The 72,089-nt window shown below is 34.8% G+C and overlaps 4 protein-coding genes across 4 annotated transcripts; 1 reads left to right on the top strand and 3 right to left on the bottom strand.

Moving 5' to 3' along the window:
• The first annotated feature begins 12,816 nt into the window (after positions 1-12,816).
• LOC143532010 (protein JINGUBANG-like) lies at positions 12,817-14,429 on the top strand. Its single transcript, XM_077027171.1, has 2 exons — positions 12,817-13,247; positions 13,715-14,429. Exons 1-2 carry the CDS (start codon positions 12,867-12,869, stop codon positions 14,372-14,374), a joined length of 1,041 nt encoding a protein of 346 aa, XP_076883286.1. The 5' UTR covers positions 12,817-12,866; the 3' UTR covers positions 14,375-14,429.
• A 5,956-nt stretch (positions 14,430-20,385) lies between these two features.
• LOC143531980 (uncharacterized) lies at positions 20,386-20,760 on the bottom strand. Its single transcript, XM_077027149.1, has one exon. The coding sequence runs from the start codon at positions 20,758-20,760 to the stop codon at positions 20,386-20,388; it is 375 nt and encodes a 124-aa protein (XP_076883264.1).
• Positions 20,761-24,835: 4,075 nt separating this feature from the next.
• On the bottom strand, positions 24,836-25,399 carry LOC143531979 (uncharacterized). Its single transcript, XM_077027148.1, has one exon. The coding sequence runs from the start codon at positions 25,397-25,399 to the stop codon at positions 24,836-24,838; it is 564 nt and encodes a 187-aa protein (XP_076883263.1).
• Positions 25,400-31,306: 5,907 nt separating this feature from the next.
• Positions 31,307-33,339, bottom strand: LOC143532009 (strychnine-10-hydroxylase-like). The gene is made up of 2 exons (XM_077027170.1): positions 32,213-33,339; positions 31,307-32,104 (listed from the first exon to the last, which is right to left on the bottom strand). The coding sequence occupies exons 1-2, from the start codon at positions 33,173-33,175 to the stop codon at positions 31,472-31,474; spliced, it is 1,596 nt and encodes a 531-aa protein (XP_076883285.1). The 5' UTR covers positions 33,176-33,339; the 3' UTR covers positions 31,307-31,471.
• Positions 33,340-72,089: the final 38,750 nt, after the last annotated feature.

The following is a 72,089-nucleotide window of genomic DNA, read 5'->3' as shown; positions in this document are numbered from 1 at the left end:
GCTGTAACGTTTTGCTTTTTCCTCCGCTCCGTGCTCATATAAGTCCCAAATTAGCATCATTATCAATCGATGACCTGTAAAACATAAGCTCGTATGAAGTACAAAAGTTCTAACAAAATACTCAATAAAACTACATAATTAATACACTAATATATATACAAAATACCCGGCCATCAATGGTTCATACGAGAAGTGATCTTATAGCGAGAAGTGCGAGAAGTGAATCTCAACCGTTAATTACAAAAATCAATGGTCAATGATACACAATGGAAGTTTTGTAACTACATTGAACTTTCAACACATGTTTTCTGCCAAAAAGGGTAGTAAGATCATTTTTGTGTAGCTTAAAATAAGTTTCTTCTTTAGAATCCCTGGCTTCACTCCTAAACGGCTCCCCTAAACTCGTCCTGCGAAATCCTCTTACAATATGAGATTTGATACACAGATGTCAGAAGGTGGAAGACGTTTGATTCAGTTTGTGTTGCTATAAGAGCAATAAGACTTCTTTGATTTGTACAAATTGTCTTTTAGGGCTTAATTGGGGTTCTATGAGGAGCTACACTAACCGAAAACCTAGACAAGAAATTGAAGGTATGTTGTGCAGATTGTGTTGTGTGTTGTCAATGAAAGTAACTTATAAGGTAAATAATGTATACTATCATAACTAATTGATATGTAGTCCATCATAGTGCCCTACAGAACATAATTCGCCGAATTAGTTTGTGTTTGTTATAGAAATAGTTAATTTTGATAAAAATTAGTTGATAACACTCATGAATTTGGTTATAGTGAGATTGAAAAGGTCTAATTGTGTTGGGTTGTAAATGGTATGTGTTGTGGATTGTTTGTTATTGAAGAACAATCCTGTGGTGTAATTTAATTATTTGAGCATACAATAGTATTACAACTCGTGTTTGATTATATAATCGTTAATAATTGAGTGTTACACATTGCTGTAAGTGGTTGTGCATATTTTTAGATAAGTGTAAGTGATGTGTATGAGTTGTAGTTGAGTAATACGCTGTTGTGTCCTGCAGCGTCCTTGGAGTGTAATGTTTTAGTTCAAACTTGCGTAGTATATTAATTTATTATTATTATTTTAGTTAGTAGTATTATAATATTTGGAAATGTTGTATTAGTTTATACATATACACATGGTACGCGTTCCGTGTAAGGCTCTACATATCATCACAATATGTAGTTATTTGTAGTTACTACAAGCATTAAATCTTTCATTTGATTTGAATTTGCAGGTGAAAATCACAAATAATTTCATTCATAATGTCCACTAGTAAGTTTTTTTTATGATGAATCTGAGTGTTTGTTCAATATATTGTGTTGTACTTCAAATATTTTTAATTGTTGGATAGAGAGGAAAAGTGAAAGGAGCGCGACGAATATCGATTATTCCAGGTTTGTTAATGATGTGTCATATCCAGTTTATGTAGATGTTGAAGACGAGAGTACGCATACAAAAAATGGTGTGTGCTTTAAATCCCTTTTGGTCGTTGCGTTTATTTAATAAGGTTTATGTGGTAACATTTTCTCATTGTTGTGGTGTATGTAACAAATGTTCATAGCAGGTGTACAACAAAAACAGTGAAGAAAGGAATAAAGTTACCAGTTAAGAAGAAACACAGAGGTAATTAGGTTTTGTATGAGTTTATTCTAGCATGTTTTTTAGTAATGAACTTGCATATAGTTGTTAATATATGTTGAAACTAAATGTAGGGGATTTACAACACGGCGAAGGTGGATCAAATGTAGTTGTTGGGTGGTTAAAAAATTATTGGACGTTGATCGTTAATGAGAAGCTTGATATAATGGTGGATGATGCTGAAATACTGAGACCTAAAAAGAGAAGTTCAAGAGAAAGCCTAAATATGAAGACTACGATGTTCCAGGTCTAAGGACAAGGTCATCGCCACATTCATTGTGTAAAGCAATTTAAAGTTGTCTGATGCGCAGAAGGAGTGCATAAAGGAGATGGGGTTCGGTTAATTTTGAAAGTTTTAATGCAATAGGGATTAAAATGAGCGTATTTGTTACACTTTTTGATGTTGCCAATCGTATTTTTTTTATCCAGTTTGTTATAGCCTTACTTTACAGATAATAATGTACATGTTTACTATGTTCCCAATTTTATTATTTCGATGTTGCTTTATCCTTATATTAGTAATGGGTACATGCATATGCTTTCAAAAATGTAAATTTAGAATTAGGTAAATGTATATATGTTAAAAAGGAAGTGATATAGTTGTGAAATAGAGTTAAAATAATGTTAAAAAAATGTTTGATGACTAGTCGTAAAATCTTGACATTAGGTACCACTATATAGTTGTGAAATAAAATAGAGTTCCATGTATGTATCATAGTAACTCCTTGGGAAAAGTCTTGTGCTTTAAACTTGGTTTACATTGGAAACTTGTTTTTTTGAGTTCGGTGCAACTCTAAATTTGCTCATCACCAAAAAAATTTATTATAATTTGTTAGTCACCTAAAGCATTTATTATCAAACATAAATACATTCATACACATACACACAAAACAAGCATACACCCCACCCTACAAACACACATATAAACATACATACCTTCGTAAGTGCATACATACATACCTAAATACATACGTGCATACCTACTTACATACATACATACATACACAAACCTGTACCTACATACACACCCGTACCTACATACGTACATACATCTACATGTGCATGCCTATGTGCATACATGTACATACACATATCTGCATACATACACGTACATACCTATGTACCTACACATACCTACATACATACACGTATATACCTACGTACCTACACATACCTGCATATAAGGTTCACACACCACATACCTATATTCATAGATACATACACAGTCTGTACCGATGTACAACATATATGCATACCTTCACATAAATACAAGCAGCTGGCCTGCACACATACCTACACATACCACATACCTATATTCATACATACCTACACAGTACGACATACCTATGTACATACATATATGCATACCTTCACATAAAGAAGCTGGCCAAGCTAAGTAATTCGGGTGATATAAGTTTTGGTTGTATAAAAGTATGTTTGAAGGATTATGATGAACATATGTAAAAAGCATGCACGCTCGTGTCCATGGAATGTGCAGGTAAAACATATTATGTTGTTATGTATGATATGTAGTGCTTATTCATGATACACAAACTAGTTTACCAGTAACAGCCTAAAAAACATAAAATTAAAGAATTATGTGGCACAAGAGTTAACAGGAACAAATGGATGATTATATTATAAAAACCATCATAGAATACAAAAACAAAGAAACACAACTTAATTAATGGGAAAAATAATTTAGAACACTCGATACAACTTTAGTTATCCGAACTCTAATCAAACTCTTGCATGAGCATTGTATGTTTTTTTGGAACAATTCATGAATTGCACAAGAGTGTTTCCCGGGCTACAATGTACTTTGAACTGTGAATTCGAACTCTCGCATCTCGATGTTCTTTTCATCAAACAACACATAGGCAAGTCTCTAAAGTAAGAAGAAACCCAGTGCTCCTTAATTGAAAATATGCCATTTAACCATTTGTTCTTTTAATCAACTCCTACCATCTTTACTTAAATGTCTCTGATTTTATGAATACGTTCCAGACTAGTTTTTGAACACGATCTTGATGTTTTTATTACGCTTCAACTCCTCCTTTAGCTGTAAATTGAAAGCTAACTACAAAATAAATATAAACATGAGTTGGATCATGTGGGTACAATATTATGTACAAAACAACATAATTACTACACAAGATTATAAATAAAATCATTTACTACACAAACAAGTGTTATAAACACTACCTGATAAGTTATCGATAGTTGTGTGAGACTGAATTAAAGGGCGCAGTGTACCAGTATTAAGTACACACAAAGATCATAATAATTGTTGGTGCATTTTGTGACCGTCGCTATGCAATTCTGACTAGATGGGACGTGTTGGTGAAGTTAGCACAACCTCACGTGTTGGTGAAGTTAGCAGAGACGAAGTGGCGAAGTTAGAACAACTTTGCCACAAGGCCCAGGCTCAAGCCCGCGAAGTTGGTTTATCTATATATATGTGTGTCATGTTTAGGGTTTAGAATCCAGAAAGTGAGAGTATTTTGTGTTCAGTTAAATTGTTTAGAGAGAAGAAGAGAGGGCGAGTCTAGTGGGCAGATCCGAGGTAGAGCTCAGCTCAGGTCGGCCGTGTCATTTGTTTTTGTTTGGTATGTAAGGTGTTTTGGTTATATTATAAAGGATCTGCAGATTCGTTTATCCCATTCGTGTGTTTGTTTATATGTAATCGTGTTCATCGTCTATAACACCGTAAACGAGTCTAGGAGGATCCGCACTCCTAGACCTCGTGTGGGTATTAATTGTAGTGGAGTGATTATCCGTTGCACCTATTTAGAAATCAATATGAACAAAAAAAACTTGAGTGATCATCAAATTAAAGCGATGAAATAATCAGAATATAATCGTTACCTGTTTTGTGGAAAATATGATAAAAAAACAAAAGGTTGAGGTTGATGAGTTAAGGAAAATCAAGAGTTTATAATGAAATTAATACCATAATGGTTGTATTTTACAGTTGTACATCTAGAAGTTATTGAATTTGATTTTTCAATTAACACATAAAGATAAATCTATCACATACTCTACTACTTAAACATCAGGACTTCAATAAAGATCAATGGAATAACAATTGATAATACAATATGATAATCAACATAAAGGTAATGCAAATAATATACAAATTGCTATAATCAAACAACGAAAAAAATAAAAGATGATAAGGATTACCAGGTGAATATCAATACCCCATTGGTGAGTTTGATTCGATGAATCATCATGCTGAGAAAATTAGGGTTGGTGTTGCAAAAGTCAAATGCCCTAATTTTTGATTCAATACACGAATTGTGGTAGATATTATTTGTGATGGCGTTGCAAGAAATCTGGAATAGTGAAAACGTTGTCGACGGTGGTGCTTAAAACTAGGGATTCAGAACTAGGGTGGATCATGGTAACTTATGCAAATGTTAAAAAAAAATAAACAAGAATATTATTTGAAACTTCTGCAATTATTAGTTACTAAATTCATAAATGTGTAGAGATTACATTTATACCCTTCTAAATTTAATAAAGATAATATTAAAGAAAAAAATATGATTGGTTATAATCACTTCTCGCACTTCTCACACTAAGAAAACTTCTAAAATAAACCCAATCCTATATATATATATATATATATATATATATTGTAACATCCCGAAATTTCTATAAATTATATTTAATATATTAATTGCGTCGGAGGAATTAATTTGAGTTAGTAGAGAAACACTAAAATAATAATAAGATAAAAGGATGGTGGGCTTTAATAGATAGAATTGATTATGGACTTAGATAGGAAAGATGAGCCAAAGGTCCATGAGCCAATGATATATATACCAAGACCAAAGACCAACCGAAGGTAAGAAATTATTTATCTCACTTGACCTAACATATTAGAACCCGACACCGCAGCCCCGTGATGTCGTATGAGCCGTTTGGATCTAGATCTAGCTTTATTCGGATGTTTATTCAACCTAAAAACGAGCTTAAGGACCACCTTAGCTCAGATCTGACACCCGAAGCTACCTGGGTCATAAACGATCAAACCCGGACCAACCATGGTGGTCGACGGCGCCGGAATCGAAGAAAACCTTAAAAACGCAAAACGAAAAGATGAACAGTACGTTACCGCGTATAAGTATATACGCCGTATAAGTTCACACAACGTATAAGTCTGAGTAGCCATATAAGTATAAGCAGCAGCGTATAAGTAAGCCGTGTATGTATGTGTCGTGTGTGACATCTGCCAAAAATTTTCACTAAGATAATCTCAATTAGCAATAAAATTTTGTCATTTTGAAAACAATCTTCTTTATTAGCGATCTAGACGTTTCAAAGTCAACAAAAGGTGCAAAAATCGCCACGTAACGAGCCTGACGTAGAATAACCTCGGGTAACGAGTCAAAAAGTAAATAAATCCTTAAAGGGGCTAAATGATCTCGAAAAATTAAAATACATATCAAAGTAGTCGAGACAATATATAAACTTAATTTTAGAAGGCTCGAAACGCAAAAATTGCAAAATAAGTAACCGAGTGTCGGTGGACGACCTGGTAAGGACCCAACGTCAACTATTCTCAAAAATTAGTTTCTTAGGCTTGTATTATCAGGAATTCAATATCGGATCAAATCTGATAAAAATTAATCGAAACAGATTTTGATTGATTAGCTAAAGTTCGTTATACGTTAAAACGAAAACTTAAGATTATTGTTTAAACACCTACTCACTAACCCAAACCCATGTGCCACTACCCATTGATTTAACCCATTGTTTTACTTAAACCATGTCTCCAAGCCATGGTTTTACTTGAAAAAACATGTGCTCATCTTCCTATATATACATGCCCACACACACATCACAAACACACCATCACATACTCACATTCAAAACACACACACATATTAATCAAGATCAAGAAACATGGAGGTTTAGATCAAGAGATAGAAGATTAAGCTACTAGGAAGCTAGGAGGCACATCACTCTCACTCATCAATATCTTCATCTTTCAAACCCTCAAAGAACAAGTAAGTTTTAAAGATATGATTGATTGATTTTTAGATATGGATGCATAAGGTTTGTTGTTCTTGAGGTTGTTTGAAGCTTGAAAGATGAAAATATGGATAATGTGTGTGTATATATATGGACCGTAGGTATGTATGTATGTGTAAGAAGGAAGATTAAGCTCATTTACACATGCATACATACATCATAAAGATCCTACATTGATTGTTAAGTTTGATATCAGGTGTTGTTAATCGCTTGAATATTTGAGATGAACTTGAAAGAACTTGATGTTAGGGTTAGTTGTTGGAATGAAATGTAAATTGATTATTGATTATTAGCTTGGTAGTAATGACTTAGATTAATGGAAAATTGTTGTTAGAGATGAACAAAACAAGGATATGTTCATAATTGTAAATTTGGGGATTTTTGGGTTTTGGATTAATTAGGGATTTTGGATGGATTGTTGAATTAAGAAATGATATTGAATAAGCTAATTGAAAATAAGATAGGATATATGATAGAATCAATAGTTGGTACTTGAAGATTAACAAAGATTGTTAAAGTTGCTAATTAAGGAAACTTTAATTTAAGAAAAGTTGAAATTTGGATTTCGATGCGAATACTTGTGATGAATGTGATCAATATGTTATTAATAGCAACTTTGAACTAAGATAGGGTGCATGATTAGAAGTATGGATTAGTTAACACATTGGTTAAAATGGACAACAACTTACTATAATAGGAAACTTTGTTAGTTAAACACTTGAGAAATTCATAATTTAATTGGTTAATGAACTACTTGAACTTATACATAAATGATATGATGATTTGAACCTGGACATTTAGGTATTAATATGATATTTTTTCATATAAAAATAACAAAACTTGATTTGTAACATTATTAATAAACTTAGAATATGAACTAGAAACTTGAAAATTGGGTTAAACGTGTCTTGCAAAATGATTTGATCAAAACTGAAATTTATGGTGAATTATGTGTCCTTATATGTGTGATTAGTGCATTAGATGATTAGTATAGACTTGTTCAATTTAATTGACTTGTCGGTAGCGTTAACGGTCGAAAAATTGGCTTTTTGAACGAAACCAACACGACTATTAGGAATTGTTTTAGAACAGCCCCTAAAGTGGTAAAATACTCATATATAACATAAGTTAATATATGGGAAAAGGACAAGATGACAAAACTTAGTCCTAAACGGTTCGTGTGAAAACCGACACGAAAACGTTAAAAAGTTGCCATTTTAAGAAAATATTAACAAAAATGAAAATAATATATTTTTACAAAGTAACTTATAAAACTTGGATAATATATATATAAATACTTTTCAAAGTTACATTTTTCACGAATAACCGAAACGGTTCGTTTTTAAACTTAAAAACCGACGAAACCGACAAGAATTATGAAAAATAAAATATTAATATTTTCTTAAAACTTTCCAGCAACTGAAACTTAAAATAGATTATATATTTAATTGTTTATTAATTAATTCAATTAATTAAATAATAGTTAACGGAAAACCGAACTATGTGCACTCGCTTATTTGCTTATGTGCTTATGTGGACACTAGATTAGGACTAATAAACTAAAAAGGGTTTTATATAAAAACTAAAACCAAGTTTTTATTAACGAAACGTGTACTAATATAGGACACGGGATTTTGTAACGAAAAGTTACAAACCGTGAGTTTCTCTATCGAACCCCCTTCGTTTTTAACTGGAATTGTTTTAAATCGATATTTAATTGTGTTTTGGAGGATAAGCATACTATTCATTTCATATGAAACCCATTGATTTCATAAGGGCATTTTATTTTACAAACTGTGTCTAATGCGGGATGAGTCTAGTTGGCTAAATAACTGTTGACCGAATTCGTAAGGGCACATAAATATGGGTAGATCTATTGGGGTGACGCCCCCCACTTCCAATCGCGTTGGGTTAAAAGTGAGAATATTTTGAGTCTGGTATGTATCGTGTTATCAACTATGATAGTTATACGTAATGTTGTATTCTTAGTTAGTCTACAACAACACGATTTGTTTAAAAAGTAAAATGGCTATTGTTTTGTGATGTAATGACGATAGATCGTTACACAGGGATTGGTGATATAATGGTGGTAGACCATTATATACTGGATATTTTGGATATAATTCGGAGTGTAATGACAGAAGATCATTATATGGATGTTGTTTTCGATTCATATATATATATATATGGACTGTTTTGTTATAAAGGGAAACTCACCAACACATTGTGTTGACCGTTATTTTAATATGTTTTTCAGGTAATTAAATGAAGTATGGAAGCTTCGCGAAGAACGCGGGAAAACGGTGACGTGTGTTTGAATGAAAAATGTTGAATTTATGTAGAACTTGTAATTTGAATAACAATCGTGTAATATGACACGTGTAATAACTCTGATGATTAAATAAAGTTCAACCTTTGTTTGAAATGTATACTTAAATGTGATTGGCTGAAACAGCGTCTGTCACCACCTGAAAGACTTGGTCAAAGTCTTCCGCTGTTTAAATTAAGATTTTCGGGGTGTGACACCGTGTGTGTATACAAACTTATAAGTATGAAACGTATATGTATGCATGTAACGTGCATGTATATGGACGTTTATGTATGTATGTACCGTGTATGTATATAAACGTATATGAATGCATGTAACATGTATGTATGTGGACGTGTATGTATGACTTATACGCTAAGGAACTTACACGTTATAGGACTTATGCGCTAGATAACTTATACGCTGGGAAGACTTACACGCTAATAAAGACTTATACGCCAATAATAACTTATACGCTAGATTAAATTATTTTATAAAATAAACGAAGGATAAACAACATATACGTTCATAAACGATAGACATGGACTTATACGATATATGAAGTAAAGATAAGTAATTAATTTATAAGGAGTAGTTAATTGATGTTTGTTAATTAATACACAGTTAGCCGTGCACAACTCAAGAAGGGCATAACAGTAAATTCAGAAAGGAATCGTTTTCAGGTGAGTTTCTAGCCCATTTCCTTGTTATGTTTTCAGGGTTGTGTGCATACTCGATGTGATTAGTTAATACACTTACCTTAAGTGGTAAGTGTATGCCTTATATGATTTATGTGAATGCTTGTCGGTACGTGAACGATCTTCGGATATTTCACGTATCGCCAGGAAATGTGAGTTTTATATATGATGCATGAATTATAAATGTATGTTATATGAATGATTAATAGTATGTATGAAAGTGTATAAAAATAAATATAAAGGAAAGATACAGTATGGTTGTATGGAAAGAAGGGGACCGGGTCCTAATAATACTCGAGGAAGAAAGGGACCAAGCCTTAATAATACTCGAGGAAGAAGGGACCGAGCCCTAATAATACTCAAGGAAGAAGGGACCGGACCCTAATAATACTCGAGGAAGAAAGGGACCGAGCCTTAATAATAATCGAGGAAGAAGGGACCGGACCCTAATCATATCCGAGGAAAAAAAGGGACCGAGCCCTAATAATACTTGAGGAAGTAGGGCGCAATGCTCTTTAAAACATATAAATATGTAAAGTAAGATTAAATATAAAAGTACGAAATAAAGAAAAAATGAAAGAAAGAAAGAGGTATATACTTATGTATGTACGAAAGAAAGGAAAGTATGTTAATTATATAATATGTATCTTCGGATGCGTATGTATAAGTATATGAATGTATGGTATGTTAACTGATTAACTAGAACTTACTCAGCGTAATTGACTTTTAGTATGCACGCATGTGAATAGATTGAAGCAGCTGGCTTGAGGGAAAGACACATGACATGATTTGAAGGGACTGACATCCAAAGAAGATTTGTCATGATGTTTTAATAAACTATTTTATGTTATGTTTTAAAGACAAGTTTTGAATGTTTTGTAGCGAATGATTGAAGTTTTATTATTTCGCGAAAGTTTTAATTAACTCTGATAAATAGAACTGTGTTTATGAGTAAATCCAACACCAAAGTAAGGCACCGGGAACAGGGCCTTACATATATATATATATATATATATATATATATAGAGAGAGAGAGAGGGTTACAAATGTAGAAAAGAGATGGTGAGTTATTAGTTTGGGGGAGAGCTCGATTGTTTGTGTGTGAGAATGGGAGGAGACAGAAACGACAACAAGGTTCATGAGAGAGGAGAGGCAAGAGGGTACACTAGGCAATGGTCGGACATCATTGTGGTGAACAGTCCATGAATTAAGAATGACTATTTCCTTACGATTGGGTTCGTATTAGTTAAGAACAACTATTGTAATGTAAGCCCATCGTATCGTCAATATATTGTCCGTTATGCTCTCAATAGATAGCCTATCTGAAAACTCACGGATTTATTTTTTATTGCCTTGATGGAAACTTCTGAAGAGATCATATATCCTGATGCTAATACCAACTAAGCAAATTAAAATATATGAATGGAAGATACAAAAAGGTTCTAGCGAGTAGTTAAATTTAGACAGAATTACAAAAATTGTCTTTTATGTTTGTACCAAATTTCAGTGGTTGTCCTTTATCTTTAAAAGTAACATAATTTATACTTTACGTTTCGAAATGTCACACGGTTTGTCCTTATGGCCTAACCCAGTTTGTTTTTCTCATTAACTCTGATCATGTGCCTTGCACATGAGGGCAAATTGGTCATTCTACACATTTTATTTAAAAAACATTTTAATAATAATTATTATATTTATTTATAAAGAATATATAATAAAAAATTAAATATAAAATATACAACTCTCTCTCTCTCTCTCTCCTTCATCCCTCTTTCTTTCTTTCTTCTGAGTTCTGCCTCCATGAATCCACACAACCACCACCACCACCACCATTAACACTTACCACCGCTGTCACCGTCAACCCTCACCCCACTGTCACTTTCAACACCTGTTACTCATCTCCGGTGAGTAACCAGAAAGGCGAGGTTGATTCATTCACTTAAGTATTGGTGAGCAAAGGATGTTGACAAAAATGCCGCTCCTGAAAGAAAGAAAAATCCAACGGGAAATTAAGCGGATCTGAGACCACCGCCGGTACAGTTAGAGTTTCACAAACCCTAGAACGATGGGTGGCTGTGGGGTTTCTAAGATTATCGGATGGTTTAGGAGGATCTGCAGCAACAAGTGTGACGGAATAAAGGTGCCGATTAGGGTTACGTGTGACGAAATAAAGGCTACGCCGGCGCCGGCAGGGAAGACGGCGACGACGTGTGACGGAACAAAGTTGTGTTCTTTTTCGTCGTCGTGAACGCCGGAATCGTCCTGTCTCCAACGTCCATGCCGTTGGAATCGAACGAAACGGTGGCCGGATCGTAAGAGAACGGGATCTGCGTCCATGGTTGTGGTTTGTTGTGGTAGTGGAGATGGTGTTCGTCGTCGGCGGCGGCGGCGGTGGCTCGCCGGAGAAGACGCAGGCAGAGGAAGAAGGGGGAGACGGGGTGGGTTTGGTTAAGTTATTTAGTTTGTTTTTTAATTATAATGTTTATAATTAAGTAGGTAAATTGACGAATTTTCCCGAATGTGCAACGCACATGACCTTACTTAACGAGAAAAACTAACTGGGTTAGGCCAAAAGGACAAACGGTGTGAAATTTCGAAACGTAAAGTATAAATTATGTTACCTTTAAAGATAAAAAACAACCACTGAAATTTGGTACAAAGATAAAAGACAACCCATTACAAAATACAAAATACAACTTACAATACAACATAGGCAATACAAGATACTAAAGTAACCCACTTAAAATCATTCTTCACGCACCCTTACACATGTCATCATTTGCTCAACCCATTACCCTATTTATAACCCCCTCTCCTATCAAAACAATATTCACTTTTGCACCATCCATCACAAAACACGAAACCCTCCCAACACAATAATGTTCTTCATATTTCCTTCTAACTTTCTCTGATTTACACCCATGAATCTTAATTCTTGAGTCTTATGATTAAGCTATATGTCCACATTTTGTATCCCATTTATAAACTGAGCATAATTGTAACTACTAAGTAATTATCAACCCAATTTGGAGATTAAAAATATAAATATATTAATATGCATTCCGATCAAACATATAACCTTCAGACAGCCACCTCCTACGGCTACAACACCCATGACAACGGTTACGAATCTAACCATACGAGTGATGACGGTTCACCCATGATGATGTCACCATGGAACCAACCATCTCTAGGGTCAACTACTGCCAGTCCTGAGGATGGTCTCATCGGCTCCTTGGTTCGGGAGGAAGGCCACATTTACTCCCTTGCCGCAGCCGAAGGCTTACTCTACACCGGATCCGACAGCAAGAATATACATGTGTGGAAGAACATGAACCTGTTCTCCACATTCAAGTCAAACAGTGGTCTGGTCAAGGCTGTTATTATTTCTGGTGACAAGATTTTCACCGGACATCAAGACGGTAAGGTTCGAGTTTGGAAATCGAACACCAAGGACCCGAGAATTCATAAACGTGTCGATACTTTTCCGACGTTTTTTGACATCCTAAAGAACTCGATGAAGTCCAAGAATTATGTTGAGGTATACATGACAAACAAGTTTTAATTTTTTGCTTTCATATTAAAATCGGGCCTACTTTTCATATATGTTTTGACATCTAATTTCATAGCATTTTTAACGGCCGTTCAGATAAAGGTTAGATGACTGTTTTGAACAAAAAATTAAAAGTTTGACCGTCTGCGGTTATAACTGTGGTCTAGATATTGACAAACGTCGTTCTAGCCAATAATTTTCAAATTTTGACCCCACCATCTGAATATTGTACAAACGGGTATTCTGACCAATAATTTTTCGAGCTTGACTTTTTTAGTCAGAACGACGGTTTAAGTGTTTTGTGGACGACATTTTGATGATGTGAAATCAGATCGGATGGTGTAGTTGAACTTACAAAAAAAATTAACGTTATTAATCTTCTTTGTATGCAAATATTCACTTTTATACAACATGAACTTATGAATCTCTTTTATACTTTTATATACATTATCTAGGTGAAGCGCCATCGTACGGCATTATGGATCAAGCACTACGACGCGGTTTCCTGCCTAGGAATCGACGAAGAAGAGGGTCTGTTATATTCAGGATCATGGGATAGAACATTTAAGGTATGGAAAATATCAAACTCAAAATGTCTAGAGTCAGTAAAGGCCCATGACGACGCAGTCAACTCTGTTTCCACGGTCAACGGTCTGGTATTTACCGGATCGGCTGAGGGGACCGTGAAGGTATGGAAGCGAGAAGGGCGAGGGAAGAACATGAAGCATAGGTATGTTCAAACACTGCTAGATCAAGAATACGCGGTGACAGCCTTAGTGGTGTCACCAGATGGCTCGGTGTACTGCGGCACGTCTGATGGGAATGTGAACTTTTGGGAGTTGGATAAACAATTGTCACATAGTGGTGTTCTCAAGGGGCATAAGCTGGCGGTTTTGTGCCTTGCTGTTGGTGGGGATTTGGTTTTTAGTGGATCGGCTGATAAAACGATATGTGTGTGGAGGAGGGAGGGGTCGGTTCACACGTGGGTGTCGGTTCTGACTGGACATGTAGGGCCGGTGAAGTGCGTGGCGGCGGAGAAGGAGGCGGGGTATGGTGGCAAATGGGTGGTGTATAGTGGTAGTTTGGATAAGTCGGTGAAGGTATGGAGAGTGTAGTAGGAAAGTTAATTTCTTAGCTAGTTAATTAAGTGAATGGTTGAGACTTGAGATTGGTTTTCTTAGCTAGTTTCCCATTGGCATTCACAATTTCACATATATATCCGGTAAAAACATCCACTTACATGGTGTCACAATGTGTTATTTTGTGGGTCATTCGTCAGTCTATTGTTGCCGTTACAATTTAGTCTTGATTTGTTAACTTAAGGCCTCACATATTGATGCTTATTTTAATAGGTGTTCACTAATTAGTATTTATGTTTGTTTAACTATTTCACTATGTTGGTTCATTTACGTGAACCGTTCATTTATACTTTAAACAACCGTAACATAAATGAGCATGGCTACACTCATTTTCTTAGCGAATGAACACGCACAATAAAACTCCTTTCATTTTATTGTGTTCGATTGTTTGTTCGGTTAAGGGTTAATGGATGCACAAAAATATGTATTATTTAGTTATTTTTTAACAATAATATATATACACACATATATAATATTAACTGATAATAACTATTATATATTATAAAAATTATATAAATGACACTCGTTTAAGCTTGCGAGCTGGCTCGAGCTCGATAAATTAAGCTTGGGCTTGTTTATTAAGCAAACTTACTTTTAGGCTCGAGCTTGGGCCCTCGCTCGTTCAAGCCCGGGTCAATAGAGCTTTTTCACAAACCAATCTCGAGTAGCCCGCGAGCGTAGCTCGGGTCATTAATTTGCACCCCTGGTTTTGGTCCCTCAACACTCAACTTTCTTTTACCCTTTTGGGCCTTCTAATTCCTATTATGTATAATCGTATCATCCTCTAGAATACCAGAGGAATGCAATCAACTCTAACATATTTGTTTGATTCTCAAAGCTATCTTTGCACTACTTGAAATTTTGGTCCTTTTGACTTTTAACACCAAAACGAGTTATTCATGTACCTATGATACGTCATGAATACTTGAATATATACTCATTTTATTTGGGGTGCTACATAATCACTTATAGCTTTTAGATTTGAAAGTACTATCTAGGTAGTGACGACCACATGTTACGACAACGATAGAGTACGTAAAGAAAATCGTACAGTATTGTGATGGTTTCGTTTTAAATGTTGTAAACTATTAATTTATCTAAAGATAAATCCGTGACCAACCCAAATTTCTCATTTCAAACCTTAGTCTATTAAATAATCAAAATAATTATACTATTAAAATTTATGTTTAAAGATTATTATAAAAAGAATGTAAGAAAATCTAAGCAAGTGAAAAAGAAAAGCAAAAAAGAAAGAATAAAATTGTATACATGTGTAAATTTGTAATGTGTTTTTGTTTAACCAGGCCTGCTTCTCAAATATAACTATTTGGGCTTCAAATGGGCTGTATAGGATCGAATTGAATTACATATACGACTTACGACACTTGTTCATGTAAGACCAACAACACAAATTGCACATAAAAATTTTAACTTTGTAAAAACAATGACAGAGAGCTAATTTGAGTCTCAGCTCTGAATAACATTAATCGCATCTCAACTATACTTTCATTAAATAATTGTAATTACACAAACCTTGAAATTAGTGAAGTAAAACAATCAAATCATATTATGGGTTTGATCAAATACAAATGAAATTAACGTGCTAAACATGAGAATCAAGTAGAGTAGTTATATATACAAGTAGAGTAATTATGTAAGAAACATGATAATCAAGTAGAGTAGTTATATATACAAGTAGAGTAATTATGTAAGTAATTACATAATTACTCTACTTGTATATATAACTACTCTACTTGATTCTCATGTTTAGCACGTTAATTTCATTTGTATTTTATCCAAACCCCTCATACTATTATGCATATATGTTCAATCTATTTGTGTGTTCAGTGTTCCTTTTTATGCTTGCAGTTGATTTCATGGGTGGGTTGAGTTTTGGGAATACACTCGGGTTGTTGTTCTTAGGAAACGTTGCTGGCTCCAACCGATGAGAATAACATTGTGATCCATCGACTAGACTTGTGTGATATAACAGTTTGATAAAAAGTTCAGGTTCATGGTTAGATTGTGTGATTTTTGATAATTTTTAAACAGTGCGTAAGGGTAAATTACTTCAGCATAGTTGATAGAATATTATATATTCTGCTTAATTGCCTCTTTCTCATTCATCTCAATATATAATACAAATTACAAACTTCACATGCAAGATACAATCCTTTATAAAGGGATAATGATTTCAATAATAATACTAGATATATGGAAATAAATACATGCTACATATACGTCTATTACACCCCGCATTCGAAGCGGGAGGCGAGCGGATGCTGAGACTGGAACGAAAATCTTCAAACAAATTGCGCGGGAGACCTTTAGTAAAAACATCAGCCATCTGATACGGAGAAGGGGCATGTAGAATGCGGACCTGACCCCGTTGCACCTATTCGCTGACGAAGTGGATATCGAGCTCGATGTGCTTCATTCGTTGATGTTGTATCGGATTACCAGATAGGTAGATGGCACTTACATTATCACAGTAGACAAGGGTAGCTCGGGATAACGGTTGGTGAAGCTCCAATAAAAGATTCCGAAGCCAACAAATCTCGGCAACGACATTCGCAACCCCTCTATATTCGGCCTCGGCACTCGATTTAGAAATCGTGGGTTGGCGTTTGGAGGACCATGAGACGAGATTGGATCCGTAGTACACGCAGTAACCTGAAGTGGAGCGTTGGGTATCCGGACACCCCGCCCAGTCAGCTCAGTATAGGCAAGAAGAGAAGCATTCGAAGATTTGGTGAGTGTGAGTCCAAGGTTTAATGTCCCTTTAATATACCGAATAATACGCTTTAAGGCATCCCAATGGGTGGTCGTTGGTGCATGCATGTGCATGCAAATTTGTCGTATTGTGTAGCTGATGTCGGGGGGAGTAAAGGTAAGGTACTTAAGTGCCCCGACCATGCTTCGGTAAAGTGTCGTATCACGAAATGGTGTCCCCGAAGTGGCACTCATTTCACTATTAGTATCAACTGGGGTGGCAGCGGGTTTACAATACTGCATGCCAGCTCGTTTGATGATATCACTAGCATAAGAGCTCTGTGGATGGAACATAGTATCTTCAAATCGAGTCACCGATATCCCTAAAAAGAAGCTGAGTTGCCCAAGATCTTTCATGGAAAACTCAGAAGCCAACTTAGCCATTACCCGTTTGCGCTAGGTGTCCGATGAAGTGGTCAGGAGTATATCATCGACATATAAGAGTAAGTAAGCAGTTTCGGACCCAGAGTGTAAAAAAAACAAAGAGTTGTCACACCCACTTTGTCGGAATCCCAACGTCATAACATAATCAGTGTACCGTTGATACCAGGCACTGGGCGCCTGTTTTAACCCGTATAGAGATCTTTTAAGCCGACATACATGATTCGGGAAAACGGAGTTATGGAACCCCATTGGTTGATACATATACACTGTCTCATTCAACTTCCCATGTAAGAATACGTTAGTAACATCTAGCTGATGTACATGCCATGACCAAGATAACGCTATTGATAAAACCGTTCGAATGATTGCCGGTTTGAATATATGCTAAAAGTCTCCCTAATGTCGATGCCAATCTGTTGTAAATGTCCATCACATACCAAACGAGCTTTGTAACGTTCAAGGGTTCCGTCCGAATTATATTTATGTTTAAAAAGCCACACACTACGAATCACATTCATTTGTGGGTGACGTGGAACCAGTTCCCAATTCTCGTTTTTTAATAAGGCATTAAATTCGTTGGTCATGGTCGTGTGCTATTATAGAATGGACAAGGCATGGGTGGGTTTTTGGGAATTGGAATTATATAAGTGGCTGGTAGGTTAAATATTTTTTTGGTTTTAATATCCCGTCCATGGCATGAATGCGCATTGTACGAGTCATATTAGGTGGGTCAGTTTGTGTAGGTGCGGGTTACACGGTATGAGGTGTGGTGACATGTACATTTATGTTAGAGTTAGGTGAGGGTGATGATATATGTGGGGGTCGGGAATGTTTGTAGAGGGGGTGGTGGTAGTTTGGGCCAAATTGGGGTTGTTTGGGTGTAAAGAGATTGGGGTGGTGGTACTATGGTGGGTGTGTACTAAAGGAGAATTGGTTAATGGTGAGGTAGGGTCTGGCAACATTTGATCAATATTTAAATTTGGTGAAGGAGTTTGTGGTGAGGTTGATTGATTATTTAGAGAATTGGAAGATGAATTAATATGTGTCCAAAGGTGTGGATGAGGAGGAGTGGAAAGGAAGTCATATGATAGTGGGATGGAAGATGACGAGATGGTATGGTGTTGGGCAAAAGGAAAGACTGTCTCGTCGAAGACAACATGTCTAGAAATTATGACTTGACTAGTTCTCAAATTGAAGCACTTGTACCCACGATGATGTTGTGGGTATCCGAGAAAAACACATGGAGAAGATCTGTGAGCGAGTTTGTTGGTTAGGGTGGACGAGTGTAGAGGGTAACAGAGTGACCCAAAGACTCGGAGATGGTTATAAGCAGGGCTACAATGATAAAGGAGTTCGGTTGGTGTTTTAAAATTATGTTGTTTACTAGAAAGAATATTAAGAAGGTAAGTGGCCATGTAAAGGGCATGGTGCCAAAAAGATGGAGGTAAGGAGGCATGTGCAAGGAGTGTGTGAATAACGTTGTTAATAGATCTTATTTTACGTTTGGCTTTCCCATTTTGAGATGAGGTATGAGGGCAAGATAGGCGAAAAATCATGCCATGTTGATTACAAAATTGCTTAAACGAAGTGTTTATATATTCAGTCCCATTGTCGCATTGGAACGTTTCTATTTTCCTCTCAAATTGAGTTTCGATTTGTTTAGAAAAGTTGTTAAAAATAGGGAAAACACTAGTCTTTTTGGCCAATGGAAATGTCCATAAGAAATCTGTTAAATCGTCAAGAAATAGTATGTAGTAACGATGGCCTCTAGTGCTAATGAATGGAGATGTCCACAGGTCGCTGTGAATAATATCAAATGGTGAAGTAATGCAAGTATTAGATGGAGTAAACGGTAATTTAATACTTTTTCCAAGTACACAAGATTGGCAAACAATCTTATTTAACTTATTAAAGGAAATAACATTGGAATGATTTAAGGAACGCAATAAAGACGGTCCGGGATGTCCGAGCCGTTGGTGCCATAGTTGATGAGATAAAGCAACAAAGGTAGATGGTGAAGTGTAGTGTGTAGACTCCGGTGGAAGCAAAGGATAGAGATCACCGCTGCTGTTGCATCGAAGGATAGGAATCCAGGTCTTGAAATTCTTCACAAGAAAACCAAACGGGTCAAATTATATGAAAATCCAATTATCTATAGTGAGACAACGAACATAAATAAGATTTTTTGGATTAGTTTAAGGGCAAGGAGGACATTGTTTAATTTGAAGGGTGGGTAGGGAGGTGGTAGGTATTTAGTGCCTTGTCCGGTGACCGGAATAGTTGTACCATTTCCAACTGTAATGTTATGTAAAATGCCGTTATTAAAAAGAGACTGGAAATTACCCGAACTATTAGTCATGTGAGAGATTGCCCCAGTATCCATAAGCCAATGATTCGGTGGGTTTAGAGACATAGTGTAAAGCGTCTGCTCGATATTCGTTGGAGTATATGCTGTTGTGTGTGCCTAATTGGGCCGTGGCCCAAGCAACCCGATTCCAGATGGCTACCCTTGATTGAATGAATTGGTTCGTGGGACTGTTAGGTATGGGCAAGGTGGGCTAGGCCAATGATAATTTGGTGATTGGCATTGTTGAGTTTGGTGAATTGTCCACGACATTTGTGAATTCCAGTAAGTTTGGTGTTGGTTACCAAGATAACCTTGTGGGTTAGAAGGCGTGCCTCTGCCACGACCAAATTAATTACACCCTCGACCCCTACCACCACGATAGCGACCACGCCGACCGCGACCCCGATCTGAAGCTTCGGGTCGGTATTCATTACAGATGTTGGAGCCGGTTTCTGTTTTATTAGTGGCGGTGTGTAAGGCGGTGCTAGCAGTGATAGCGGCCGCGGCGGGTTTCCTCTCGCATTAATGTGGAACGAGCGGCATAAAAAGACGGAAAGGGTTCCATGTTTTGTAAAAACATGCCAATCGATTCATATTGCTCGTTGAGTCCAGTAATAAGTTGGACAACGAGGTCATCATCTTCAACCGGGTTATCAACGTTGGCAAGTTGATCGGCTAGGACTTTTAATTCTTGACAATATGCATTCATGTTCGGGAAGTTTTCAAGGCGAGTTGTTGCAAACTTGTTTTTGAGATGCATTGCCCGGGAAGATTTGTTTTCGGTGAATATATAGGCAAGGGCTTTCCATGCGGCGAAGGCGGTTGTGTTTTTATTCAAGATGGTGTTTAGGAGATCCATGGAAATAGTACCATAAATCCATTGAAGGACTATGGAGTTGATTATTTCCCATGAATCGGTAGTTGTTAGAGTTGTTTCCTTGCTAGAGGATGATGTTCAGACAGGTGGGGTTGGTGAAATAAGATGGTCATACACCATGTAGGCTTTGCCATGAATGATGAATAGTTCTGACCAGGTGGTGTATTGAGCAGATTCCATCTCCAAAGTAATGAGGATGAAGTGTTTAATGTTTGTGACTGTGATAGCAGGGTGAAGTTTGGTGTCCATGGTGGGAGATGACAGAAGGGATGCAAGATTATGACAGGATCGATTGAAGAAGAAGATAGGAGGAAGCCATGAGTTTTGTTGAGAGGGACGGCTAGGGTTTAGGAGGCATATGATACCATGATAGAGTATTATATTTTCTCTTAATTATCCCTTTCTCATTCATCTCAATATATAATACAAACCAGGTTAGAACCCGTGTAACACACGAGTTTGGTGAACAAAAGTAGAAATATAATGTAAACAAATGTTTTATTCATTTCAAGATAAAAGTAATAAAGATTATAATTGCAAACCCAACCAATCAAACTACATAATAATAATAATAATAATAATAATAATAATAATAATAATAATAATGTTTCTCACAAAGCATTGCTGGAAAACGCGAATAAAACAAAGTCAAATTTTGTTCATAAAACAATAAAAGTTCTCTAATGTCCAACCAACTAAAGTATCAATCATGAAACGTAATAAAAAAATACAAATGCAAATTTATTTACCGGTAAAACATTACCGGAAAAATCAAAACCAAAGAACCATAAATATTGTTTTTAAAGTGATGACAACACATCTATTTTTCCTTTTTTGGAATTAATGATTGTTATCTCCAGAAACGTCACACGAAACCTGTTTTTCCTTGGATTTATTAGTCCAATTTGCAACAACATCATCATCAATATCATCAATGTCATGGATATCTCCAAGTTTCCTCTTTAAATCGGATGGTGGAGAACTTTGACGGTGTGTTTCTCCATTTTGAAATTGGAGTTATGCTATTCTCACCGGTGATTGATATAAATTCATGTGAAAGATAAATTTATAATAAAGATGGTTGTTGGATTACATAGATATTAAGAAATAAAAATAGTGTTAAAGGGTTTCAAAACGTTGTTGTCGACGATGTCTTCGGATCGACAATCGCCACTTGTAAGCAGCTATTGTTATGAAATTTCAATCTTTCAAGTAATAAAAAAAATGATAAAACTATAATTCAGAAAAATAAAATAAAAAGATAAATTTAAAATAATTACATACCACGTCGGTGTTAGACTTCTTTTCAAAATGGAAAATTGGTTATAAATAATCCAAACTATGGCCTATTGGTAAATATCCCTCCCAATTTTACACTTGCCTGCTGGCAGTACCAACTACATATGCAGTTGTTTTAAACCGGCTGCGACTAACGGATGTTAACTCCGTTAGTCTTTTGCTGACGTGGCCATCCGAACTGTCAATAATTAAATTATGTGGACGTCTACGTGGCCTGCTGACTGTGTATAACAGATATGTGTAACATTACGTGGCCGGCTCACTTTATATAACGATTTTTGAACCCTAAAACACTAATTTTGTTCAATTGAAGAACCCTAAAATACGAAATTAATCAATTGAACAACAATCGATAGATGGAAATGAGCTCATCCACCGTGTCTTCATCTCGTGCCAAGAAAAACCCTAAAAGGTTTAAGCTTGATTTCGATGGAAACGTTTACTGCAATCATGATATCCTTGCCATTCCAAGGATTGCTGGGCGTAGAAGTATTCGAATTGGGGATGGGTATTATGGTTGCCCTTTATGGCCGGTACGTACACTTATCTAAGTTTCATGTTTTTATTTACAAATCTAATTAGGTTAATTGATTTTATGAGTAGAATGAAGATTGTAAGTTCTTCATGTGGAAAAAAGAAATTGATGAATTCTTGAAGCAACGTGGAGTATGCAACTGAAATGCAAGAAAATATCAAGAATTTGAAGATATAAAAATAGAGAATTTGAAGTTGCACAATATTATCTTGCAAGAAGAGAACAAAAACCTGAAACAACAGTTGTCAATGAAGTCCAATTGAAAGAATAAATGTGTTTTAGGTTTAGTGGTCTTTCTCATAGCAACGTGGTGGATATTACATGTGTAATGTTAATTATGTTAATGGCAATCAATTGAATCTGTGTTGGTAATGTTATGTATGAAACCTTGTTATGTAATGTTAGTTGTTAATTAAGTAATGGAATGTTTGTTTGTTAATCTTTGTTTTGGAATTTTGATTGTTAGTGTTTGATACATAGTCTTTGATTACTGCACTTGTTGCCCCTTATGACAATTTGACCCCGATTGACCATTATGCCCATATTGACCATTTTACCCCTAGAGACCATCTGTGATCTCTAAACAAGTTGCTGCACATCTTGCCCCTACTGAAAATTTTACCCCTAATGACCATTATGCCCATATTGACCATTTTGACCAACCATATGTTATAAATGAGCATTTGATACATGCTGCAACATATTGACCATTTTTAACAGGCTGATGCAACTTGAGTTGAATGTTGGGGAACTTGAGTTGACTGCAACATATTGACCAACCATATTGATACATGCTGACCATATTGATACATTTTTGACCATTTTTGTTGCACAACAGTCAACTCAACCATTTGATACATGCTGCAACATATTGACCAACCATATTGATACATGCTGACTTATCATATTGATACATTTTGACCATTTTTGTTACACAACAGTCAACTCAACCATTTGATACATGGTGCAACATATTGACCAACCATATTGACCATTTTTAACAGGTGCTGCTGCACATCTTAACAGGCTGTGACCTCTAAACATGCTGCTGCACATGTTGTGACAAATCACAACTGATACATTTTGACCTCTAAACATGCTGTTGCACATGTTGTGACCAATCACAACTGATACATTTTGACCTCTAAACAAGCTGCTGCACATGTTACCTCCCTAATGACCATTTTGCCCCTAATGACAATTTTACCCCTAATGACATTTTGGCCCTAATCATAGGCTGCTGCACATGTTGTGACCAATCACAACTGATACATTTTGATCTCTAAACAAGCTGCTGCACATGTTACCTCCCTAATGACCATTTTGCCCCTAATGACAATTTTGCCCCTAATGACATTTTGGCACTAATCATAGGCTGCTGCACATGTTGTGACCAATCACAACTGATACATTTTAACTTTAATCCCCTTAATGACCATTTTTACCCCTAATGACCATTGTACCCCTAATGACCATTATGCCCATACTGACCATTTTACCCCTATTCACATGTTGCCCATAATGACCATTTTACACCTAATGACCATTATGCCCATACTGACCATTTTACCCCTATTCACATGTTGCCCCTAATGATAATTTTACCCCTAATAACCATTATGCCCCTATTGACCATTTTACCTCCCTAAACAGGCTACTGTCTAAACAACTAACAAACAATCATGAATAGGAGACTGCAAAATACATGAATAAGAGACTGCAAAATACACATACACAATTTCAAAAGTTTCAAACATCAAACAAACAAACAAGTTTACCATCATACATATTGTTTCAAAAGCTAAGTTTAACATCATTCAAAGGTTCAAAAAACATAAGTTTCAAACATCAAACAGTGAAAAAAACATTCAAAGGATCAAGCATCATTCCCTTTGGCCTTCCCTTTGACCTTTGTGAAGCTTGAGTTGACTTCTGTGAAGCTTGAGTTGACTTTTTCTTTGCTTGATAGAACCTTCCGTTTGGCAATTCCCTTGCTCTCTTAGAACCAGATAACTTTTTGGAAGCTTGAGTTGACTGGGAAACTTGAGTTGACTGTTGGGAAACTTGAGTTGACTTTTTAGAATCTTTGTTTGACCTCCCCTTTGGCCTTCCCCTTGATCTTTTAGCACCACCACCATCATCAATGGCTTTGCCCTTAGCCTTATCAGGGCATGTTCTTATGTTGTGCAATGTTGACTTGCAACAGCTACACTTCATCTGAACTCAATGTTTTGTCAAATTTCCTGGCCTCTTTGGATCTTCATGTGGATCTCTTTTTCTGTTATTCTTTGGTCGTCCAGGCATAGCTTTGATTGGAGGTGGGTCAATGGGGTAATCTACAATTGGCCAATACTTTTCACTAGGCAAAGGTGGAATTGTGAATTGGTAAGACTTCAAGTATTTTTCCTTAAGAAAACTTTCATGAGCAAACTCCTCAGAATTCCTTTTCATAAAGCCAGCCAGTGCACATACATGCTTACATGGTATACCAGATAATTCCCACATTTTGCAAGTACAAGTTTTGTTACCTATATCCACTGAAACATCATCCCAATCACTATCTTGAAACACAGTTGGGGATGATGGGTATACTTTACATTTATGGGCCCAACTTTTCTCTTTGTCAAGTTTCTTTTGCACCCTTGGACACACAAAAACATCTTTTTGTAACATTTCAGTGTACCTTGTAGTTAGCCTAGTCATTATTGACACTCTTATATCCTCTAACATGTGAATAATATGTTTGGATCTTGCCTGAACTATGGTTCCATTGAAGGTTTCAGCCATGTTGTTGACTATTACATCACACTTTGTATTAGTGTCAAGAAAACACCTTGAAAAACATTTAGGGTTCTGTTTGACATAAGCTTCAACTGCATCAACTCTAACATATCCTCCATAGAAACATTGTAATCAGCTTCATTATAAGCCCTGCAAGCCCTCCAGTAAACCTCCTTATAATCTTCACCCTTATACTCTTTTTTCCAATTTGCATAAATATGCCTTGCACAATTTCTGTGCTCAGCATTCTTCCACACCAAATTTACAACATTAATCGTCACATTAAAATTGTTAGAAAATATATGTAATTGAGACACAGTTAAGAGAATATATACTTACCTTCTGTTGGTCTGATATAAGTGTCCAACCTCTTCCACCATCTGTGACCTCTAAACATTTACTCAGCTGATTCATAAACCACTCCCAACTGTCATTATTTTCACCTTCAACAACAGCCCATGCTACAGGATACATTTGGTTGTTTGCATCCCTACCTACAGCAGCCAGTAAAATACCTCCTAGAAAGGTTTTAAGGAAACACTCATCTAGACATAACACCTTCCTACAACATGCTAGGAATCCCTTCTTCAAACCATCAAAACACACAAACAACCTGAAAATAAACTCTAATGATCAAGATGAACTTAATAAACTCTAATGAAAATGAGATTGTACCTGAAAAAGTCTCCAGTGATGAAGATGCATCTGAATCCTCCCTAAGGAACCCTGGTGGGGCAGTTAGGAATTCAAATGTTGAACTTGGGTTTGCATTCTTTAAAGCTGCTATATATGATCCAAGTTTACTATAATGGTCCCTCATTGACCCATGAAGCTTCTTATAAGCACTCTTTTTAGCATTATAAGCCATCCATTTATTAATGATCACCTTATACTTTTCTCTAACAGCTGTTTGAATCTCTGCAGCAGGCCCATTAGGTTTTTCCTTGAACATTGGCATAAACTCATTAGCAATGAAGGTAGATGTCAATTGCCTATTCCTTATCATGTTCCTTTGGCAGTTGTGCTTGCCTTTTACTCCTTTAACAATATAGCAACTTTTGCCCTTATGAAATGAACAATACAAATTAAAAGGACACCCTGCCACACACTTGATACGTAATCTCCCACCTCTATTCTTGTTACTGTCAATGATGACTAAATTTCTACCATTTGTCACTGCATATTTCCTAACAGCATCTTTAAAAGCATCCCTAGTAGGGAACCTTATACCAACAACCCACTTGAAATTTTCCCATTCAGTTTGCTGACCTACAACTGGAACATCTTGTTTGTACTTGTTCCCTCTGATGTTATCATCTTCACTCTCTCCAGGTGAGTTAACATCACCATCTGAATCCTCATAGCTGCTGTAAGTTTCTACATATGAGGGCCCTACATCACCAGATTCTTTCAAACCTACATCAACCAATTTACCAGTTTCTTTCAAGCATTCCTCAAGCACCTTATTTTGGGTTGCAACAACCTCTTCACGTACTTGTTTTCTTGCAACAATTGAATCTCTCAGCTCTTCATCATCAGATTCATCATCATCCAAATTAACATTGTAAGACTCATCATCAGAATCATCACAGTCTTCATCTAACTCATCTGAACTACTATCAACTGGTGGTGAAGTGTTTGTAACTGGTGGTAGTTCAATTGGTGGTGAAGTACTGATAATTTGTGGTAGTTGACTAGGTGGTGAAGCTGGAAATACCTGTTTTCTTGCTGTAAGCTTGCTGTACCCCACATGACTCAATGTTGGATGAGAAATGGTTGGCTGGGATTGTGGTTTACTATGCATCGTTGGATGAGTAAAGGGGCTAGTGGGCTGCATAATGGGCTGGGCTTCAGTGTTAGTGGGTTGGGATTGAGTGTTAGTGGGCTGGGATTCAAGGCTACTGGGTTGTGGTTTAGGTTTCCTTAGTTTTTCGGTTTGAACGTATATAACTAACCTTTCATCAGCTCCAAGCAGAGATGCCATCTCGTTTACTACTCCATCACTATTTAAATGTTTTACCCGACCATCACCAGGTATTAAGCAATATAAGAACAAATCCTCCTTCTTTTCATATGAACCATAATCCATTGCATAACCTAGTATCTCAAAATATGAAAGCTTATCAACATCTAACCCTAATGATGTTGTTTTCCCCCCAACATACCTTAATCTAGGAGGATTGACATCAAATTTCACACCAGTCTTGAAGTCGATATTGATTTTATCACCCATTGTTTCAATCGTCTGGCCCTAATGATGTTCAATCGTCGAGCAATTAGGGTTCGTTCTTCGTCTACATAGTATTACCGTTGTTGAGATAGAATTAGGGATTGTATTGAGTTAGGGATTTATATTGAGTTAGGGACTTGTATTTTTATACAGATTGTATAAAGTGAGCCGGCCACGTAATGTTACACATATATGTTATACACAGTCAGCAGGCCACGTAGACGTCCACCTAATTTAATTATTGACAGCTCGAATGGCCACGTCAGCAAAAGACTAACGGAGTTAACATCCGTTAGTCGCGGCCGGTTTAAAACAAATGCATATGTAGTTGGTACTGCCAGCAGGCAAGTGTAAAGTTGGGAGGGATATTTACCAATATGCCATAGTTTGGATTATTTATAACCAATTTTCCTTTCAAAATTAATAAATAAAGGACCTGCTATTATCATTTTCAGATGAAGTATTAATGGCCTTTGAAGAAGACATAACGCGCTGTTGTGGTGATACTACTTTCTTTTAAAGCATGAAATGATGAATATGAATGTAAGATATGAAACAATGAAAATTGTGAGTTAGTTATAAATGGGTTTGAGTGTTAAATTTTGAAGTTAAAAAAATAAATTGTAATTGTAGATTTAAAATTCAAACTTTAAAAGTAGATACATGAATAATGATCTAAATTAGTTTTTAAATGAAGGTTTATTTATGTAAAGAAATTTTAAATAATAATTAACATGATTACCAAAAAGTAGGCCATAAAATTTGGTATGATGTAAATAAATCAGAAAATTATGCTTTGTTAAAAAATAAAATTGGATTGTAAATTTAATGGACAATACTTTGGTGTGTTGGTGATAAAAAAATCTATTAAGATTTGCTAATCCTCCGAAAGTAGGTAACAAATATTTTAACCAAATTCAAATTCAAAGGGTAATGTTTGGTTTAAAAAATAAAATATTTTTTAATATTATATGCAGATTCAATTTGGAGAATTGGGCTACGATAACAATTTTTAGAAAAATACCTTTTGGTACTTGCCTACTTGGGCATGAAATGCCTTAAAAGGCATAGCTCAAGAAAAGGTAATATCAACCAACAACGTCAACGCATGTGATATCCTATTTGATTCGGCTTGACTTGGCTCCCACCATAGTGATTTGTTAATTTCCGCTTTTACACTTTTTCACACCTATATAGAGAGATATGTTTAGTTAGTTAGTTGCACTACATATCAATATATCACAATACATATAAAGAGATGCTCAACATAGAATACAACTAATCAGTTTGATCCATGCTTACTATCTTTAATATATGGAGACAACAAAAAAAATAAAAAAATAAAAAAACAACCATTGTAAATAACTCGTATCAGCTAAATCAAAATATTTCCAAACTACCCTTCAAATTATCTGCCGGTTCCTTTTCCAACTTGAATCCACAAAATGCAGTGAAAATATAATTGTATGCATATCAAATCAAAGCTTATATAGCTATGAATTTATATTTAGGTTGACTTTGAAAAAAGTATTTTCAACTTGACCATTTCAAAAACCCACTTTTGTTGTAGTATGCAACTCATAAGTCATAACTTAGGTATATTAACTCTTATAAAAAAATTTTTTCAACTTGTTGCAATGTTAGTCCTTAACAAAGTGCATTTGTCTTAAAATAAAACTCAAAGTTCATAATTTAATCCTAAAAATCTAAACTCAATTTGCACTTTTTGAAATAATGATATTAGTTGACTAAGTAGTTTGTTTTATGAGATTTGCATAATTTTAGACTTATTTCAATTGCAGAAAAAAATATATAAATTGACAACATCTCAATCCCAATGAGCATGATTAACTCATGATTCAATCGCGATTATATAGATTAAAAAGTAAAAATCAGAAAGTCAAAAACAAATTCACAGAACAAAAGGCCAATCGATCATTGATTTGTTTTACAACTTCATTTGTGGGTGCAAGAACTTTTATTTGTTCATTCGTATGAGATGTAATTTAAATATGAATAATAAATAAAAACCAAAAATTTCTTACAATTAACTATATAACTCATGTTTGAAGTTATATGGCCGGAGTTATTTTTTTGTTATCACGGATCATTTTTCTTATCCGTCGGTTTCCTTACATATATCTAAAAGTAAAGAAAATTAATATAATAGTGATTCTAACAAAATGGCCAATATTAATAAAAAATGTAAATAAATAAAACTAAGCTTACAATTTTTGGTCAATCTTCGTTGTGTAATATGTTGTGTAGAGGCGAAATTCTCATTGGTGATACCTATATTAAAAAAAGCAAAAGATGATAATTTTACCAATTAAATAAACGTTATAATGTAATCAATATCAATGATGAATAATAAGAATTAGAGTTTAGAGAAATATACCATCATTACTATTAGATATAGGTATTGGCAACACAATATTGGTAGATGTGGAAGACATCATAGTAACACCATTGAAGGACATCATCACCTCAAAAACAACAAAAGTCCATAAATATTCATTAAAAATTCTGTAAAAATAAAATAAATTCAAACCTGAATGACGTCTTTGTTTGTTGTTAAGTCATATGGTGTTATGTTCCAAATTTTATCACTGACATTGCCTATCCGAAGAAATATATTGGATAATCTATAAAACAGTTAATCCTAAATTATTTACCAGAGAAGTGATGATAGAATTATTGTAAATAATCTGAATGTTAAATGCGTTAAATTTGTTAATGAAAACTATAAAACAAAGATGAAAAGAAAACTAAAAAACCCAGAAATAAAGTAACGCTAAATGCTTTTAAGGTTAACAGCACATAATTGACCTATTGCAATTGGCGTTCTACCTCTTCCTAATTATAATTTTGCCAAAAAACTAACCGAACACCGTTAAAGAAAAAAGGTAAGAAAGGCAGAAAGCTTACCAGACCCGACAATATCTTGTAATCAAGTGAAACAACATGTAAGTATTTGATATAATATGGACGTATTTATGGTGTGTGAAAATTCTAAAATCAGACCCTATGTGCTATACGGTACGGCCTCAAATGGGTATATTACCGTCTCAAATACTATTAATAGACGTTTTTGGAATACTTCAAATGTCAAGATTCATCACCTGACAGTTCCTGACAGTTCCCGTGTGGAGAGTGTTTGCATTATATTTCTACTTTTGTTCACCAAACTCGTGTGTTACACGGGTTCTAACCTAGTTTGTATTATATATTGAGATGAATGAAAAAGGGATAATTAAGCAGAAAATATAATACTCTATCATGGTATCATATGCCTCCTAAACCCTAGCCGTCCCTCTCAACAAAACTCATGGCTTCCTCCTATCTTCTTCTGATATTAGACAGGCAGCAAGTTATGGCAGCTCAAGGGCATTTTTGGAATACTTCAAATGTCAAGATTCATCACCTGACAGTTCCCGTGCGGAGAGTGTATTATGAAGTTGCAGAACTTCTAATTTTAGAATTTTCACAACATTAATATTTATTTGCTTGTCAAGGTTATACACAAAGATCTCCATAGACAGAAATCAAAGTTGCGAAGATTTATTCATTAGTTTAGTTTTATGTATTACGTTTTCTCATACCCGCCAGAACTAAAGCATACAATTTATTTATAGAGATGTTTACAAACAGAAACAAACATACAAATAACTTTAATACATGTAGCAGAGAGCTAACTAATACAAATGCTCTAATAAAAGCTTATTGTAACAAGACAAGAACTGATGTGTTCTCATACTATATTATGGATTAGTTATCAGTAAATAACTCTAGCTCACAAGATGAATGGAAATGAGGTTGTAAATGATTTGAAATGTGATATATTACGATCATGCACCACCATGAAACATATCATGGGACAAACGAGGGGTAAGAAGGACATCAAGTGGGGTTGTTTTGCTTCCAGTTTGTCCCGGGCTTTCCGTCATATCAATTGGTTCATTTGACGGTTTGTTTATCTCAAATTGTTGAATCACATTGGCTAATGTTAAAGGCAAAACCTTCAGGACAAAGAAAATACCGGGACACATTCTTCTGCCACTACCAAAGGGAAGCAGTTCAAAACTTTTTCCTTTAAGATCAATATCTTTATGGCTTGTCAAGAATCTTTCTGGTCTAAATTCAGAAGGATCTGCCCATATATTTGGATCACGATGGATTTTCCAAATATTTACAAACAAGCGTGTGCCTTTTGGGATGTTGTAGCCACTCACAATGCAATCCTCCATCGACTCACGAGGAATGGAGAGCGGTCCAGCCGGGTGTAAACGCATTGTTTCTTTGACAACGGCATCGAGGTAAACTAAGTTCTTTAAGTCTGACTCCTCCACTAGTCTATCTTTTCCAACATGCTCATCAATTTCATCTTGGACAGCTTTTAATGCGCTTGGGTTATTAAGTAGCAAAGATAAAGCCCATGTCAAAGTCACAGCTGAGGTGTCCGAGCCAGCAACTATTATTCCCTGCACAAATAAAACGACCGTGAATGTTGTTGGACTTAACTATGAGCTACATGGAGTTAGCTTAAGCAAATAAAGTTCCGATAATTAATCAAGGTTAATTAAGTTTACCAAACTTGTGGCTTTGATAACTGTATCATGGTCATAGCCTGGGAAATCCTCTTCGGTGGCATCTTGAAGAGCAGAGATCAGCACATCCATGAAGAGTTGGTCACCTTCTTGTTGTGTTGAGATGGACTCTCTCTCTCGCTTTCGCCTCCTTAGCCATCCATCAACGATGCTGTCAATTTCTTTACCTGTCTTCTTCATTTCTTTCTCGTATCCTCCCAGGTCTAAACCATTTGTAAAGGGAAGGAAATCTGACGCAACAAACGTAGTTAATAACTCAAAGAATTTCTTTACCGCATTTTGAAATCGAACTCCTTCTTCATCACTGTGGTGGAACCTATGCCCTGTGACAATCCTCATAAGAAGGTTAATTACCAAGTTTCCAAACCATTGTTGCATGTCCACCTTTATCATATCTGAACCTACACTGTCTTTGTTCGTACGCCACATCTCGTAGATATCTTTCGTGGATTCTCTAATTTCTGAAACTCGAGTGTGTCCAAGCATCTCAACTCGTCTTTGAGAGAGAGCCTCAAGCGTAATGATTTTGCGAGCTTGTCGCCAGTAAGGACCATACGGAGAAAAGGGGAACGAGGCATAGTTAAAGGCAATGAGCTCTATTGCCTTTGATTTTGGTCGAGTTGCAAAGGCCTTGTCGTTTGTAGTAAGGCACTCTTTAGCTACCGCCCCGCTGCTCACAACCAAAGCTTGGTGAACACCAAGCTTGATGGTAAAGATAGGGCCATACTTATCTGCCATGTCACCTAAAACATGTTGAGGTATACGGGATCCACCGAGAAGGTGTAAGTGTCCGATTACAGGCCATGCGCCCTTTGCTTGAGGTGCCGCAGGGTTCTTCACGATGTTTGCCTTCTTTCCCCTAAAGACCTGAAGCAGAAAAGCTATTATAAAAACAACAAGAATGGATGTTAATGTTGTTGAAAATGAGAGAGTATGGAACTCCATGTCTTCTCTATGCAAAGAGAAGTATGCGAGTGATTGCACAATTGATAGTGGCCCTAAACATGAGTATATATAGCTAATCGAGAGGTGGTAAGTCTTGCATTATATTATATTATATTATATTTATAAGTCTTTGAAGAATTCCTGATCTATAAATACGTGTTTGAAAATAGGTTGCTATATGAAAAGTAATAACTAACGTATGCCATGACATACGCTAATTACCAAAGCAAATGAACGCTTAGTTTCGATGATTGCTCACAAACGGGTAAGACGGATATATAGTTACCCAGGTAAATGAACGTTAAGTTATCTGTTAACTTTTGTATGACACATTTAACTAATAAGTAAAAATAGATTCACTGTATTACCAACTAGAGATGATGGATTGCCAGCAACAAACACGATTTCCATGCTAGCTGGTGACTGGTGTAGTGGTGTTTGAAATAATTTAATTTGATCAACCTAAATATTATTAGTAACATCTGTCAAGTCATTTAAAAACCTAACAGACCTAGTAACTATTATTTTGAGAATTCATCCTAATGGGCCGGCAGGGTATTATGAATTCTATACCCATATCCAGTTGTAAATTTCATTCCCATACCCTACTCGTTACTCCTCGTGTATGTGTCGGGTAATTACACGTCAAGTATCGGGTATATCCACGGGTATTAGGTATACCCGTTAATTTGTTTAAAAATGTTTCATCTAGGAAATCCAATTCAGTATATTTTGATTTACATCCTAATTATTGTATATATATTTCATTTATATATGAACTATTACAAATTAAAATATATAACATTACGTACATATAAATGTTATCATAAATAAATAATAGTACTTTAATTATTATATATCTTTATGCATAAATTAACTTAACATACAAAATATAAATAATATATTTTAAATACATATCTTAAATACAAATTTTTTCCCTGTATAATGAACCTACAAAAATGAAGTATTATTAATCAGACAAAAGTTAAAGAAAAATAAAATTACCAATTAAAAAAATCGGGTTTATAATTCGATTGGGGTATATACTATGTGTTTTCAGGTAATCGGGTCGGGTATCACAAAATCTCATACCCGGCCCAATACCCGTCGGACTTCCGGTATACCCGTCCCGGATGCTTTGGGTTTCGGATATACCCGTCGACAGTCTTGGGTATCCGATTTGATAAGCTCCTAATAATATATTTCAACGGTCATCTACATATTTTGAAGTTGAAGTCATGTAATATTAATAACGAGTAATAGATAATACTTTTCAACGGTTAGAAACTAATAATAGATCGATACTAATTTTCAACGGGTGTGGTGCATTGAACAAAAGACTTTCTATGAGCTAGAACTTATGTGTACACTTAGCGGGTTAATTGTGACCGGAATGTCAATCATGGAAAAGGTAAACGGGTCAAACGTATAAGTTTTTGCTGACTGTTGAATCGATCATGTGGCTCAAAACGATTTGTATAACTGATTTCCAGCAAAATGTGTTGGTTGAACGTTGTTACGAATCACAAAGCCTGAGTTAAATTAGATTACAGATTAATGTTGGTCACTATGAACTATTTTGTTTTAAGATTTTACAGTTTTAAATATATAGGTTAAATGATAATTATTAAATGACTATATATTTATAAAACATGTCTTATTTGTCAAAATTAAATAAAAAGCAACCTTAACTCCATAAGGCACATAGTCGGCCCAGGGTCGGAATATTGTGGATTGCAGTAAACACAGGGCATACATAATTAATTGCGAGGTGGTAATTCTTGTATTATATTATAACGTTTTATGAATTACTCCATCCATAAGTTTTTGAAATGGTTACCTAAGAAGAAAAAACGTGTATGATTTCATCAATTATCTAGATATTGTTGACTTTATATTCAACTTCAAAAATCAACAGACGATACCTTTCAATGACCGCTCGGAAAAAGAAAAAGAAATAAATATATATTTCAATGGCTTGTATTTAACGTGTGCCACACACTTACCTTAAGCTAAAGACCTTTGATAATGTTTATTTATGCAAGAAATGCAAAGTTAAATAACCAAGCAGTAGAATAACTAAGCACCAAAGGCCTTGGTTTTTTAACTGAGATTTATTTTATCAATAATCAAACCGTTACAAGTACTTAGGAGCTAGCTAGAAGCATACCACTCTTATTACTAAATCAGATTAATGATATCTACATTTTACCTATACTATTAAAACAAGAAAATTCAATTTATTTAACTACCCTCCACATTTAACTAAACAAGTTTTCATTTTTACAATTTCCCTTTCATAAATGATAAAATGAAAAATATGTTTTTGGTGAGAATCAAACTCACTACTTTGCTTTTTAAAATGTTTGTGGCTTAGCAACTATGATGAATTGATGTTAGCATTTTCTTTTTCTTAATTGGAATAGATTCACAACCTTCCATTTTGACTTCTTTTAAAATACAAATACAACTTATTCTAACTAATCTATGTATTTTAGGAAATTATTTATATCTTATTAATACATAAGATATGTTATTATGTATATTATTAAATTTATCTTTGTTGTTTATTTTTTTAATCACTCGTGTATCACACGTACTTTATCATAGTTTAAAATATATGCTCACTTTTGCTGAGATAGTATTGCCTTGCTTTTTAATCAAACCAGTAGGAAACTCGTGCGTTGTGACGAGGACCAAACATGTCGTGGAAAAAACTTTACTCTTAATTTCACAACTACATAATTAAATCAAGTAACAACCCTTAGAATGATCCATTAAGATGCTACACTTAAATAATGTGGACCAATGAAGTCATCGAACTATTCAAGCGTTTGAAACTTAGTGTCACACGATAGATGTAAAAAAACAAATATATATATATATATAATGTCTTTTCGTACATTATGTACGTGACCTTCCAGAGCGTTGGATTACAAAACACACGGTGAAAGTTTCGTAAATAACCCAAACTAGTTTATGATGAAATTCATCGATTACAAATCCATTATGAATCCAAATTCTGAACTCCTTGCTATATCTCATCCAATTTCTAAACCCTTGTCAAAGCTTGAAATCTCTAAAGTCAAAAATCAAAATAGAACGCCGTCGAACATCAAGAATCTTCAAAACTGATCAAAAACTGATGATTTAATCAACCGAATTGATGTGTAGAAGGATATAGATTAATCAACCGATTAGGAAATTGCATAATAGTACACTCAGTTTGTAACAACTCTGGTTTTTCATTTACATATCACCCGACCCGTTTTCGTTTTTCGGATAAAGGTTAATCAACAATCCATCGCTTTTATCGAGCTGATATTATTTTTATTATTATCGTTATTATATTTAATTAACTTTCGAATATTACTTTGGCAAATTTGACAAATATTCAATTTACACCCAAAACTTTAGTTTTAACCCTTTTTTTATCCACTTTAGAACTTAAGGGGCTAAATTGCAAATTCTGCATAAATATTATAATAAACCCTTAACCCATTATCCGGATCAGTGACCTGTAGCCCAGAAACCCGTTTCAAACCCAACTCGCGATCCATTATCATTTCTTGGAGCTTAATCTTCGTTCTATTTTAGGAATTGATCTGCCCACATTGACCACCATGCCTAAACGATCTTGTTGACATCATTAATTTGGTAAACGCAATCATCGGGATATAAATTTATAAAATTAACAAAACCCATTATATTTCAGAAGTAACAATATAACTACAGATCCATATAACCCAATTAACCTCGGCTGCACCTTCATCATGACCCATCGATCAAAACCCCTAACCTTAATTGTATTATGCATTCCCGTATCTTGTTGTTTTGTTCTTCGTGTGCCGTCAACTGCCGTCCACCGTTCTCCATCCAACCAGCGGCTTATGAGGTAATTAAAGTTTTCTTCGAGATCGGTTTTAATCGTGTATCATTTTCCCTAACATCAATTACTTAAGCATTGAACGAATTACTCGATTTCAGATTTTAGGGTTTATAAGATTTGGGGTTTCAGTTCGTGTATGGTTATAAAATATTGTTTACAGTTTTTACTCAACGAACAGCTTGGCTCATTTGATTGCGTGTGGACGTTCATGTACTGAGCCGGCCAGGGGCGTAGGTTCGAGCCTTGGCCAGCCTAGTTTTTGGGTATTTTTATTTTTGTAATAGTTAAAAGGATTTTAATCATTTATAAACATAATTTAATTAATATTAAATAAATGATATTTTTATCAAACCGACATCACCAAGATACGTTTTCATGTCCTTATATCTCATTAGAAGTCTTCGTTATTGTATATACGTATGTATATATATATGATGTAGGTATTGGATCATTTCAAAAGTTTTTTTATAGCGAGAAGTGCGAGAAGTGAATGTGTAACTCTATTAATCCCTAATTTCACTCCCTTTCTTATGTGTAGGTGCGTTGTGTAGGTGCATATGTATGTGTGTAGGTACGTATGTTTGTATATGTGTATGTATGTTTGTATGTGTGTAGGTACATAGGTTTGAATGTGGCTCGGTACATTTATATGTTTGTAGGTTGGTTTGAAAGTGTAATTAAGACATAAATACAACCAACCTACATATATGTATGTAACATAATATGAAAGGGAGTGAAATTATGGATTAATAGAGTTATACATTCATTTCTCACACTTCTCGCTGTAATATCACTTCTCGCAAGATCCATCCCCATATGATGTATGTATGTATTACCATTAAATCTTAATAATAATAAACTTTATTGTATTAAAACTCGACACTTTTAACCCACACTTTCTTACGTTGAGCATATTTATAAACTTATATTTATTTTATATAAACTAAACATATTAAACTGATTTTCCTTAAAAGATTTAAGACAAAATATTTATATCATTCTACACATTATTATAACTATTTTGTTCATTTATTTATTATTTAGATATCATTATTATTATTATAAGAATGTCTCAAATTTTATTTAATTAAATTATTTTATTTAATTTGTTCATTTAATCATTTATCTATTTAGATTTTGTTATTTTAAGCATATCTGGTATTAATTAAATTATTTAAGTATTGAATTATATATTATATCATGGGTAATTGTTGGGAAATATATAATTAATAAGACTATCAATAACAACGATCGCAGAGATTAATCGATCAATCGTTAATCATTCTAATCCCGAACATAACTTAATCACATCAAAATCTTAATTCCTTAAATCATGTTATATATCTTATGATTAATTTGATATTATATTATTTAACTAGGAATCCTTGACGGTATATCCTGAAGGGTTCATCTCTCTCACATCATCACTTGTTTTTCGTTCATCCGATCAGGTGAGTAATTACTCCCCCTTTTTACTTATTTTTAACATTTTGGGGACATATGCGTATCGTATCATATTTACGTATTATCTATTATTCAAACCGCAGCTGTTTAAACCTTGTGTGTATATCAGTTTATGCCTAACTTGCTATTTGCTTACTTGCTTTATTTGAACCGCATTAGGAGAGGTCCAACATATTCTCAGTCTAGTATGATCATACGACCGTCGTAGTGGCCGGCGTCCGACGCGTTGACAATGGTTTTACCGACACCTCATTTTTGGTAACCAATATCCATTCGCATGGCAACGGTTTAGCCCTTTCTTTATGGTTGATTGTTTGTGTATGTGCTATGGTTTAACTGTTTATCTCACAGGAACAATTTGCATTTTTCTTTTTATATTATATATACTATTACTGTTGTGTCTTAAACTGGAGTTTTACTCACTCAACATGTGTTGTTGACAAAAAATATATTTTATACGCATTTGCAGGTTATCAGCTTGGTTGTTTAGCAAGATGAAGATCACGTATAGATGTCTTTTAGGATGCAAACTTAATTAATAGTTGTAGTTTCTTTATACTTGATGTACTTAGTTGTAATTGTTTCATTTATATAAATTAAATAGATATTGTCATTTAAATAATGTTGCATGATAGTAACCTTTGAAAAGCTGTGAGCAATCAGTTCGCCCCGGCATTTCCGCCGTAGGTTGGGGTGTGACACAGTTCAGCTCTGATTAGGGTTCAAAATATTACATTTAAATGTTCTGAACAAAGCTGAAGAAACTATGTACATTTAAACGTTCTAACCAAAACGAACACCTTTAAACGTTCAAGTTTAGAAGTTCAGAACAACGATCCAATAACTTAATAACAAAAAGTTAAGAAGCTCAGAACAAAAAGTTTAGAAATTGAGAACAAAAAGTTTAGAAGTTCAAAACAAAAATCCATGAACTTTAGAAAAGAAAGTTAAGAAGTCCAGAACAAAAAGGTTAGAAGTTCAGAACAAAATGTTTAGAAGTTTAAAACAAAAATCCAAGAACTTCCGAAAAAAAAGTTAGGAAGTTCAGAACAAAAAGTTTAAAAGTTCAGAACAAAATTTTAACACACGGATGAAAAACTTTAAACACTCTAAACAAACCATTAAACCATCAGAAGCTCAGATATGAAATTAAACTATCTATAACATGAAATTGAACGTTAATATCACATCATATAATCTCGTGATCATCAAGAAATCATCAATTTACCATCGACTTAATCATTGATTTCATCATATGAACAAATCTGGAACGTATTTGAAGTTCTGCAAATGGCTTATTTCAATTCAATTGAAGTGGTGTCTGCAAATGGCGTCGGTGACGATAGTTGAATCGGCGTAACGGTTAATTAGGATGGAAACGAATTGAAATAATTTACAAATTTGGCACCGCGTGATTTTTGAAACCAAGGGTTAAGGGTGTCGCGTATGTAATGCACAATAAGAGATTATTGTATTGGATCCTTTATCTTTAATACTATCAAGTAACAACCTTTAGAATGATCCATTAAGATGCTACACTTAAATAACGTGGACCAACGAAGTCATCGAACTATTCATGCATTTGAAACTTAGTATCACATGATATATGTAAAACACACACACACACACACATATATATATACATACATATATGTGACACCCTGCATTTTCACGTTAACTTTGTTAACCCAAACTTTGTTATCTTACACGTCATGCATAACATTTACACGAGTCAATAACATGTCACACACATTATTTCATCAGTACGCGTTGGTAATTAATGTCGAATCAGATATGTTTAAATAATTCGGATACAATTGTTATTTGTTAGACGATTTTATGTGCTACACTTAGTATTTTATGCTCTCTTAACATGCTATTAGTTATTTAATAAAAATAGTACATAAAGAATATGTTTACAATATTATATATGTGAAATTACATGCTAAATGATTATGTGTTTAGTTCATAGTTTGCTTCATGAAATTGTGACCGACTGCGCGTAATTTGTATGTTTTCAGCTTCTATAAAATAGTTTTTACAATTATATCAAAGAGTCTTTATTTTTATTAGTTTGAGTTATTATTTTATTCATAATGATTCGTTATAACCCGACTTGGTGTTACATTTGCTCGTTTATGTCAAAACTCGTTTAATAAGGGACTATTCTTGTAAATGTTGATTAAAACAATAATAAAATAAAAACCCCCAACCCTAATTCCCCCCAAACCATCGATCTACAGCTGCTCACTCTCTCTCACGATTCCAAACCACCAACAAACCCTAATAATGTTCAATTGAACCTCAATTCTTGCAATTGGTGGTGTCTTTGATTGATTCTTATCATTCCTAATGCTAGTTGGTAAGTTTTATGTGTCAATTTTATGTTTTGATGAGTTCTTCATAAACCCTAGATGTTAAATCTCTGTAATTTTGATGATTATGATGTTAATTGATTAATTAGAATCCTAGATATGACATAAACATGTTAGGGTTTGAGTTTTGATGATAACAGTTTGCTGACAGATTCGTTCTCGTTTATTGATTGGTTTGTAACTTGATGTTAAACGATGATTATTGATCGATTCTTTATTCTAGAATATAGTATTCTGAGTATAGTTTCCATAAAGGTAAATTTTGTAATATTTTGACAAGTCTTGAATAGTTTTTATGATTTTACAAAAACATGTGTCAAAGCTGATGCGGGGATTCAAATTCTGGCATGTTTTCCCGACATCATTACTTGAGATTAACAAAGCCAAATGAGTTGGTTCCACTTCTGGAACTTAGAATTATGAGTCTAAAAGACAACTCGATTGGCCTTGCACAATTTGGATAAATGAGTTGAGAGAACCATGAAACAACTTTTTGTTGCGCAATCTGCTGAACTGTTTGTACCTATTTGCAATAATTGAATTATTGTGAGTTTTGTATGCATGATAAAATATACTAAAAAAATTGCTTGAGAAACCTACTTCTTATATGCTACTGTGGTAAATTTTTTACAATTTATCCTTAAGTTTTACTTATTGAATAAAATCTGTTTATACATGCCATAATCTGTCTCGTGAACTGAATGATCATAAGTTGAGTTGTATGATGAATATTTGGTTTATTTGCCATGATATGATGTGTGAATACATGTTAAGACTTTTTTGTACAGTTTACATTACTTATTATCACCAAAGAGTCATCGTGTCAAGTTTTGTTTGTGTGTGAGCCCATACTTGGGTTTAAGAGTCATGTGTTGTTGAACACGTTCTCATAACTTAAACACTTGTACTAGGTAACGGTTAGCGAGTCAAGTGCATCTTTTTGGCTTTGAGAAAAGTCTATTACACGCGACACCAGATGAGTTCATGCTTTTTCCTAATTGTTTTCTGGAGAGAAAACACAAAACTATTTTTGTATACTTGTTTTCTATAAAGAAAACACCAAGCATTTTCCTTACTTGTTTTCTGGATTGAAAACACTAAACTATTTTCGTGTACATGTTTTCTAGATTGAAAACACTAAACTATTTTCGTATACATGTTTTTTGGATTGAAAACACTAAACTTTTTCGTATACTTGTTTTCTGGATTGAAAACACAAAACATTTGCCTATACATGTTTTCTGGATTGAAAACACGGACGCACTTACATACTGGTTTTCTGGAGGAAAACGCAACAACTTATTTTGGATTTATGTAATTTCTTATATATCACAAGTTTATACTAGATGCCCTTATATCACTTAAAGTCCTTACGTTACCTTGAACGATAGGATGGGATCGCGGGGTTATATGGAGTAGTACTACTGGGTTTGACAAACCCCACCCGGGCTAGTCGCGCTAGCACGGCTGTGATGTCGTAAAACGGGTGTTATATTTACCTAACTTTTATACGCCAGTGTTGGTGATAGACCTGGTAAGAAGGCATACATACAGTCAGCTTCGGTTTAAACGTCTAGTAGCTTGTAAATGGGTTAGCTTCCCTGGTATATTTGAAAAGAGCTAAATCTACTTACACATATACTACTTATGCTACTTATACTACATATACTATATATACTACTTTTTACTAAAACTTTTGAACTCACCAACCTCGTGTTGACCCTTGAGTATTTATACTTGCCCAGGTTTCTAGATGTGCTAAGGAGCGGGTTTGCATTGCTTATGTTTGGAGTCATACTTGTTGCATGGAGTTTTATTTCACATTTTACATTTGATGGGTTGTGCATGTTTGAGCACATGGTTTATTTTAAACCATTTACTTTACGCTTCCACAAAACTTTAAATTGTATGGTTTCGTTTTTGTTTTCTCATGTTTGAATGAGACCTAAATAATATTTTGAATATTGGATGTTTGGTATAACAAATGAGCTAGATCATGGTATGTCACACGCCTCGCGGTTAAACTCTGTTAGTCGAAATTTGAGGGTGTGACAATATATATAATATAATATAAAAAAAACCTTTAAGAGATCTCTGGTTGCTCTCTACTGATGGTCGGGTATTTTGTATATATATTTGTGTATTAATTATGTAGTTTTATTGAGTATATTGTTAGAACTTTGGTACTTCATACATGCTTTTGTATTTTAGGTCATTGATTGTTAAAGATGCAAAATTTGAGACTTGTACGAGCATGGTATGATATCTCGGGAAGTCCGGAGCATGATTTGATGTCTTGGGAAGTGTTACAAGGATTCAGGAAGGGTATGGATGAGAAATCATAAGCCGATGCTAAAACTGAACAAGATGGGTTGACAAAATGCGACCAGGAAGTAAAACGAGCATATCCTGGGCTAGGAAATGAGTCACGGGACCCATAATATATGAATTTTAGGTTTCTCGACGAGAGGAATCCAAATATGAGGTTTTATTAGGTCGCGATACATGACGTCATGAGTCTCTGGCCATCGCGATACGCGAAGGTCTTAAAAACGTGAAAAACAGGTTTTGACCTATCTTCTATTTTACGAACCCGAAACGAGGGTTACGACGTCCAACAACTATTAGGAGATTTTGGGTGAATTCCAGGGCCACCAATCATATATTGATCAATCCTAATGTCCTTCCTCATCATATTTGAAGACCTATCGATGACGATGCTCGGCTAGTCTTTTCGAATCATACCCGGGATGTAAAGTTTGAATTATTTTCAGTTTTTTCATGTACTAAGAACATATGATTTGTAATTATTGTGGATTAATCTATGAGTATTGATGTTAGTATTGTTATGCATTCAGTCGGATTAAGTTTACGTTGAACAGAATGATTAGTTTGTCGGTTGTTATAATAATTGCTCATATGATTGTTTTGACTAGTTGAATAGAATGAAGCATGCAATTGCCCTTAGTTGAGTCACACTGGTAGGGACCGTTTGATAACCAGTGCCGTGTGTTAGCGATTATTGATGCCTAAGGTTTAGCTCGTTAATCAGTATGTGTTAATCAATTGTAGTTAATCTGTTAGGTTGCATGAGATTACTGTTTGTTTGCATATTTGAACCCCGGGTGTGATTTGCTTTTGTTAATTGCTTGAATTTGTTAAAATGTTTAATCAGTATTAAAACCAAACTATTTGCTTGTGTGATAAGCACTACAATTCATTACTTCATAATATTAGAAATTAGTTACATGATTACATTGACAATACACTTCTCGTGGTTTGACACCTTACTTACCCTAGCTTGCTTAGGTGATTAGAAACTTGATTTAATTATTTTTTACTAGATAGCGACAGTCTAGCATCAAAATGGCGTCGTTTCCGGGGATTTAGTGCGCTTAGTTTTTTCGTGTTTTTTTTGATTTTCTTGTTTATTTTGTTTTAAGTTTATTTTTAATTTTTAGTTTTTAGTTTAAATTTAATTTTCCCATTTGTGTGTTGTTTGTGCAGGTAACTTATTTATGCACACCCGCCACTCGGGTAGACAGTCACCGCTTATTTTCGAGCTCGAGATTGAGATATTAGCCAGGCAGAACTGAGCTCAGTTGAGAATATCAGAAATGGAAGGTCAAAACCAACACGAAAATCAAGATCCGAACCCTAACTCAGTCAATTTAGACAACATATTCCACCCAAACCACAATAATAACCAAGACCCACCAAATGACCAACTTCCACCAATAATTTCTAACTAACAACAAAACACAAATAATTCAGCTCGTTTATCCAGAAACCAAAACCGAAACGTTGATCAGGCCGGACCATCATCCCACATAATACCCCCAGACGCAGAGTTCAGATTAACCCTGATGAGGATTATGTTAGTATTAATACTGAGGATGAAAAAGACGGGGAATGGAATGAAATATATCAAGGGGAGGATGGCAGTAATGGGGATGATTGGAAAGTCAGACATAATGTTTAGTTTGAGCCAGATAATGAAATGAATGTTGGTTGGGACGAAGAGGTAGAAGCACCGGTGAACCAGAGACGAGATGGATTTGTTAATCGAAACAGGGGTAGAAACGGTATTGGGAGAAACAGTGTTAAAAGGGTTAACAGAGTTGAGGGAATTCATGTTAACAAAGGTGACTTGGTTAATCCAGCGGGGTGAAGGAGAAATTATATAACCCCAGTTCAGGGTGTTAACCGTCGGTTCAAACCGACTATTTCAGAAGGAGCATCCCCGATTGTCCCACATGTACGAGTGCCGGACACCAGGCATTTAAGTCCCGACCGTCTTACATTAACATCGTGCAACATTTTCAAGGAATAGCTTCTGAGGATCCATATTCACACTTGTCCGATTTTTCAGCTATTTGCGGGTCGATTGGCGATGGTATGTTTGACCAGGATGAGGTTCAGTTACGGTTATTCTAGTTCTCATTGAAAGAAAAATCAAAACACCGGTTTAACTCGTTACGATATATAGTATCAAAAACGGTGCAGCAGGTATTCTTGAACGAGTATTATTCACAATCAAAGATAAAAAAGGCCCGAATGGAGATTCGCCATGTTTCACAGTTACAGGGTGAGCTATTTCACGAGATGTTTACCCGGTTCAAAGAGATGATCAGAAAGTGCCCGCACCATCAGATTGAGTTGTGGGAATTAGTGTAGTGATTTGTTGACAGGTTAACCTAAGAAGACAGAAAACATTTGAAAGCCTCGTGTGATGGTCATCTATTGAACCAATCTGAAGTAGACGACTGGGATTTTCTTGAGTTCATGTGTGAAGATTTTAAGTCAGAAGTAGCTGCAGAAAGAAGAAGGAAACAGGTTAGCACCAAATCAGTAAGATCAGTCACAAGTGAATCTGAACGGATAACTGAGTTAGAACGGGAGTTGGATGTGTACAGAAAATATAAGAGGAAGGAGGTTGGTAAAGTCGGGTGGAAATTCCCATTTTGTGAGGATTGTGGTGAACTCGGGCACAAGTCAGAAAATTGCCCCCGAGTATGATGATGATGATGAGGATCCTGAGGAGGTTAACTATGCTTACGGAGATTCCAACGGCGAAGAATATAACTCAAACACCTATCACCCGGGCCTGAGGAACCACCCGAACTTTCGATATAGGAAAGCGGCTAGCCAGTCGAATCCGAACTTTCAGGGGTCGAACCAGAACAAACAGCAGGAAAATTACCGCAATGGCGGTTACTAGCAGCAAAGTTCATATAATCAGAATTGGGGGTATAACAGAGACGATAACCGAGGCGGTAATTCATCGGGTAATCAGAATCAGGACCAGCAGTAAGGGTCCTCGGGAAATTCGGACAAGTCTGTGCACTCGAAGTTGGATGCGTTGCTGAGGATCGTGACGGATAATCAGATTGACACCAAGAAGCAGTTTGAGTTACGGGATAAATCGGTGGAAGCAATGTCAAAATAGATTGGTGAGTTCGCAGCATATATGACAAAGTTGCAAAAGAGTGCAGTTTTTATCAATTCAAATTGGGGAATCTAATACCACCCTGAGTAAACTCCATGAACCGGGAGTGCCGTTTTTATCAATTCAAATTGGGGAATTTAAAACTGATGGGGCACTTCTAGATCTTGGAGCATGTGTTAGCATCATGCCCGGCAGTTTATATGATGAGTTTGAATTTGGCCCGTTAGAAAGGGTAAACACCACCGTGGTGTTGGCGGACCAAACTCATACACTCCCTCGGGGCATGGTGACTAATGTAATGGTTCAGGTGAAGGAATTTTTCTACCCATTTGACTTTCTTGTACTTGACTATGCTAAACGTGTGAATAATACAAAACCACAAGTCATATTCGGTAGGCCGTTCCTTGCCACAACACATGTGGTAGTTGATTGTGCTAAGGGGATTTTGGGAGTCAAGTGTGGAGACCGTGATAAACGGTTATCATTGTTTGAAAATGCTACTAACCTTCTTGTTGACAAGTGTGTATTCTTGGACAAGGATCACACAAAAGTGGAATGTTTTGTGATTGACAAGTCAGTTCAGAAGAATTGATTTCAGAAATCACAAAGCGATAAAGTGGCAGAGAAAGGTAGCCAACCAAGGAAGAAGAAGGTGAGCCATCCACCCAACCAAAATGATCAAGAGTGGAGATTGAGGATGTTCGGGTCAGATCCTGATCAATCAAAAGACTGGCAACAAATGATTGAAGAAAAGCGTGCTTATAGTGAGAAGGTTGCACGAGAGTGGGCCAGATGCCCACCCTGAATGCCATACAAGTTTCAAAAGGATGGTAATTGTACATTTTGTATATTTTTTGTTTGCATTTTGTTTTAGTTATTATATTACTAATTGTATTTTAAGCGTATTATCATAGCAAAAACTAAGTGTGGGGATAACGCACGAGAAAAGTTGGAATTTTGATGCGTTCGGTAAAGTTTTTTTCATAAAACGAGGTTTCAGTTAAGCTACCTAGAGTGCTTTCATGTTCTTTTTTCTATGGTTAATCCAGGTACGTGTATATTTTGTTGTATTTGGAACTTTGTGGGTTTAGTTCACTATTAACCCTCACGAGACCTCACCTTGTTGCATACGCTAAATGCAATCGTGATTCCTAATAAAGTGAGTTAGGTCTTTTAACATTTTTAATTAGTTTAACAAAATTTATTATTAAATTAATTAATTCGGCACGGTAATTGTTTTGATAAAATTAACAAAGAAAATCATTTTTTTACATAACTCTCAAAAGACCTATGTCTTACACTTGTGAGAAGCTTTCTTTTACATGTCTCGAGACTTTTCAGATTTGGTTTTTCGGTTGGTACTTGGATGAAATGAGTGAGCACGAGTGTTTACGAGAGTTCACGAGCCACATTTTTGCATTGCATTGTCATTCATATCAGGTGATTTCAGTTTCGTAATCTATTTTGTTATTTTTGTTTTAAATGTTAGAAGTGTAATTGTATAATTGTTTAGTTAAACCATCACATTAGAGCCCCGAGTTTTAAATTGGTTAAGCAGCCAAATTTAACTCCGTCCCTCAAATGTTCGTTAATTGTTTAAAAATCTTAACATTGAGGACAATGTAAACCTCAAGTGGGGAGATGGGGGAAATTTTAAATTTTTAGTCCGATAGTAAGGCACCACTAACGACCTATCTTAAACCTTCGGCTCTAATACCAATCTGTCACACCCCAACCTACGGCGGAAATGCCGGGGCGTGAGCTGATTGTTCACAGCTCATAAGGTACTATCATGAAATTATAAAGCGACAATATCTAATTAATTTATTTATTATCAAACAACATTCAAATACAACAAAAATAAAGAAAATTACAAATACAAAACCAACTATTCTTGTTTATGTTTATTATTCTAAAGTTATCTCTACGTGAGCTTCAGTTCGATAAGCAATCCATTCTATAACCTGCAAAAGCCTACAAAATATTTATTTGTCAACAACACATGTTGAGTGAGTAGATCACCAGTTTTGACAAAAACAGAAATGGTAATATATAATGTATAAATGAATGAATAAAAATAGGCAAAACTGTTATCTGTGAGTATAAACAATGAAATCGTTAAGCAAGTAATGAGTGTCGGTGAAACCATTGCCAATGCGATCGGGCTCCGGCCACTACGACAGTCGTATGATAATACGATAATGAGAATATGTTGGACTTCTCCGAAATATATTCAAATAAAGCAAGTAAGCAAATATCAAGTTAAGCATAAACTTATATACACATAAGGATTAACGGTTGCAAGTTGTGGATACTATATAATAGACAAAAAGATAAAGTACGCATATGCCCCCAAAAAAAGATTTAAAAATAAGTTTAAAGGGGAGTGATTACTCACCTTAGCGATTAAGCAAGAGATAAAATGAATAAGGTAATAAAGAATAGTTGCGGGAATAAATATAATTTCAATGACGAATCTAAAACTAGATAGAGGATCTGGAAATCGATGATGATCGGGTGCAATCATACAAAAGCTATTTATTTCATTAATATATTATAAATTTTATTAAGTTTTATCGTAATAAATATGTTTTATTTATATAATACACATAAAAATACTTGAATAAGTTTTTATAAAGATTTTATAGTCTACAAAAAGATATTTGTTTTCTTTTAAATTAAAAATACATTTGATATAGTTATATATAGTTTTGTTATTAATAAAGATTTCTATTGTAAATGATAAATAATAAATAATATGATCTTTTATAAAATACTTGTACTTACATTTTAATATGTTAATTAACAATATTACATTATTGTTGAAACCCGTAACCTTAGATCTAGATAATATCGATTATCAATCGTAGATCTAACTATACCTTAATAGGATCTAGTTCTAGATATTACTCTTAATGTTATATATATATATATATGTATATTAGTTATTAGATATGTGTAATAGTAATAGATTAAACGAAGGATTGATCGAGAGGAAACTTGGACAGAGTTTTATTACTTTATCAATCAACACTTAAATTATCAGAGGACTAACCCTCTATATATAGAAGATGGACCCAATTCGTTACACATCCCATAACGAATTGGAGTCCAATTTGTTAACTTTACAGACTCAATAAGGAAACATAACGAATCAACGATTCGTTATGCCCCATTTGTCAACATTCCATGACGAATGGGAACATACATAAAGAACTATAAGCCCATTCGTTAAACATCCTTAACGAATGGGTGTTACATTAAACGAACTGGCTAGTTCGTTAAACATCCTTAACGAACTAGTCTTACATTAACGAACTAACTTAATAAAGATAAATATCTTTTTCATTATAATAATAATAAATACAAAGACTCAAGACGCCAAAATCGTGCACTAACAAACACCCCCTCGTCTTGAGCTCTTTGTCTTTACTTTACTTGAAACGCTTCGACACCCAATCTCGACAACTATGAATCCCGAACTCGTGACACACACGCACGACACGTTGGAATTGTATAGCTCGATCATAATCTTCTTGGCGCTCAATCAATATCTTATCTTTGAACAGCACGTCATTTTCGGTTTCAGACTAGTTAACGAGCCACATCAGGTCGATAACTCTAATAAAACTGGTCTTCAAGCCTTTACCCAGAACAATGACGGCCTCGCCGGTACGATTATCATAGTACCATCGATTAAACGATATGTGAAGACCTTGCGGGAAAGTCTTCACAGGTACGTACTTCATCGTCTTTGGTGGTTTTACTTTAAGCACAAGCTTCCTCCAACCCGTACGTGGATCTATATCATTGATACGTTTACAGATCGGAATTTGCGGCTCAATGAATTTGAACCCGCGGTTTACTACGAACATCAGGTGTTGGTGAAACCATTCTGCATTCCGATTTCTATCACGGTTCAAGAAAGGTCGATTTGCGAGGGTACACACATCCCACCGCGGTAATGAGAGAACGTCAGTGATGTTCTGATGGTATTGAACATCATTCTCCCATTTGACAATTCAGACCTTTAATTCCGAATCATAAAGCCAGGAAATAATATCACCTTTCACAGTAGACACGACCTTGAATGTAGTCTTTTGACTGGCTTTAGCGTGTGTAGCTGCTTCCTGCTTTTGCTCTTTATCCACATACCTGTATGCTTCAATAATCTTACGCAACCGTTTGTATCGATATGCGAACCAACCTTGAATATCCTCAATCGACGGATTTGGATTTGACTCAAACGTCTCCTCTTTACCCTTTGACACCTTATCCAGATGGTCTTCAGCCGCTTTAACATTTCTTCAGTAAATATAGGAGCACCCTAATCAACATTTGATCATTGAAATAAATAAGGTATTCCTCATCCGTCACATCTTCGATCTCTACCTCCTCATCTTCATAAATAACGACGTATTCATAGGAATCGTCAGATCTTGTAATACTTCCTCGTCATTCACAACTTCAACATCATCCTTGGCCTCTAATGCGTCAAGTTCTTCATCATTAAGACCCAACAGTATAGAAATCTGCTCGCGTGTCAAGGACCGATCAACAAACTGTCCCTCCTCAATCTCTTCTGCATTCACTATGCTCCTCACCACCCCTATATTGTCCCCAAATATGACAGTATTGGCCTTTATCGACTCAATAGGTTGTATATTCGTCGAATACCAGAGGATGAACCATGAGCTTGTATCGGCTCATTACCTCCAGCACCTGAGGCTTCAGGATCTTCATCATCATTCTTTAGCTTCTTAAGTACATCTTCTTTGCATGTCAGCTGCAGAATAAGATCCTCTTGCTCCTTTATTTTCACCCCCTGAGACGTAACAATCTCACGGAGCTCCTTTGTCTCTTTCTGACAGTAGGCATAACCCATCAACTTCCTTTGATTAATTAACATTGATCTGGACCCTGTCCAACCCGTTTAGTTCCACCCGGAATTTATCAAAAAGTAATATATTAATGGTGGAACCGTAAAATATTAAATTAGAATTAAAAATCAGTAACGGGTCAGACCACCTATATTTAAACTTACCTGGCAAGAGCCGAATGCATGGCATGTATCGAGAAGACTGGTCGTTCTTGAACTTCAATGGCTTCTTTGTCCCGTAGACCATCCTCTGACTTGAAAATAGTTTCGATTCGCAAATACTCTTTTCTTCGCCTTCTCCCGTGGTTTAAATTTTTGAGCGACATTTATTATAATTTCCACGGGCCACCTGTGGTGTTCTTCCTCTACCACCACTTCATTATCTTCTAGTAGGGCTTCAAAAAATGCTAAGTCACCCTCCGAATCGAACTCACCTATTTCATAATACTCGGGCAAACCTTCTAACTCCAAATCCAAAAACTCATCCTCCTTACATAACTTATTATCAACCTTTTCCTCAACGCCATACATCAACTCAAGTGAATCCCCCAAATCCACGTCATCCTATATCTCTACTTTCTTCACTAATGACCTCTGATAAGAAGCCCACTCTTCTTCATTTATTTCATCATCAAAGTCACTGTAACAACCTGAAAAATCAACAACGCATGCTTGTGTGGCCTGAGGTGGGACTTTATCAGCCACTCCTGTCTCCGTATCTGGAATCTTCTCCTCTAAATCATCTATATACTCCATTATTGGCTCTTTCCCTTCTTCTAGAAACATCGGGAACAACTCGCCCAATCGATTCATGTGTACCAAATAGTTGCCTTCTGCATCATCCTTATAACCAGGCGTCGGTTGCTGCTCTTATTGCATGCTCTCCTCTTTGGTTTCTTGAATAAAATCGCTATCTGACTCGTACACGCATTTGGGCATCTACTTTGACTCGTCTTCCACCTTTGTCAATATTCTGGAGATTTCTTTAACTGCATCCTGGAGACCTGCAAAAACAGATAGTTGATTTCTTAGTATAGCATCATGTTCAGCTAATGTTTGTTGGTATTGGGCATCCTTCTCCAGTGGTCGGGTCAACAATTCCTCGATCTTATTCAAATACGCCTCGTCACCCCTGTTGGGGTTGCTCTCGGAATGTTGACCATAATCTTGCCCATGTTTGTATTGATATCCCTGATCTGGTTCATTATAATATGATGAGGACCCCTGTGAAAGATAAGACTGTTGCTGCACATAGGGGTTAGTACGATTATATGGACATGCACGAGTCATATGACAACCAGCGCATCCATAACAAATAAAGCTAGAACCCTTGTATGGACAATCATAGTGTAAATGAGGATCACCACACGTATCACAATTAAGGTTACTGTAGTATGGACATTTAATGATAAAGTGAGTTCCATTACAAATTTCACACATAATTACAAGAATCTAAACAAGCAAAAGACACGGAAAATTAGACATCTACGACTCAAAGCAAAAAAAAAACACGTAAAAATATAATTAACTAAATCCTAAAAACAAAAACACAATAGCACGTTTATAGCAAGTAAGTCCAATCAGAGCTAATAATGCAATCGCCAAGAGTCCCCGGCAACGGCGCCAAAAACTTGATGTTTAAATAGGTGGTCTGACCCGTTACTGATAGAAACAATAAAACTTCTAACCATTACTGATTTTTAATTCTAATTTAAAATTCTTATTCGAATTTATATTGGTAAGTTTAAATATAGGTGGTCTGACCCGTTACTGATTTTTAATTCTAATTTAATATTTTACGGTTCCACCATTAATATATTACTGTTTGATAAATTCCGGGTGGAACTAAACGGGTTGAACAGGGTCCAGATCAAGGAGAAACCTCCTGATTAAGTTCAAGTGTGAGGAGGTTTCTTGTAATTTGTACATGTATCGAGTCAGTAGTTTGTAGTGTCTTTTTGTTTTGTTTGGTTTAAGTTTGTTTTAGGTTGACGTGTGGCCAATAAAAAAATGTGGGGATGGAGTAGAAGTGGAGCCGTACACTTTATATTTATTTATTTGCTCCTGATTAATCATGTTTTATATATTTGTGGTTTGGTGAAGTATTTTAATTGCATAACATCTATCAGCTTGCTAAGATACATTTTTAGATATGTTTGTTTTGTTTAGCCGTTTACGTTCGTGTGTGAGGGAAGGAGTTAACAATTGCTGAGCACGTTCGTAGTTGGATGGTATTCATGGAAGAAGACCGTGGCATCATGTTTCATTCGCATATTACCAGCTAAGTCTCTTCCATTATCTAGCTTATTAACTTTTTGTTTTTAATTTTTTAAGTTTTTAGTTTTTGTAGTCCGACTTTATTTTTATTTGATTTTTCTTTTAAGTCGTCCTTATCCTTGCATTGAGGACAATGCAAAATTTAAGCATGGGGATAGGATATTTGAGTCGTAGTCTTCAATCAGTCGTAGTATAATTAAAAAAATTTAAAAAATAAAAAAAATTGAAAAATGTTTTAAAAATGTCCCTTGAATTTAGTTTTTTGCGTTAAAGTGGGAGATGATGATATTTATCGGATATTGGTTTTTCAAACTATTAATAATATGAGATAATATAAAAGAAAACGCACTTAACTTGGGATGTGTCGGTTGGCTCAGCCTTGAAAATGAAAGGACAGTTTGATAAAATGGTTAAAACGGAAATCTTTTGTGGGTAAAGCGTTTTGTCCGTGGAAAATAGGTAATGAAAGGTCTGGCCATACTCAAGCCTCAATTATTGGTCTGAAAAGTGGAAATATTATGAGTTTTAAAATCTGAATACGTTATCATATGTTGCTTGGGTAGCTTTAACGTTAGAGTATGTCGTGTAGCCTGTGATATAAATCTTAAACCGCTTAGTTTTAGTGTTTTACACCTCATTAGCGTATGATTTTATAACCTTAAATCTTGTATTGATGGGATGCTTCGGGTCCGGAGACCATGGGTCTGTATGCAATCTATTCTTCTGGGTATTCACAATTCTTAAGTAGGGTTGTGGATATTTAAAATAAAGCCAAAAAGAGCAAACCCTTATAAGTCTATAAACCATGATCACAAAGTACAAAAGTACAAATACACTACAGACTTGATCATCCACGCTGTTAGCCATGTGGGGTCCCCTTGCTCGCGTCTCATTACCATTTAAAAACGGACCACAAGGGACACGCTACATGTAAGCCCTACAGATGAAATTTTTCATGCTCACCTATGGTAATGGTTCGGTGTATTGCTTGATAACGGGGGTATGTCATGTTGTGGGGAACACTAGCTATTAATTAATTGAACCTTAATCGTATCTAATGGCTGCTTGGTAGACTTTGATGGTTAATTTTAGGTGGATAAACAACACCTTTAATCGTCTTAACTATTCATAAAAAAAATAGAGCAACAAGAGTTTTAATTCTGCTAATTTTGAGGTTTAAGTTAATTTGGGGTGGTCTAGTCCGGTAAAAGCTGAAAATAAGTGGGTCTTAATTGTGTAAACCACTGAGTAATGTTATTGTCGGATCTTATTTATCCCGGTAAAGATTAAGGCATGGATTTAAGTGGACAACAATATCGGTGATCGCGGTTTTTGCGTTTATCTGAGCTTTAAAAATTAACCTATTTGTTTTTAAGACTGTATTTTCCGATTCTGATCCAACTACATTAGACTTTTTCCAGGGACGAAAAAAGAGTAAGTGTGGGGATATTTTTCAGTAACGGGTCAGCCCACAACTACCTCGTTCACCCCCCAAAAAGAATAATAATATATAACTTATTTTATGCTAAAACCCACTGACTGACTTTATGTTCCAAAACTTCTAACCCTTGTGCCTTTTACAAGGCCAAACATCAATTGCCAGACCACTAATTTGCATCAAATCCAATTAGTTGTTATTTGCTCTTTTAATTCCAAGTGAGTTATACTGACTCCAATATATGAGTTGGACAAAGTTCATTCTTGTACTTCTTTCTTTTCCTTGTCAACAACAAACAAAGATATGAATAAATTTTTGAGTCTTAATAATGAGTAAAGTAACTAAAGAGAAACAAAGAACAATAATACCAATCTGTACATAATATTTATATGATGAGCCCTTTTAAGTAAAGAAAAATGTTTTCCAGTATAATCCCAGTTCAAAAATTCACATATTGATCTAGTTTGTTAAAAATATTTTGTAATAGCTCGTTGACTCTTGAAATCTTTAAAATCAATATATGAGCCAATTAGGAGTAATATTAACTCAAAACTAATTCAAAGTGTTGGAAATATTTATATAATAAAATGTATATTTTAGACCACATCAAACATCTGCTCTTGAGCTTGACGATCAGCCACCATTTAATTCTCATAAAGATGAATCAAACTGAAGAGCATGTTCATTTGATGATCCTGGGGCATAGCATGAAAAGATAGAGGGATCGGCTGCACAGGGCCTTGAGGATAACTAAGCTTCATGAACGAGATGTCCATAGGCTGTAGCACACTTCTGATCACTCCATGAGTAATAGTGATAGGCTGCCCTTTGACTTCAGCTACAATGTGGTTCTCGGACTCAATGTAACGTGCCGAGTGCTAGAATGGACGAACAATGCTGAAATGAACAGTTGGTCTCGTAGTTATAGCATAATGAATACGAGAACGCCTTAAAAAATGCTAGCACATCTCTAAAAAGATCATCGTCGGCAAAGTTTGTTCCGAAAAAAGCACAGACGTTATGCCTTTTGTCAAACGGTAGCAACGGGAGGTCCGGTTCTTGTGGCTGCTGATCTGCTTGTTGTTGTATACGTTGTTGATCAGCTATCGGAGGATCCTGAATAATCTCGTCAGCCATAAGAAAAAAGATATAAATCCAAGATTTAGTAAATCGAAAAACAAATACTCTAAATATTATTATAATAAATATTATTTTTTTAAATATTTATACGAATTGGTTAATTATAATTCGTTAATTTTTTTTAATTCGTTATAAAGAATTGGTTAATTCGTTATCAATGAAAGAACACGAACTAGATATAAGAAATCACACTTAAAGAGATAACGAATTAAAGAACGAATGTAAAATAATTCGTTATCATTTTCACGAAGAAGGTTGATTCGTTAAGTCATCGGTAACGAATTGAACACGAATGGGTTGCGATTCTTTAACCCATAATGAATTGGAACCAATAATGTTAAATTTTGACTTTGTGAAGTCCAGATCAAAATTGACAAGAACATTGAAGGTTAAACCTTTCAACCCAGAATCAATTACCCCATAATACATGATTGAAAACCTTACAAATGACTCTAATCATCTCGGAAACACAACGACAAATAATTTGGGTTATCCATTTTGATTTGAACATAGTAAACTATAGGTTAATTGAGGTTTATATAAAAAGTTCAAAACCGATAACAAAATCGATCATAAGTCACTTGAAATGACCATATAATGTGACGAAAATCATCACATTCTGATCCTTATTACCTTGCGAACCTTAAGTGAGGATCAAACAAAGGTTTAGGGATGTTTGAATATTCTGGAAAAATCGGCCAGAGGTTCGCTTAGTGAAAAAGGAAGTGAATAGTGAACGAATGAAGACAGAACGGTCTTCATAGTTCCCTATAAGCAACGACTTGGCACATTTCCCAAGACAATGAATCAGCTGATTCGTTAAGTTTGAATTAACAAATTAGCCAACTAATTAGCCAATTCGTTCTCTTATTCGCAACACGTGGCATATGAATAAGTAATTCATTAAGACTTAACACGAAGTAATAACGAACTAGAGATGATTCGTGCTGAATTTGTTAAGTCATGGATGACGAATTAGGGTTATTCGTTACAGAGTGGTGGAATCGAATTATAATGGTAATGAATTAATGTAATTCGTTATAGACATAACCCCATTAGTTATTCATAAATAAAGAATTAAATTTAAAATTAAAATTCTTTTTAGATTTTCTTTTAAATAAATTTTAAAATGAAATTAATATATCAATTAAATAAAATGAATACATAAGTCAACGAAATCCCGTATCTCGATGACCTTGTAACTTAAGATTCTTTACCCAATGTGGTAAAATGAAATACCTTAACATGTTTTACGCTCAAAACACTTAATTTAAAAATAACTTAAAAGGATTAAATAATATGTAAACGGAAAATTATAAAATCTTTTTGGTAATTTTCTTTTTCGTATCAAAATATTCACATTCAAATCCGAAAAGTAACTATAAAACAACAAATATTTTTGTGTTTTTGCATGCTTTTCAAAAGCTGCACATATTTTTGTATTTTTGGTGAGTTTAAGCAGAGAATCATATTGACCAAATTTCCCTTCCATCACAGTTTTATATTTCAGCGTTATTATGATTGGCGTTAAGTCGGTCATTGATATTGTTGTCCACTTAAATCTTATAACAAACTTTCAAGCGTTTTTGTGATATGATTAATTGGTTCAATTAAAGCACATAATATCAGAAACTATCAGCCTCTAATATCGGTTCAAGCTTAATTTGATTTTTACCGTATCACCCTAACTTGACTTAAACCATTATGCTGTTGATCAAAATTTTGATTTTATAGTTTTTATTTGATGCACTAAGATTCTTTTACTAGGTATGCACGAGTCCATCTGTCGGCTTACACACATTGTGTCCCCTAGGGTCCGTTTCTTATTGGTATTGAGACGCACACAAAGGAGGGACAATGTATGACTAACATCGGATTTTGATCAAGTCAGTAATTCAAATTGTATAGTGTACAACAACAATCAAGTTTAATGACTTTGAGTTTTCTCTAAAAGCGTTTGAAATATTCATGCATATGAATACCCAGATGATTAAGCCGCATAAAGACTCACAGTGTCCATAATCTTAAAGCTTTTTAATCAAACTTATTTTGTTTTTGGTGATAAAAAACACATAAGGCTTGAGTATGACAGGCTATTACATTTCTGCCATCATTACCGAGATTTTTGGTAGAGACTAACATCTCTTTAAATTTGGCGTTTCTTTATGTTATATCTCATACTTTACTCTAATGGCTTGGTTAAGACCTACCAATGCACCAATGCAATTAAGCACTCAGTCTTTTAAGCATATTTCTTTCTGGATATGGGACCAGATGATCAATGTACTATCATTTTCTCTTTTTGCTTCAAAACTCAAAATTTTTGAGGAGAATAAAAATAAATTCAATCTCCCCAGTTACTTTTAGTCTATAGATTAATAGCTATCCTATCAATCCACAAGTGGATAACAGAACCAAAGCATGCAAGCATGTTCCACAAACTTAAATAACCGACATAATTTTCAGCGAATGAATTAAATAAAAACGCATAACAGTCGCCTCAACTACTTTCCATTATCAGGTAAATGGCTATCCCGAAAATTTACAAGTAAATATCAGAACCAAACATATACAAGTATATATCCATCAAATATGAGTAAATTGCATAATTTTAAGCGAAAGTATGCAAAAATCTTTTGGTTTTTCTCTGTACATACATTAAAAACATAATCTTTTTGTCTTTTCGGATTTTTTCTTTACAAACAAAAAACATAATATTTTTGGTTTTTAAAATTTTTCAATGTTTTTGAATTTTCTCTATACAAACAAAAACCACAATATTTTTGTATTTTCTATATCACCCCCAAAACCCAAAACATAAAAATTAAATGAACGAAAAATAAACAGAAAATAAAGATAGTTATCCTTGTTTCAGGATATCAGCAAGAGTTTTTAATCCATTTAAACCAAGCAGCAAGTTAAAACGTGTTTTAACAAATGTCTTGGTAAACAGATCGGCTTTTTGAAAATCGGTGTGCACTTTCTCAATATCAATTAATTTCTTTTCAAAACAATCCCGTATAAAATGATATCGAATTTCGATATGTTTCATTTTTGAGTGTTGCACGGGATTCTTGGTGATACTGATAGCAGCAGAGTTATCAATTAAAATTGGAGTAGTAAGAAACTTCAAACCATAGTCGCACATATGTTGTTGGATCCATAAAACCTGTGAACAGAAACTTGAGGCTGCCACATATTCTGCCTCAGTGGTTGAAGTGGAGACCATTGTCTGCTTCTTACACTGCCAGGAAACAAGTTGGCTTCCTAAAAATTGACAACCCGCTGTGGTCGATTTAAAGTTGATCTTGCATCCTCCATAATCTGAATCGGAAAACGTAGTGAGTTCAAAATTATTGTCCTTAGGGTACCATAACCCGATGTCAGGATTACCCCTCAGATATTGAAGTATACGTTTAACCGTTGCCAGGTGAGTCACTCGGGGACTTGCTTGGTACCTAGTACATAAACAAACAGCAAACATTATGTCAGGTCGAGAAGCAGTTAGATACATTAAAGAACTATCATCGCTCGATAAAGTGTAGGATCGACGGTATCCTCCAATTCATCCGGTGATTGATTGTGACCCACGGGGAGAGGAGTTGAAGGGATTTTTCCGGCGGTTATCTTGAATCCGCTCAAGATATTGTTCACGTACTTCATCTGATGAATGAAGATTCCCTTGTCAGACTGATGAACCTGCAACCCTAAAAAGAAATTCATCTATCCCATCGAGCTCATTTCGAACTTTTTTTGCATTGACTTCTTGAAATCCTTGCATAACTTGTCATTTGTTGACCCAAAGATAATGTCATCGACATATATCTGGACGAGGAGCAAATCATCACCAATATTCTTATAAAATAAAGTGCAGTCCACAGTTCCTCGCTTGAAGCCGTTATCAGTAACATGGTCAGCAAGCGTGTCGTACCAAGCTCTCGGGGCTTGATGTAGACCATACAGGGCCTTGTTTAATCGGTAAACTCGGTCCGGATAATCAGGATCTTCAAAGCCAGGAGGCTATAAAACAAACACTTCCTCATGTAGTTATCCGTTGAGAAAAGCACTTTTCACATTCATTTGATAAACTTTAATATTCTTGTAAGCCGCATAAGCCAAAAATATTCGTATATCTTCCAATCTTGCAACCAGAGCATATACTTCAGTGTAGTCTATTCCCTCTTGCTGATGAAAAACTTGCACCACCAACCGTGCTTTGTTCCTCACAATCACCCCACGATCGTTCTTTTTACATTTAAATACCCACTTCGTAGGAATCGGTTTCTTGACTCTAGCGGGTTTATCAATGAGATCCCATACACCCGGTTGGTTAAACTGTTGCAATTCCTCTTGCATTGCTTCTACCCAAGAAGGATCTTCAAGTGCCATACGAGTAGTCGTTGGCTCCACTTGAGATAGAAAACAAGTGTATTTGGTGAGATTCGTAATTCCCGAAGAATGCATATCCGCATAAGCACACAAAATGTTATATTCACTTGACGAAGCAACTTGATGACGTGTTTGCACATCTACATCAAGTGCACCAATGATGTTGTCCTGTGGATGATAATTATAAATCCGAAGAGTAGGATTCTCAGGAACAACAACATTGTTTTTTAAATTAATGAGATTCTCCGCAGCATCATGAGACGATTCACCAATCTCATGTGTTTCAGGCAATGTAGCCGAGGAAGAATCAACAAATTGATTATCATCCGAAGATATAGAAATCACATCAGATGCATTGGGGAGATCATCTTGTGGAGTGTCCTCATGATTAGAAACAAAAAATCTTGGAGGAAAGTATTGGTCTTCCAAATACGCACACACCAAGTCTTCATCAGGTTGATCAACCATTTGAGTAAATAAATTAAATAAACTCTCATAGTCAAACATACAATCAGGTCCTTTACCTTGGGAAGATGTGGTATACCGTTGACAATCAACATGGTACCACTCCTCTACACAGCCCGAGGTAAAGTTAAATACACGTTTCTTAGTGATGTGTAACCCAAGAAATAACCCTCAATTGCCTTTTCTTCAAATTTTCCCGCATCTCTTTTCAACATAGTACAAGGACACCCAAATGATTCCAAGTATAAATTATGTTTTCTCTTGTTCAGAAGCTCATAACTCGTCTTTTGACGCTTCTTCACAGTCAAAACACGATTGAGCGTGTAGCAAACAGTATTCACAGCCTCGTTCCAGAATTGAACAGGAAGCTTAGAATCTGCAAGCATTGTTCTTGCTGCTTCAATCAATGTTCTATTCTTTCTCTCAGCCACCCCATTCTGTTGTGGTACATAAGGAGCACTATATTCTAGATGAATTCCCTTTTGAACACAAAATAAATCCAATACATTGTTTTTAAACTCCGTACCATTATCATTTCGAATACGTCTCACTTTCAGTTTGTATAGTGATTCAATCTTAGTGATTAAATTTTGAACCATAATGGGTGTCTGATCTTTTGAACTCATAAATAAAACTCATGAATATCTTGAATAGTCATCAGTGACAACTAAACAGTACCAATCACCAGCGATACTCACACGATCCACAGGACCAAACAAAACCATATGAAGCTGTTCTAAAGGAGTGTCAATTGTATTGATTAACTTAGATGGATGTGACTTCTTATTCTGTTTGCCCTTTTTACAAGCAACAAAGTGGTCGGATAATTTAAAGTGTTTCAAGGAAACACCTTCGACCAAATCATTAGCCATTAAATAATTCATTTTCCTGACATGAATATGGCCCATTCTTCTGTGCCAGACAATCGTGTCCTTTTCAGTTGCCTTAGAAACAGAACACGTTTCCACAGAAGTTGATGCTTTAGAAGTCATGTTCAACACATAAATATCATTCGATCGAGGAGATCGCATGACTACCATGTCCTCGGGAATTACGTATCCCGGTTTCAGAATCAGACATTCTTTATCTGTAAAGACAGTAGTATATTTATTATCACATATTTGTGACACACTCAACAGGTTGTGGTCAACTTTATCACAATAGTTAACTCTTTCAAACGTGATGCAACCATTAGACACATCACCTTCCTTAGTGATCATACCACCCGAATTAACAGCAAACGCAACATATCCCCCTTGTATATTTTTGACATTTGTTATAATACTAATGTTTCCAGTAATATGACGTGAGCATCCACTATCCGTTATCCAGTTTTTATCAGAAACGGTCTTGGACGTTACCTACACATGAAAAGAAAATGATCAGTTGAAAAAGGCAGCCCATGCCTCAGTCTTTGGCACCTCTTGAGTTTCTCTTGAAGTTTTAACATTTATTGAAGCCAAATGTTGCTTAGCTACTTGTGAATAAGTCACAGGATGTTTAGACTTTCGTCTTAAGTATGCAGCTTGAACAATATTTGTATTCACGTTTTTGCAAATAGGTTCCGTAGGAACGAATTTGGGCTTAACATAACTTACATGCTCATTAACATGAATCACCTTTTGAGGATTCACATCAGAAAGCATAATGTGAGTTTCATCATCGAAAGACATTGGTCTTCTCAAAATCTCCTTGATCATAAAAACGGGTTTAGATTGTTCATTGATAAATGGATGAAGATTTTGGGATTTCTTCAATCCACAATTTCTAACAACATGGCCATGTTCACCACAGAGAAAGCATGTTCTCATGTCACCACGCTGTTCATGTGATGGTTTAGCAGAAACATGTGCAACCGAAGGTTGATGATAAACTCCAGCAATTGGACCCTTATCCAAGTCATCAAAAGTCACAGATTTCTGTTTCATGTAGAATTCCAGATTTGAACAATTTGAAAAGCTTTGTAAAGAATCTAGGGCCGTAAACGAACCGATCGAACACGAACAAGGCCTTGTTCGTGTTCGTTCGTTAAGGAAATAATGTGTTCACGAACGGTTCACGAACACTTACCGAACGAGATTTTATGTTCGTGTTCGTTCATTAAGGAAATTAATGTGTTCACGAACGGTTCACGAACACAAACAAACACAAATAAAATCGGCATAGCCTAGAGATTAAAACCAATGTATTCATCAATATGAATAATGAAACATGTAAACGAATTGAATGAACACGAACAAGGGCATGTTCGTGTTCATTCATTTAACTTTAAACGAACACGAACACGAACACTTAATCGAAAAAATATTTATGTTCATGTCCGTTTATTTAAAAAATGAACATTTGTGTTCGTTTATGTTCGCTTGTTTAAATTCTAAACGAATATAACTGAACAAAGATAAAAGAACATATATGAACACAAACAAACATAAATGAACACAAATTAACAAATATAAAACTTTAATTAGATGAATCATTCAAATAATATTTAATTATTATTTTTATTAATACATAAACAAACATAAATAAATAAACAAACAAACATAAACGAACGTTCATGAACATAAATGAACGAACGGAACATGTGTTCATGTTCGTTCGTTTAATTAAACGAACACACACTTTTTGTTCATGTTCGTTCATTTATTAAATAAATGAACATAAACGAACTTCCCGCCGAACAATTCACAAACAGTTCACCGAACGTTCGGTTCGTTTACAGGCCTAAAAGAATCAGTTCCATTTGACTTTACAAACTGAACATTTTTAGCATATTTTAACAAAACTTTTGCTTTTATCAATGGATCTACCACTTTTGAGGTCTTGGATTTCACAAACTTATTTTCAAGGTTTTGTACCTTAGAAGTTTCATTATAAAAAACACTTTCAATCAATTCAGGTTTGATGATATCAAGTGGAATGTCTTTCCAAGTGAACATTGTGCTTATACCTTTAAGCTTAAAAACACGACCAGTTGATGGCTTCGAAGCAACAGGATTGATAAAACACATCAAATCCTCATCAGAACTTTTAGGCTTTTCTGATTTCTTAGCTTTCACTGGTTTAACAATTGTTTCCTTTTTCACTTAAGATGTGTTTGAACCATACACGGCATCCTCAAAATTCATGAGATTCACATAGAATGTGATAGAACATGGAATCTTCTGATCTTTGTGTATTACTTCAGGTTCAATCACATCCTCAATGATAACTTTCTCAACATTCTCAACAAAAACTTTGTTGCTTTTAACATGTTGTTTTTGAGTTGACAATTGGACTTTAATATTATCGGTTGCTACTGATTTAGGTTTTTCTGAAACAAAAGTTTCATTCACAACCACTTCTTCTTTTCCAGCAAAAGGATTTGCAGTATAATCATTATGAAATGGTGGTGGTATCTCAACAAAACCTACACCCTTTTTAGAATCTTTTTGCTTAATAGATACTTCAAGTATTTCATTTAGCAAAAAAGATGAATTTCTAAATTTTCCAAACTTATTCTTCAACTCAAGAACCTCATTTTAAAGTTCTGTTATCTTGGATAGATGTTTCAAGATTTCTTGAAATTTTTTATCATTAATTGTCATTTTGACAGACAATTCAGTTTTGAGATCATGATTACTAACAGACAATGCTTCAATTTTCTCTCTAGATCTCATTTGAGATTCTAATGATTGTCTATAAGTATCCTTAAGTAAAGTAATTTCTTTTACCAAATTGTCATTATGTGTTTTCAAAGCTTCTAACTTAGGTTGATTTGTTTCACAAGTAACACAAGGCACAGTAGCAGACAACTTAATATAATTAGAACTAACCTCATCGATCTTGGCCATACAAGCAAATGTGGTTGGATGCATTTCACATGAATCATCAGAATTAGACTCAGTGTCATTGTCAGACGATAGCTCATTCCCACTTGCATCTTGAAAGCTTTCATTCAACTCGAACATCGCCAAATTTGCTTGATTATCATTTCATAACAACCTTTGAGTCCAATTAGTTCCATCAGTAGCAGATAGTAAAGCTTGTGATCCAGAAGCAGATGGTTTATTTCCAGAAGACTTATAAGCATCATTACTCTTTTTCACAGAAGAACTTCTATCTTGGCTTCGAGGACCATTGTACTCCTTCTTTGGTTTGTCACACTCTTTGGCAAAGTGTCCAAAGTCTTGGCAGTTATAACACTTAACTTTCAATTTATCAAACCCAACCCTCTTGTTCAACGATGGGAGATCTTTGCCAGTTCTTTGCATGAACTTCTTCACCTTTCTTACTATTATTGCCATATTCCACTTTAAATCCATAAGTTCTAAATCATCAGGATCGATTTGGTCATAATCGTCATCGGTTAACTCACTCGTGGCAATTTTACTACCAACCAAGTTCTCATACGAAGTCATAAAAGCACAAAAAAGGCAAAATTTTGTTCTACCTCTTTCATGTTCACATTAGGTGGTGCTGAGAATTGATTTGCTGTAGCTGAAGTTCCAGAACCTCTAGAAGATCTAGAACCTCCAAATGTCAAAAAGCATACACTTAGATCACTATAAGTTGTTGTTGAACTTTCATTTTCATTCTGAGTAAGAAATGAGTGATCGGAGCTACTGTGGAGCTCAAAGGCATACTTCCACCATAGAAAGATGGATCTTTATTTTCTTTTCATGATTTTTGGCACTTCAAGTCATATTTCCGAGCTTCAGTCTTTTGCATAAACTCAGAATCAGTCAAATCTTCGTTTTTGAAATAATTATTTTCTTTTAATACCATAAGAAAAGTAGAATATGAAGAAGGTAAAGCGTTCTTCACCGTGTCAATCTTATCATTTTCATCTGGTTCCATTTTTAACTTAACCATCTCAGAGATAAGATGATTAAACCTTGTAGTCATTTCCTCAACAGTCTCTCCCTTCAACAAATTAAAGTTCGAAATTGAAATTTCAACATTACCTTTTTTGCTTTCTTCAGTATTTCTCATACTTATCATTTTAACATGTTGAAATAATGAAGTGCAGATCTTAATACTCCCAACTTGATGGAATATATTATCAGGTAAAGCCATAGTGAGAGTCTCAATCTCTAAAGCCTTCTTCTCTTCTTGGGAATATTGTGAAAAGGCTTTAGGAGTAAAACCAGTAGTCTCATCACCAAGCATTGGTACAATGTAAACTTCATCAAGACAATAGGAACAGTCAGGATGAACAGAACCGAGATGAGCACGAAAACGTGGTTCCCATTTTGCAAAGTCACTGAAATTCATCAGTCGAGGACATTTGCTGTACGAGTATGTTTTGAGAAGCCAACTCATAAAAACCAGCCATTGTAGATAACAAGTTCAAATTTAACAACAATTCAAACTTCAAGAGTTAATATTAAAAAATTGATAACGAACTGTGAACAGTAAAAGAGACGAACTGAGAATGGATAACGAATCAAATACATGAATTACTTGTTGTCAGAAAAACGAACAAGGACAGTATCACAACGAACTAGATTATAACGAGTTAATTACGAATCAGGGACATGTCACTAACGAATTAGAATAACGAATTACTAGACGAATCAATCGACAAATCAAATTGACGAATCACAATAACGAATCAAAGAGACTAATCAAAGTGACGAATCAAAGGGACGAATAAAAGTGACGAATAAAAGTGAAGAATCAAAGTAACGAATTAGGATGACAAAATTGCTACAGTATCTAACGAACAAGGTTGTTAGACAGTTAGACGGTTATAACAAACTTAGCCATGTGGCGCAAGTTTGTTAGAAAAGTTACTAACGAATTAGAACACGTGTCCAACGAATTAAATATAACGAATCAAGATTGCTAACGAACTAACTGTAACAAATTACAGTTATTAACAAATCTTCAACACTTGATGAAGATCTTCAAAACTTCAAACCAAAATTCCAGAAATTTGAAAAATTTCCAGAATCATGTTCAAACTAAAACTCAAACCAAATTTGTAATACCAACTCAATACTCAACCAATCTGCCAAATTTGAGCTTAATATACTCGTACCAAATCGCGAATCCAATAATAACAATCTCGAAACACTAGATCAATCAAACAACCATCAATCGTCACCAATTCATCCTCTGTTCCGTACACACCCAGATCAAAATCAAAATCAATTCAATTCCATTCAAATTCACAATTCAATCAACACACTCAATCCGTAAACCTTACCGACCACAAATCAGCTCAAATTCAATCCATAACTAACAAAATCAAATGTTAATCCAATCCAATTCAACTAAAACTTAATAAAAATAAAAAAAACTAATTGAATTCGCTTCAATTAATAAATTAAAATATTGAATCAAGAGCAATCAAAACACCGAAAGCTCTAATACCACTTGTTGAAACCCGTAACCTTAGATCTAGATAATATCGATTATCAATCGTAGATCTAACCATACCTTAATAGGATCTAGTTCTAGATAATACTCTTAATTATGTTATATATGTGTATATTAGTTATTAGATATGTGTAACAGTAATAGATTAAACGAAGGATTGATGGAGAGGAAACTTGGACAGAGTTTTCTTCCCGTAACGAATTGGAATCCAATTTGTTAACATTACAGACTCAATAAGGAAACATAACGAATAATTGATTCATTATGCCCCACTCGTCAGCATTTCATGACGAATGGGAACATACATAACGAACTATAAGCCCATTCGTTAAACATCCTTAACAAATGGGTGTTACATTAAACGAACTGGCTAGTTCGTTAAACATCCTTAACGAACTAGCCTTACATTAACAAACTAACTTAATAAAGATAAATATCTTTTTCATTATAATAATAATAAATACAAATACGATAAATACAAAGACTTGAGATGCCAAAACCGTGCACTAACATATTAAACTTTTATAAAAATATGATCTTTTATAAAATACTTGTACCTACATTTTAATATGTTAATTAACAATATTACATTATGGATTTTAAATTAAAATTTTATTAAAATCCTTAATATAAAAACCCTTTTAAAATATTAAACCTTTATCAATTTTTAATAATCTAATATATGTGTGTGTGTGTGTGTGTGTGTATGGTTTTACCAAGGTTCGGACAAAAGACTATTTAATGTGTCGGTTTTAAGAAAACTATGAATTGGTTATTATATTCGTAATACTAATAATATGATTTAAATGATCAACTATATTAATATATGAGTTTAAATAATTGTTACAAAAAAATTGACAAAAACGGGTCTAGAGGTGTGCAGACGCGAGGAATTGAGATATGATCACTCTTAAGATATAAAATCGATTTAGGTCAAGACGGTTTATCAAATATATCAATACGTGTTACATATTGGATCTTGTTTCTTAATTAATGGTGTCGGTTAGGCCGATAATAGGATAGAGGATAATATGCATAATCAAATTTTGAATTATTGACGAAGATTAAGGCTCAAGATATTGAAACGGGTCGCGGTTTGGGTTTATAGATCGCGGATACGGGTTCAGGTTAATGGGTTAAGGATCTGGATATTGGAATTATATTATATTAATATATAATATTTACATTTTAGTCCATGGAGAAAGTAGATGAGAACGCATTAGGGTAAAAGTTTAAAGTTTGGGTTAAATTTTGCCAAAACATGAAAGTTTTAAATATGTTTTATAATCTATATTACATTATAATACATATAGGCAACTTTTCATATTCTGGTTGAGACGTCGTAATATTGAATGCCCATTAACACTCCGAAAATTATCCCAGCGAAGTTAACAAAACCACCATGCTAAAGTTCATGTCTACTTTCTTAAGTCAGTTCATATTAATAACACATAAATCTTTTAGTAGTATGTATTATCTTTTGTGGCAAAATTGAAAATAGGTTGAACGGGTCAATTGGATTATATTATATAATCTTAAAGTTGTTTAATAATATAACACTCACCTTATTTATAAATCTTAAGAATAGAAAAAGTTTATGGTCCGCCCAATGCTGTCAATATGGAACCAAAAACCGAATAAATTGAAACCAAATCGAACAAAAATTAAATAAAAAAACTGAAACCAAACTAAAACTAAGTAGTTGAATACACTGAAATGGAAACGAAATTACAAAAAACCCGAAAAAAACTGAAACCAAACCCAAAAGTAGCTAAAAAACATCAAAACTAAAACAAAACTGAATCAAAACCAACAACTAAACAAATCGAAATGAAACTACAAACCAAAGATATCGAATCAAAATAATAAACTGAAACCGAACCGAAACAAAAAATATGGAACCAAAACGAGACTAAAAGCTAAAGAAACTAAAACCAAAACGAAACAACAAAACTAAATCAAATCCAAATGAAACATACAATAAAAAACTAAAACAAAGACCCAAAATCGAAAAAACAGAAACCAACCCGAAACAAACTAATGTTTGTGGATGATCTTAAACAGTTCTTTAATGTTTATGAAAGTCCTGACTTTGACTTTGCTGGTTACAAGCATGTGTCTATTTATAAGGTTGTTCATATACTGAAATCTGAAAATTGATTATATCTGAAAATGGGGGCTTTGGATGTGAGAAAAGTGGCTGATGATCACCAGGTTTGGCGTCTACGTTTGGCGTCTGATTACTTGCATTTGGTTGCACGGTAGACTTTTTCATTTATTGGAAAACATGTTGAGTCTTTTAGTTAATTGACATTCGACTTAAGCAAGAGTTTGGGTTCGGTAAGTGCAGTGGCAATGTTGTTAAAGCTTATGACTTTATTCATCATCAATATACATCTCATTACTAAATATAGAAATCATAAAGTAACCAACTTTGATTACATTGTTAAAGTAACCTTCATATTAAAGATAAACGTTAACCGATTTGATAATTTTCTTGTATATTTGCAATATGTGATCTCCGGGTTTGGTGTCAGTTTGTTATATGCACTTTTTCTTCAGTCCAGTATATCAGTTAGTGTTTCGGGTGCAGTTTTTGGAGTGTTGGGTGGAATGCTTTCAGAACTTATAACTAATTGTACATAACTAAGTATGCTTTCAAACAGTTTGTTACTTTTATGTTCAGATGTCAGCATTGTTGACTCTTGTGATCACTATTGCAGTTAATCAGGCTGTTGGGATTCTGTCACATGTCGATAACTTTGCTCATCTTGGTGGTTTCGCTTCTGGTTTTCTTCTCAGGTTCGTGTATTTAATGCGTCGCCAATTCGGATGGGTTAGCCAAAGATACGCGCCTGGCACAGTGATGGGAAACTGATTGAATATAATACATATTGTGAAGCTTCTATAACTGCAATTGAGGAAGCTATGAAAGGTACCACTGACACATCCCTCTCTCCTCCTCCTACCGGGAAACAGTTTGTCTTCGTTGGTGTTGGTGCTTGGTGATGCAGGTCATTTGGTACCAAAAATAGGGGAGCCAGCGTAATAGTTTTTGATATTGCCTATGGCATGTTTTACTTTGAAAAGTCAAGTATATAAACTTTATTCCACTATAATTTAACTTTATGTACCTTGTCAATAACAAAATTTAATATTTTGATGTTTACTTTTAAAAAGAGCAAATTCACCAACTCTAGCGGTGTCGGGTTTAGTTTACCATTGGAAGAGTTGACCACCTTCCAGCCAGATAATGGTGCGGTCCTCGCCAATAAAAACCAAATCTTTGTTTCCGAGGTTTGAAATTTTAATACTAACTGTCCTATTGTCCTTAACAAAGTTTAATGTTCTTGTTAGGATTAAAAAAACGGACACCAATAGTTTTCTTCATATTATTTTCGAAAACCTTAAGAGATGTTTTTTGTCGTCCTTGATGTTTTTTAAACCCCTAAAATAACTAAACTTTTTAACAGTTTACTTTTGTCGTCCTTGCTGTTTTTTAAACCTCTAAAATAACGACGCTATTAACCGACGCTAAGGTGGCTGGTTCCATTATTGTTATTGGGGTCGGGATTTTCCTTTGACAAATGCACTTTCATATCACACAAATTTTATAATAATAAATCATATTTAATTAACTTATATTATAATGCGAGCTAATGAAACTTTTTTTTGTTATGTAGAAACAAATAATTGTTTTTAATTTATAATTTATTGTTTTTGTTAATGTTATATAATTTTTTTAAAGTTTTTTTGTCATGAAGTATACCGAATATAAATTTTGCTATAGGAAAGGACAATACTATAATGAATCGAACCTCTACCTATCGAATCTTATTTTCATTTACTGTATATAAATAAAAGTGTGTACACACATATTGAAACCATCAACTTGATACCCACACTTTAAATTACTATACCCAACAATAGTTTGGTCGTCTTTCAACCTGCTGTAAAGCGCGGGCTCTCCTGCTAATCCATTTTATTAAACAACATTCACCCATACTTAAATTTCTTTTTGATATGTAAGTAAACAAAACATAGTTATCTACATCAATTACCTAACAAACCGAACCCCAACCACCGAATCTTTGTTGTTTCCCGCGGCAACGCGCGGGCACACCTACTAGTATTTGTTAAATAATAATATAAAATAGTTTAAATTAACTTGATAAAGCGATAAAATTTTCCGAATATCGAAATGGGTCGGGTTTTTAATAAATATATATAGATTTCGAAAAGTCCGTATTGTTACAGTCTCCCATACTTTAGGAAATTTCATCTCGAAATTAGAGTATGCTTTAACACCATTAAATTTTAAGAAAAATAAACGAAATTTTTAAATATAATTTAAATTTTATCATAGTACAGAACCTTGAGTAATTGAAGCAACGCTGCAAATGAAAATCCGATAAGAGCACTTATATATAGGATGTACCAACGGCGTCTCCACCATGTCCTTATCATCATTACATTTGTACTGTTATCTTAACTACTTACGATTCTATATTATGACACACAATTATTCGGATTATGATTTCCATGCGAGGACTTTGGTAATTACGTGTCGACCCGTAATTACTTAGATCGTTGGATGGTCCACATAACTCGTCCCATTGTGTGGGTTACAAAACATGAATTTAAGAAACAAGAGTTTTAACTATAAAACTAGAAAATCACTAGTGTATAAAACTTTTCAAAAGTTGCAGTGACTCTTAATAAAGCAAAGAAATTTCCAAGACATCTTTAAAGCGTAAAAGTGTAAATATTTAAAGTTGGAAAA

Source organism: Bidens hawaiensis, unplaced genomic scaffold (assembly GCF_021521415.1).
Source record: "Bidens hawaiensis isolate Kalapana, Puna unplaced genomic scaffold, B.hawaiensis_p1.1 tig00009327_1, whole genome shotgun sequence".
In the NCBI taxonomy this organism is placed as follows: domain Eukaryota; kingdom Viridiplantae; phylum Streptophyta; class Magnoliopsida; order Asterales; family Asteraceae; genus Bidens; species Bidens hawaiensis.
The sequence above is the reverse complement of the archived record's forward strand: the minus strand, read 5'-3'. Positions and strand labels throughout refer to the sequence as shown.

Bases quoted from the DNA above. Each gene is read 5' to 3' on its own strand.
- LOC143532010 (XM_077027171.1), top strand. From the start codon at position 12,867: ATGATGATGTCACCATGGAACCAACCATCTCTAGGGTCAACTACTGCC. The intron at 13,248-13,714 runs GTATACATGACA...TACATTATCTAG, and splicing joins AGTCCAAGAATTATGTTGAG to GTGAAGCGCCATCGTACGGC.
- LOC143531980 (XM_077027149.1), bottom strand. From the start codon at position 20,760: ATGGATCTCCTAAACACCATCTTGAATAAAAACACAACCGCCTTCGCC.
- LOC143531979 (XM_077027148.1), bottom strand. From the start codon at position 25,399: ATGGCTGAAACCTTCAATGGAACCATAGTTCAGGCAAGATCCAAACAT.
- LOC143532009 (XM_077027170.1), bottom strand. From the start codon at position 33,175: ATGGAGTTCCATACTCTCTCATTTTCAACAACATTAACATCCATTCTT. The intron at 32,105-32,212 runs GTAAACTTAATT...TTATTTGTGCAG, and splicing joins TTATCAAAGCCACAAGTTTG to GGAATAATAGTTGCTGGCTC.